We start from the raw sequence: 72089 nt of genomic DNA, 5'->3' as shown, positions 1-72089 counted from the left end.
TGAATGCCTCCCGGGGCTGGGCCTCTGGGCAGAGACATGATGGGCCCCGCTCCTGCCTTGGCAGGGACCCATTAGTGAAGACAGACACAGGCATCGACGGGGCAGAGAGGATGCTCTGGTCCACAGAACACCTTACATTTTCTTCCTGGATGCACATTTCCAAAGAGACAGGGCTGAGCATCTGACTTATGGCCAAGAGACCAGAGCAGAGATGGGGTCCAGCAATTCTAGACCTGTCCCTACACTGCCCCTTGCAGCCTCCCCTTTCTCCATTTGACAGCTGGTTGCAGAGGGCGAAGTGGAGGCTTCCTGGGAGAAGGAGGGGGCATGAGAGAAAAGGGGCCGAGTCCCTGAATGACTGGGTGAAGCAAGAGCATTCCCCGAACTCTAGCCAGAGAGGGGTTGTGATTGGCTTTGGAGCTGAGCCATGGGGATTTGAGCATCATCAGGATGCTCTTCCAGGATGGAGATGAAGGCAAGAGTCAGAGCCCTCCCTCCAGGGGAGGCTGGCTTTTCTCTTTGCCACGGTGGACCCACCTCGCCACCCCTGCTGACAGGACCCTAGAGGGTGGGCCACCCAGCTTGCTGGTATCTGTGAAGGAGCACAGCCTGGCTCAGAAACATTCCACAGGCTCAGTGCAGAGCACGGCAGCCTCTCAAAGCTGGAAGGAGGACAGGTAGAGACTTTCGCAGCACAGGACCCACTTCAAGCCCCTGAGAGGAGAGGTGGGGAGCTTACCTGAGTGACATGTCCTCATCTCATCACCGTCCTTAGCTCAAGACTGTTGTTTGATATTATTAACATAGCATAATCACATATAGGCACTTGCACTGGACAAATGTTAAATACATTATCAAGTTTAAAATGTTATTATAGTGAGAGGGCACCTCCATTCTGTCGCAGTCCATCGGAAAAGGCTTCCATGCTTGAGCATATTTCTATTTCAAGGTTAATTAAAAGATGATCACACTGATTCGCTGAGAGAGATCTCCTCTGCACACCCAGGCCACCACGACTGTCAATTTCTATTATCTACAAGCCTTACTGCCAACACTCCCTTCCTGCGGGTCTTCCCACCTCAAACACATTGGAGCAAAGCTGCTTGATGCTTATGAGGCATTTTGATAAGACATGGGTTCCAATACATTTTATAGCATTCATAATGTAAGGAAACCTATGCAGCTTCAAAAACTTGTTTTAAGTATTAGAGTACTGAAGGATATATGCAAAATGTACAAGAACACATCAAATAATGATCTCTTTGAGGTAATATTAGCACCAGAGAGGCTAAAGATTGTACCAAATTGTCAGCATCTTCTGAGCCACGTGACCCTGGCCGCCCAGGTTCTAGTAGAGCCAAGGTGTTTTTCTCTTCAGGTCTGAACTTTCTTCCAAATCACAGAATGTTGGTTCTACCATTTTTGACTAATAGGTTACTAACCAATTAAACCCAGACTGAAACAAAGAGCTGCTGGAGTTGAATTTTCCTGGTAGGAATTCAGTGCAGGGCAGTCACTGGAGAAAAAGTCGATTGTCTGCTGGCATCGGCTGCCTGCGCGGCCACGGCCTGTCCATGGACTAATTCATCCAGTGAAACATTCAGTGACCATCTACTTAAGCTGCCTACTTGTACCAAGATCAATCAGACCCGACCCAACTCTCCACATCTGGAGCAGCCTCCAGAGGCTTAGATGTCAGCACAAGAACCTCCAGAAGGATGCCCCAGTTTGGGAGAAGCGATCTCTAATCCCCAGATAGGGACGGCGAGAACTTCTTTGAAAGAATGTGAGCGAACCTCTACAATTTCAGCTCCGTGAGAACAGGGTCTTCTGCACTTGGCTCCATCCCTGCTGGGCCCCCACCTGCCTCTGGCACCTTTGCCCCTGCGCCACCACCGCGGCTGCATTTCACTGCCATTTCCTGTCACCTACTCTGGGCCGTGCCTCTTCTAGAGGCTTTCAACGCACTACCTAATTTGTCCTCTGGCTGTAGGGGACAGCTGAGTGGATGGATGGAGGCTGGTGTAACGAAGAAGTGAGACAGCTCCTGGACATCTCTTGCCCCAGAGGAGGGAGAGGAGGAAGGGAAGGGAGGGCCCTGAAGAACGGGAGGCATTTGATGTCAGCGATGCTTAGGGATTGGCATTGGCGTATGAAGGCTCCTGAGGGGGCGGAGTACGCTGGCCTTCAGGGAATGAATATTCTGGAGTCAGGCTGCGATGGGCGTGCAGCAGTGGAGGGGAAGGATGCTTGCACAGAACACGCAGAGGAGCTGCCTGATTCTTCCTGAGGTTTAGTATTTCAATGGGGGCAGAGCAACTGCTCTCTGACTATGCACGGCCTTTGAACATTGCTGCTGCTTTAGCATAACATTAAATTAAATGTGCTTTTTGTCTGTCTTTAAAAATAAACTCCCTGAAGGATTAGGCTGTGATTTTTTTTCCCCCGGGTTTACTCTCATTTATCTGCAATCCCGTTTTTTCATGGTAGCTCAGAAATCCGAGGTACATTCCTCTATCGACATTTTCAGCTCATTAGCCTGGGCTAGTTGAGGTGAAAAGTTATTAGCGTTCCTTCGTTTATTTCTTCTCCCATCCATCCAGTCACATAACCATCAGACTGACTGCACAGTGTTTTCTGAGCCTGTATCAGGGGCTGTGAGTGGCTTAGGGAACAACAAACTCGATTCCTAGCATTAAGAACCCCAGATCGAGGGCTTCTCTGGTGGTGCAGTGGTTGAGAGTCCGCCTGCCGATGCAGGGGACACGGGTTCGTGCCCTGGTCCGGGAAGATCCCACATGCTGCGGAGCGGCTGGGCCTGTGAGCCATGGCCGCTGAGCCTGCGCATCCGGTGCCTGTGCTCCGCAACGGGAGAGGCCACAACAGTGAGAGGCCCGTGTACCGCAAAAAAAAAAAAAAAAAAAAAAAAAAGAACCCCAGATCGAGAATAGAAACCCCACATGTGGACTTTTTCAAGAGCTCACATCACATAAAAGTACCAGTGGAGACCAGACGCACCCTGGGTGCTGGCCGCACACATTGCCTGGGGGTGGCGCTCCAGTCTGGGGCGGATGGTCTGGAAGTGAGACCCAGCCTCTGAGAGCTGCATCTCCTGAGCCGGATGATTTACCAGATTTGCTGTCCCCTGGGGAGATGGACAAGGCATGGTGTTGAGGGGAAGCAGTGGATGGGGACGGGTGGATTACCTTGCAGGGGGAAGCTTGGTCTCCAATTGCTTCCCACCAGAAAGGGTCTCCTGCAGGGCAGGGGCGAAGCTGGATTCATCTTTGTCCCCAGAAATGCTCAATGAGTAGTCAGGGACTGGCCAAATGGGCAGTCTGGCCACACCCTCTGCAACCTGGTGGCCTAGAGCCTCAGGCCCGCTCGGGCTCGGTGCTGGGCGAAGCAGGTGACTCAGGTTCCAGGCTTCTGTGAGGGACCAATGCCCTTGCCCTCTTTGCCCTTGGGTGCCAACCAACAACAGAGCTTCCCCAGAACAATCACCTGGACACCAGCAGGTGCTCAGTGCTGCCCTGATGCTCAGTGTCTGTGGCCCCAGGAATACCACCCCAGATGGGACTTGGGACACTGATTTGGCCAAGAGGCTGTCAGGAGTGCAGGGAATCAGCTGACGTTTAGGGGGTAACTCCGAGGTTGTGAAGGTCTGCTTTTATTTGTTTATTTATTTTTTGACTTTTATTTTATTTATTTTTTTATACAGCAGGTTCTTATTAGTTATCTATCTTATACACATCAGTGTATACATGTCAATCCCAATCTCCCGATTCATCACACCACACCCCGGCACCGGCCCCCCCCGCCCCGCTTTCCCCCCTTGGTGTCCATACGTCCGTTCTCTACATCTGTATTTCTGCCTTGCAAACTGGTTCATCTGTACCATTTTTTTAGAGTCCACATACATGTGTTAATATACGATATTTGTTTCTCTCTTTCTGACTTACTTCACTCTGTATGACAGCCTCTAGGTCCATCCACGTCTCTACAAATGACCCAATTTCGTTTCTTTTTATGGCTGAGTAATATTCCATTGTATATATGTACCACATCTTCTTTATCCATTCGTCTGTTGATGGATATTTAGGTTGCTTCCATGACATGGCTACTGTAAATAGTGGTGCAATGAACACTGGGGTGCATGTGTCTTTTTGAATTATGGTCTTCTCTGGGTATATGCCCAGTAGTGGGATTGCTGGGTCATATGGCAATTCTATTTTTAGTTTTTTAAGGAACCTCCATACTGTTCTCCACAGTGGCTGTATCAATTTACATTCCCACTAACAGTGCAGGAGGGTTCCCTTTTCTCCACACCCTCGTGGAGGTCTGCTTTTATACCTTGGGTCCCATGATCTGCACCCCTGGCTCCCCTCCTGGGACCCACCCTGCTTCCCAGCTTATCAGATGGGTCCCTAGATTCAGACATGGTCCTCCTGGGGTTCATGAAGGGCTCAGGGCTCTTTCCTTTTGAGCCTGCATCAGCCAGGAAGGGCTTGGCTGTGCTGCAGTAGTGAGTAAGACCCACTTTTCAGATTCCTCACTGGCTAGTCCACTGCAGGTCTGTGGCTACACTCAGGGAAGCTCCCTTCCAGGCAGTGACTCAGGGATCCAGGAGCTTTGTCAAGGACCCTCATCCTGCAGGGTCACTGCTTCCCACCCCAAGTGGAATTGTTTTCATCACAGCTCACTGGTCACATGTGGTTACTGGGCTGCAACTCACCACAGGGCATCTGGGAAGTCTTCCCATGAGGCCCAGAAAGGGGAGCAGAGTTGGACATGTCACCCACGTGCTCTACAAACCACGGCCTGGATCTCCCAGGGGAGGGGGTGGGCTGGACAGCTGGCAGAGCTGCGTTCTGTTTCCTCTCCAGCATCTTCAGGAGTGTGCTCCTGGGCAGGTCTCCCCCTGCCATCGTGCACAGCTGAGACTCTCCTGAACTGAGCAGAAGTGGGGGTAGAGTCCAGCTCTTTGAGAGGGTGCTGGATCAGTCCAGGGCCCTGCTCACAAAGTCTGCCTTTTCCTGCAGAGCTGGGCGTGGCTAGGGAGGAGGAGCTGAGCAGAGAAAAGATAGGACTTCTCGGCACCTGTCCCCCACCCACCTGGCCCAGGTCCATGGTGAGCGCGGAGCTAAGAGAGCACCCATCCTGCTTCCTCAAAGCTCAGGTGGCCCACTGTAACAGAGGGCTGGAGACCACACGATGTGTCTTCCCAGAGCCCAGTGAGGGTCCAGGCAGAAGTCCATAGGGGCCGGCCTCCATGGCATTTAGAAGACCTCATGGCCTGGGAGCCTCTGGAACCAGCTCCTGGGTGTGTGACAGGCTCTGTCTGAGACATGAGCTTGGCACGGACCAAGTGTGCTGACCAGCAGCTGTGTAGAGAGAGGACCTCTAGAGGACCAGGGCAGCAGACCTGAGGAGAGACCCAGGGGTCCCTGTAGACACACCTTGGGGGATGGGGCGCTGAGTCAGGATGGGGGATGCCTGTGCCCCCTCAGCCCTGCTGGTGAGGGACTCACGGCAGCAAACAATTGCCCACAAATTTGGCAAGACCCGTGGCACAGAAAGCCTGGGGCCATGCGTCTGCCAAGGAGGCTGGTGAAAGCTTCCCTGAGGGGTGGAGGCTGTGGGTGAATGTGCCTCGTCCACGGGAGGTGCCCGTCCACCTTGTCTCCCTCTGCTTGGAGCCAGAACAGCAGGCAGGAGGGAAGAGCCAGGCGATGCTCGCAGAGGGACCACATCCAACCGCGGGTTCTGTCTGACTGACCTCAGGGGAAACTCTGCCACTGCCCCCCCCACACTCTTCCCGGAGCAGACGTGGGGATGCGGCTTCTACCAATGGTGCTTCAGAGCACACTGCCACATGTCAGCCTTACTTTTAATGTTTCTGTGGCAATGGGCTTTGATTATATTAAGTGTCTGGACAGCAATATCACTGGGAAATTCGGCCAGCAGCCGCTTCATGACAGGGGGCAAATGCTAGTGGGTTCTGGCACTTTCCAAAACAACCCGGCAAGTCACATCTTCCTTCTTGCAGCCCACTGTTGCCTCCATCCCTCTCACGTTCCAGGCGTAGAACCCCGACTGCCCTTCGAGCCTCATGGGCATGGCTCCCACGGGTCATGGCACCATCCTGCATCCCTGCCCTTGGAGACTTTCAAGGTCAGCACTGGTCCCACACCCCCAGCACGTAGCCCAGAGCAGAGAACCATGGGAGGTTCTCCCATGTGGGAGGAAGGGATGCCTTCGCTCACACACAGGATACTCTTCCACCTGCTCCCGTGGCCGCACTCCACCTCCCCTTCAAGGTCCAAAGCAAAAGTCTCTTAGTCTGGTGGCTGCTGCGTTGGTGGGGTGCCTTCCCATATTACCCTTCCTCAACCCAAGGCCGAGAGTTCTTGCGGCCCCACCGTGTAAGGATTCCTGCAGGTGTTTGATGCTTCTCCCTGGACTGCCCTGCATTCTCTGTGCCAACCCTCAGCATGTTGACACACCCTGCCATTAATTTATTGACTGAGTGGGTCCCCCTCATGTTTCTCAGGTCTGTGTGGTCTGTGTGCTCCATGGAGATGGATTTGACAAGCACCTACTGTATAGCACGGGGAACTCTACTCAATATTCTGTGATACCCTAAATAGGAAAAGTATCTGAAAAAGAATAGATATAAGTATTTATATAATTGAATCACCTTGCTGTATACCTGAAACGAACACAACATTGTGTGTTGTGTTCATCAACTATACTGTAATATAAAATAACACTTTTCTTTTTTAAAAAAGCTTTCCATGCCTCGGTCCCCTGACTATAAAACTGAGTCATTGCTAGTCTCTACACGACCGACCGTAAGGACTAAATGGGCAAGTGCCTGCACACATTCAACCCAACACACTGACGTCACCCTCACCATGTGGACACAGCCCAGCCCACTCACTGTGTCTCCAGGGCATCTCCTGGGCAGCTCCTCTGAAGGTCACAGGAGGAAGCACTGTCCCTTGTTCCCACTTCCTATGACAGCTTGGAAATCTGTCTCTCAAAACTTTCTTTATGATACCAAACATCTGTATAAAAAAGCAAAAAAATAGTCAAAAATATGTATGAATTTACAGATGTGGCCCCTCCTTTTTACTTAGCTGTTTGGAGAGTGAGTTTGCACAGCGAGGGTCTGGTGGCTTCCAACTCCTACAACTCATTGATTTTCACGTGGAAATGGGCACAGAGGGATGTGGAGAAAGCTGGGCGTGTCCTCAGGGGTGAGCATGTGTGCGTGCATGTGTGTGCAGAGGTGTGGACGTGTGTGTGTGTGTCTGTGTGTGGGCATTTGGTGGGGGCAGTGGGAATGTGGGTTGATCCTAGAGGACCCACCTACAGGAGTCCATCCCGAGGCTTCCACATGGTAGCTGCCATGGTGAGAAGGTGGCCACGGCTGATGGGTCCCTAGTGAGTTCCTCCAACCAGGGCCATCTGCGGTGTCCTCAGCGGGGAGCAGCCAGATGCTGGACCACACAGGCTCTCAAGACATAGGGGTGAGTCCAGGTGTGTCCCCTGAGACAAAGTTAAACTCGACTCACACGTGACCTAAGTGCCTGAAGGCTTGCCTCACATGGATGTCCCTTGGGTCCTAATTAAATCAGGATCAGTGGAGTTAATCCACAGAACTTCCACCAGGTATGGTGATGGTCACATCGATTCCAGACTTGTCACCTGTGCTTCCTGCTGCTGCACGCCACCAGGAGCCCCCTGGGGGGACAGGCTGGGATAGCCTGAGTATGTGAAGCTAATTAAAGTCTCTAAGCTGTTATAGGTATTAGCTTGTCCCCAAATTCCTGCAGGTCATGCAGGGCTCACAGAAGCCAAATGGTACAAAGATAGAACTCCCCAAATATCCTGCGTGTCCATAGGTAATAATATCTCTGAGGTGCTGATGCCTCCCCAGGGGGACCTCGCACAGTCAGGGGCTCCCAAAGCTGATCATTCACCAGAAACTGGCACCGCCTCCAAAGCAGCTTCCTCGGCCCCTTCTCATAGGTACAGAGTCAATAGATATTTTGGGCGTGGTGATTGGAACTGGTCTTTTATTTGTTGTAAACTCCCCAGTTGATCCTGGCCATCAGCCCAGTGTGAGCCCAGGTCTTGTTTTTCCCTAAATCATCCATCTCCTTTCAAAGAGGTCGGCACCCAGCCTCTCCCCTTCCATGCCAGCAGCAAGGTCTCCTGTCACTGTCACCTCCCTGTCCCGCCAGCTCTAGTGGGTGACATCCTTGTGGATGAGGATCAACCCCATGGGCCTGGTGCACAAGTCCCTCCCATGTCCCTGGGCTGCATCTCACCTTCCTGTCTCCAGGGACTTAGTCTGCCCAGTGTTCCACTTCAACCAACCTACCTTCTGCTCCCAGCGATGATGCTCAGATGTGCCCTCCAGCTGCAATCCTGGCCATCCTTCCACCCGCAGTGGGCAAGGACCTTTTCGTTGAAGCCTGTTCTGGCCTCTCCAGCCCTGAGTTGTCCTTCCTTCCTCTGTGCTCCATGGCTGTCACTGTACCAATAGCACGTGACCACCTTCCCATCACCTCTCCAGGGCTGGTCCTGTCCCAGGCTCGGCTCACTTGAGGCCTCCGCCTCCCCTCTGGTGGCTGCTCGGCACCTCGGGTCACAGCAAGAATCTACAGTGATTCAGGGATGACGTTTTCTCACTGGTCGTCCTAAAGACGACCACATCTCACTACTCTTGAACTTGAGTCCTGGTCGGCCTTGATTTAGAATGATTTGTGTGTCACCTGGAGGGCTGTGTGCCCCCCCCCACCACCACCGAGGGTGAGATCATGCCTGACTCGTCCTGGCATCTGGGCATCCTGCACCTTTCTGTGTTGTTTGTGTTACTGCAATGAATCATCTCAGGGAGGGGGTGGACTCCGGTGGGTGGGATCAAAGGGGTGATGGTCACATACTCATGCAAAGCTTTCCCTTTTAAGTCATAAGCTGATGTTAGGAGCTGAATTGTGACCTCCCCTAAAATTCACGTGCTGAAGTCCTCACCTCAGGACCTCAGAATGTGACTGTATTTGGAATGGGGTCTTTACAGAGGTGATTAAGGAAAATGAGCTCCTATGGGTGGGCCCTGATCCAACATGACTGGGGTCCTTATATGAAGAGGAGACTAGGACCCAGACAGACACACACAGAAGGATGGCCATGTGTGGACACAGGGAGAAGACTACCGTCTACAAGCCAAGAAGAACCAACCTCAGAAGAAGCCAACCCCGCAAACACCTTGATCCTGGACTTGCAGCTTCCAGACTGTGAGACAGTAAATGTCCCTTGTTCAAGCCACCCAACCTGTGGTCCTTTGTATGGGAGCCCCTGGACAATGATACACTGAGTACGTAGAAGTGTGAGCAGGACAGCCTCACTGCCCACCCCGCACCCCCTACCGCCTCCATTTCACCCCTAGAAGGAAGGAGAATTCATTCCTGGTTTGTGAACCCAAGTCACTTGCTGCATTTAGCTCTGCCAGGAAACCCAGCATTGGGGTAATGATGGAAAGTGGTGAAAACTGGGGCTTTGACTCTAGGCCTGTGGTTCTCCCAAGCGTGTCCTCATGACACACATCCAGAAACTTATTAGGAGGAGGAATGACCAGGACAAAGCAGGATCTGGGTGGTAAGGGCACCCTGGCCATAATATCACCCTAATATTAATCTGCTGCATGAGAGCCCTTTATAGTCAGGCTACCTGGGATCCACCGTGCACTCTTGGGCCACATCTACTGGGGACAGGCTGGCAGCTGAGTTCCGAGGAAAACCCTGCCTGGCTCCAGATAATCTAATGAAGGAAACGGGGCTGATTAATCCCAGATACTCTGCTGGTGTTTAACTCACTAAATGTTAGGCCACATTCTCATTATGTGTTTATGTCTTCAACATGATAGGCAAGGAATGAAAGCCAGGCATAAAATCAATTATTTCTGCAGAAATTGTCATACAAGACAAAACATCATCAGGAGACAAAAGCAGTTACAATTAGGGCTTAATGTACCCCATGCTGATTTCAGAGTCAGCATCATGGCTTGCCAGGCTCCCTGAGATTTCCTGGTGTGGGTCCCAGTGCTGGACACAAAGTGGGAATTAAGAAATGTTCTTTTTCTAATTTATTTTTTATTGAAGTATAGTTGATTTACAATCCCATGTTAGTTTCAGGTGTACAGCACAGCAATCCAGTTATACATATATACGTATATATATATTCTTCTTCTGATTCTCTTCCCTTATAGGTTATTACAAAATATTGAGTATAGTTCCCTGTGCTCTACAGTAGGTCCTTCTTAGTTATATGTTTTATGTATAGGAGTGTGTAGCTCTTCATCCCAAACTCCTAATTTATCCCCACCCCGTTTTCCATTTGGTAACCATACATTTGTTTTCTATGTCTGTGAGTCTCTTTCTGTTTTGGAAATAAGTTCATTTGTATCTTTTTTTAGATTCCACATACAAGCAGTATCATATGATATTTATCTTTCTCTGTCTGGCTTACTTCACTTATTCTTCAAATGTCTCTGTCTCTCTCTCCCTCCCTCTCTAAGTAAATGTAAAAGGAGATAATAGTAGGGCTGGACTTGGGGACTCCCTTCCACTTCACCTGGCTCTCAGGGGTTACGGATAGACTGAAAGCATAACTACATAATTGCATATTTTTTGAGGCACTGGGGAATAGTGGAAGAAAAGCAGATCAACAACAAAAAAGCACTGCTTCAGAAGTCAGGAGATGGGTCATAGTCTTAACTCCACCCTTCCCACTCCTTGCATCCTCAGTTTCTCTGTTGGCCAACCGTGGGTTTGCGGGAGATGGTTTTCAATCCTTGCGACATTCCTCTGGGAACTTCGTGAGGCCGTGGGCTGGGCGTATCTGCACACGGCAGTCAAGTGGCCACCCGCGCCGTTTCAGGGGACTGTGTCATCCCAGAAGCTCATAGGCTGGAAAGACTCACCAGGAGAGACAGGAGGACAAAGACGGGCAGGCAGGAAGCACCAGCCCCTAACTTCGCAAGAAGAGAGACGCAAAGAGTAATGGGAAAAAAGCACTGGACACCGGCTTCTGAGAATGAAAAAAATCCTTTCCACTGCCCCCTGCCCTGAAAACACGAGTCACTTCTGAGGAAGCCACGGGAAACCAGGTCCAGGTACGTCTCTGACCTCCAGCTTTAGAGTTATTGGCAACAAGAATTCATCTCTTTTTTCCTCTGTCATTAAAAGCAAATGTAAGTGTTGAAAACAAGGTAATCTTCAGCTTGTCTTCAGGTGCTGGTTGGGGGGGACCACGACGTTGGGTGTAAAAAGCACGGTGGTGATAAAGGAATGATGATCCTTCAATTTAAGGGGAGACTTGCTCTGCCTGGAGAGCAGTGCCAGGCACCCCATAAATGAAGCCTTTTCACCCACCACTTGCCCAACAGGAATTACTAAATCCTTGTACAGCAGAAACAACTGAGGCTCCAGAAGGCAGAGTGGCCTTTCCAAGCCGCACATCTAGGACTGGAGGAGCTGGGTTGGGAGGCTCCCAGCTGAGACTTTCCTATGGGTCCAGGTACCACTGCATATGTATGAGGCTGGCCACTTCTGTGCACGGGGCCGGGATGGAGTGAGGGGAAGGATGGGCCTCTGAGATTTTCTCCAGCAGCCCCATTCTCCATCTTGTCTGCCTGGACCAGGGTTTGTATCATTCCTGTGGAAAGGCAAGCAAGACGGATTTGACACAAGACATCCCCAGGCCTCTGCCAGCCAGGAGGGGGCCAAGGGTTACAGGTCACCCCCAGGAACCTGCCCAGGATGCGGGGATTGGCAGGGCAGGGCCTTCTGCACTTGCTCAAGCCCCATTGCCTTCTCTCTGCCTTGCTCCCTCCCCCTCCACCCAGGGTTCAGCCCACCTACCCACAGCCCTACCCTGTGCCCACAGCCATTTCAAGTTGGTGCTGCTGAAGATTCCAGAGTTTGTGTAAATGCACAAGGGGTCACGGTTGTCCAAGCATCAGCCAGGATGCCCCAGTGCAGGGCCCAGGGTGTGTTTGTCATCTGAATGTATGATGCCTTCATCTTCCAGCCAGCTCAAAGCCAGAGAGGGGAACTTTATATTGGGATAGAGCCCCACGTGCCCCAGCCCCTCTCACCCTCTCAGATGGAGGGTGTGTCTGCAGAGGGAACTGCCCGGGAGCAAAGGAGACCTACAGATGAACAGGAGCTCCAGGCAGGACTCCCCAGGAGGGTCAAGTCTGCCTTTATCTCATTCACAGTCACCCTCAGCCATCAGGACACCTGATGTGCCATGTGGGGTGACCTGTCTGGCAATTTCCATCTACAAGAGGGAAGCTTTTTGGGTGCAGGAAAGTGAAATGCACACATAAACATGAGGGATGCCTGCAGAGGGTATGGGAGCATCTTGTGGGTGGGCAGAGACACCCAGGTGCAGGCGGATGGAGGATGCCTCATTGGGGACCAGCACTGGGGACAGGGTCCCTCCTGCAGGCAGAGATGGGGGCTCAGAGGAGACGAACCAGCACAGTCAAGTCTTCAGGCTGAAAGTCAAGAGCAAATGGGACCACGTTAATTATGTATGGACTCATCTGTGTCTTTAAGCATTTATTGGGTGCTTACCATTTGCCAGGGATTGTGCCATAGCCCCTGGAGGAAGAGAAATAAAGACGTCTACTAGGAGAAAAGAACCCAGTTAATTATCTTGGAATTATCACTACAGAGGAGGACGGGTGTGCACAAAGAGCTTCGCCAATGCTGAGGAGGGAGGCGTTCAGTCCCAGAGGGGATTCAGCTCTGGAAGTGAGATCAAAGGGTTGTGGTTCCACTCCCAGCTCTGTCACTGCATACCTGCTGCCCCTGGCTAACTGTGCCCCCTCCCTGGGCCTCTGCTTCCTAACCTGTAACGTTGGGATGATAAGGATCCTACCTGCTTCTGTAGGGTTATTTTAATTGGTGCTGGGAATTTTTTTAAAATTTTTATTATTTTTAAATAAGTTTATTTATTTATACTTATTTTTGGTTGCATTGGGTCTTCGTTGCTGCTCACAAGCTTTCTCTAGTTGCAACGAGTGGGGGCTACTCTTTGTTGCGGTGCGTGGGCTCCTCAATGCAGTGGCTTCTCTTGTTGTGGAGCACGGGCACTAGTCACATGGGCTTCAGTAGTTGTGGCATGTGGGCTCAGTAGTTGTGGCTTGCAGGCTCTAGACTGCAGGCTCAATAGCTGTGGCACTATTGGCTTAGTTGCTTCGTGGCATGTGGGATCTTCCTGGACCAGGGCTCGAACCTGTGCCTCCTGCACTGGCAGGCGGATTCTTAACCACTGCACCACCAGAGAAGTCCGGGAAATGTTTTTTTTTTTTAATTTGTAATTTAATTTTTATTTTATATTGGAGTATAGTTGATTTACAATGTTGTGTTGGTTTCAGGTGTACAGCAAAGTGATTCAGTTAGATACTAACATGTATCCATTCTTTTTCAGATTCTTTTCCCATATAGGTTGTTACAGAATATTGAGCACAGTTCCCTGTGGTACACAGTAGGTGCTTTTTGGTTACCTATTTTGTATATAGTACTGTGTATATGTTAATCCCAAACTCCTAATTTGTCCCTACCCCATCTTTCCCCTTTGAGAACCATATGTTTGTTTTTGAAGTCTGTGAGTCTGTTTCGGTTTTGGAAATAGGTTCATTTGTATCTTAACAATGGGCTTTGTATATGTACGTGTGTGTGCGCACATGTGTGTACCTAAGTTTATGATAAATTTTGCTACAAATAAATGATCAATTACAGTCCAATTCAGAAAAGAAGTTGCTCACGACATTGACTAACAAAGTTCTGACATGAATGTTGGCTGATATTTTTGTTCAGGTTAACTAACGAGACACAAGGGGAACAATAAAGACACATGCCAACGATGTGACTCAGTTCTTTCCTGAATCAGATTATGGTTTTCAACACTTGGAGAAGAGTTTTTCATTTTTTTATTCTATTCGCAAGGTATGAGCTATATAGACAAGATGTAGTTTTCGGTTCAGTCTACATTATGAACAGTTTCTCCCCAATTTTCTTAAATCTAGACAATCAAGTTTAATAAATTAAGCTCTGGGTGGTAGCACTTGCTGATTCCCACAGGGTGAACGTTCCCATCATGGTCAGTTTCAAGCTGCCAACCTGACATCACTGACCAGGGGGTTGGGAAGGGCTGTGCAGCATCCCCCCATTTGAGGGCATTTCCACCCTGGAGATACAACAGCTGTGAGTAATCTCAACAGCTTAACTAGTCGTGAAATGTAGAAGGAAATCAGGAAGGGATGAGTTTTGAGTATTTAATACTTTCACTCTCAAAAAAATTTATTTACTTGTGAGTTTATATCATTTAATTTTTAATAAAGTCTATGTTTAACATGGTGTGCAGAATTCCCGAAAGTTCAACTGCTGGCTCTGGGAGTTGGGGTGCTTCTGTTTGTCTGCTGAACCTTCCCCAGCATGGTGCCAGGGGGATCGTGGGGTGTAGGGAGCGCTGGCCCATAAGCCATTCAATAAGCGCCTGGCACATGGGAGGCGAGGGTCCTGCACCACCGGTGTTTCAAGTCTGCTGTTATTATTTTTAAAAATCTGCCTGCAGGTGTAGGAGAATGTTTTGTACGACAAAGGACATTTGAACTAGGTCTTGATGGACAAAGAGGAACGTTTTAGGCCAAACATCATGGAAAAGGAATCCAGAAGAGAAGGAATGACCCAGTGACGTCCCACAGCTGGGAGAGCAGTGATGCTTGAGGCAAGTGAGGCATGGTGAGATCGCCCATGCACTGGACCACACCTGGCCATGGGGATGGCAGGACCAAGACAATGCAGAGCTGATGGATGAGTGGGGCGGGGCTTCCCCTGGGAAGCCCTGGCCATTCTGAGTTGTATACAAGGAAGGACCAGTAAGGGGTCTTAGGAGGATGGAGTCACGTGTTTAGACCACTGGCCAGACTGTCCCATGCCCACTGGAGGCAGAGTCAGAAGACCACCGACCAGGTGAGACAGATGCTGTCCTGGTCCAAGCAGGGCTGGCACTCAAGGGTGGGCTGCCGATGCATTGGGGGGTGGACAGCACCTGTGACCAGCAGGGGGTGGGTGTGAGAAGGGAGATCAAGGTGACTTCTGCTGCCCCTGAGGACCATCCCGTAACACTTGACTCATTGTATTGTAGCTACTAGTTCACGCGCCCATCTCCTCCACTGAGGACAAGGGCTCTGTGGTCCTTTGTTAGATGGTTAGTGTGTCCAGATGCCTACGCAGCCCTTGGGTGCTACCCGGCTGAGAAGCAACCCAAGGATGGAACTGGGGATCATGGAGGTAACTGGGACCCTGCAACCACAAGAGGGAGGGTTGGTCAAGAGGGACTGGAGAAGCTGGCTGGGCTCTGAAGCCACAGTGGTGACATCTACATCCCCCCATTCACCTGGGTTCAGGAGCAGCCTGAGAGGATGCTGAGGTCTGCTTGGCCCTTTCTTAGTGGGATCTGCCCCCACTTCCCCTGGGAATGGAGCTGATGGAGGGAAGACAGAGGGCACTAACTGGTTTCATCTACATCCTCAGGAGACCAGATGCAGCAGGCCTGGCCCTCCTGCAGAGATGGAGGGGGAAATGAATCCTGGGGCAGGCTCTGGGGAGCGGTCCACTGGTTGAAGCCATCCAGGCCCTGTTCAGCTGGACCAAGTCTCCCTCCTGAGGGGTGCTCAGGACGGGGAGGGATGGGGGTACTCCTGCACAGAGCACCCCATTGCCCACCCACTCCTCAGAAGCACAGGGGCAGGGGCTCCAGCCTGGTCTAATCGAGAACCCGGCGAGATCACCCCAGTCTCCCAGGCTCTCTAGGGCTGGCAAAGCGATTGGAGGATCCCTGTGCCGAGGGCCCAGGTGGTGTGAGTGACCTCTGACCTGACCTTTCCCAGACCTTGGCTTCCATCAGGTTTGGAGTTTTGGTCTTTGGTAACTAAAGTCAGCTCCCTTCCTAGAGCAACAGGCTCTGCCTCCAGGGACTCATTTCCCTTGTGTCATGTTTCCTGCTCTTTTCTATTTGAATGTTCACAGCAGTTAATTAAACCTGCTTCTTCTGTTGACTCTTCCTTCCCCACCTCCCGCTGGATGAACACTGGTCGAATCTTAAGGCCTCTGTTTTCCTTTTCCTTTGCTTGGGGGCTCACACTCAAGAGACTCCTTCCTCCATCCTTTCCTCCTTGCTCCTTAGATTCCCACCCCCATCAGCACCCGGTGGCGCTGAGATAATCAAAGTGACTAACATTTACCAAGTGTGCATCTGCGCTGGACCCCTGGCCCGTGTTTTCTAAGCCTCGGATAACCTCAGGAGATAAGCACTATCCTTGCCTTATTTCACAGAGTTCATATTGCTCAGTGGTAATCTAAATCTTTATTTTGCTTGAAAACAAATGTAGCTATGAAACGTAGAGGAAAGAAAACATTCAGGAATTTACGATACACCTTATTATCAAGAGCTCCCCTGCCCTGAGGCCCTTCTGTAGGGTCTGGGTCTTGAGCCCTCTCCCCACATACTGCAGATTTACTGTTCTTTTAACAAGACCAGGTCCAGGGAGAGATCTGAAGTGGCGGGAGAGAAAAAGCACAGTGGAGCCAGGTGTGCACATCTGGAAAGGTGGGTGAGACCTTGTTGCTAAGGAGGGAGTAACCTCCAATGCCTGGAGATATTTGTCAGAGGATCCCTGTGCTGGGATGGGGCCTGACCTGACCAGGGCTGAGCTTCTGGAAGTGGCAGATAGTGGGGTAAACTGTGCCCAGACCTCCCCCAGCGGCAACAGAGTAGAAAATGTCCTGCTGCCTTACCCGCCATCACAGCGCCGTCGCCACGAGCACAAGGGGAGTTCAACTCCTCTGATGCGCCTCCTTCAGAAGTAGGGTGTAGACACTGAGTTAGGCTCCAAGTAAAGCAAATCAGACTAAAGCACAAAGTCATAGCTCTGGGAAGAGAAGAGATGCTCTCTGCAGACTAGCTGACAGTGCTTCCTCTGCACAGACAAGGGAGTCAGCTGCTCTGCAATAATTCAACTCAGCTGCCTTGAGTCCTAAATGGTGTCGATGAGGTGGAGGTAATATTTTGGGCTCAGAGAGAAGAGGTCATACAAGGCAAATAAGAGAGGAAGACAATATCAAGTCAAAATACTAGAGTCAGTCAGGAAACGATTAAACGGTTTCTAGAGGGAATTGGTATTAAAGTCAAAATGGATTCTAATGGGCTAAGTGGCCTTTACTTGCTCTCTCCTCAAATTGTGTATTCTTGTTTCCAAGTCTGAGGCACTCCCACTGGGGACAGCACATGGTACTTGTAGAATATTGAGATGATGGTGTTGCTCAGTAGTTCACAGATAACTTAAGAGCTGAGCTGCTTCGACGGGAGCTGGCATGTTGCAGGGTGTAAGCTGGTCCTTGTCTAAGACATGGAGCTCACAGGTTTGCAGATTTCCACTGAGTGCAAGGCAATGGCCATCAACATCTAGGAATAGGGCAGGGGACCAGGAGAAATGTCTCCAAGTCACCCCAGGCCCTCACTGAATGACCACAGGAGCAGGCTGAAAGCTGGGGTGAGGCAGAAAGTGAGAGGGAAACGTGAGGTGCACAAATCTGGGGACACAAGTCGGGAAAAGACGACTTTCCAAAGCTGGCTGGTTGGTTGAAAAGCATAAAAGAAGCCCACACTTTGGAAAGCTAATGTCTGGGCTCTAAAGCACAATGAGATCTCTGGAATCTCATTAGTGTTGAGATCACAGGTGCTGCTAATAGAAAGATGCTGATATCACCCTGAAAATATTCCAATCTGGGGGTGAACAGAATCTGATTATGGCCCCAGCACAGCCCAGACCCAACTCAACGGATGAATAGATGGATTCACCCACGTCAACTCCACACACTATGGTCTGGCAGGAAGACAAGCTTTCTTCTGAAGGGAACTATTATCTAAATATTTATTTTTGATCTCTATCTTTTTTTAAACAAACAATGTCCAGGATAAAACACAAAATCACATGACACATGAAGAAGAAGAAAGAAAGTGAGACTGATGGTCTTGAGAAGAAAGAGCCTATATAAGCATCCAGAGATGGTCTATATGGTGGGATCATCCAACAGGGACCTTAAAATACCTATGACAGCTATGTCGAAGGATGGAGTAGAGAGGTGGAAACAAACTGGGAATCTCATCTTAGAGATGGAAACTAAATAAATACCCAAAAGCAAATGCTAGAAATGAAAAATCGGATATCAAAAATGATGACTCACTGGATGCTTACCAACAGGTTGGGTACAACTGGGCTCCCCAGGTCTGGCCCCAGGCGGAGGGGAAGGTCCTATCCTCCCCACGTGTTGCTAGTTCTCCTTGAACTCCTTGGACAGTTGGGACATGTCCCACACGTGACAAATGGCTGAAGCACAAGGGGAACAATGGAAAACTCTTGTTGTCTCACCAGGTGTTATGGCAGCACTGGTGCACTGTCTGGTCCACGTGACCTACCAAGTATCCCAGTGTGAGAAAATATATTCCTCCCCTGGAGTGGGAGGAAGTGGCAAGAACTGTAATCCTGTTACAGGGAGGGATTGAAGAATTAGTGGAGAATTAGGAATAATAGCCTATACAATGCCCCAAAGAAGGCAGGCTGGTGAGTGAAATTTAAGTGTGGCAAGCCCCTGTATTTTCCAGGATTTAGTAAAACTACTTATTTCAGGAAGGTTGTAATATATAAAATGTGCCTATTATAATCTCTCTATTTAATCACTAAAATAACAAGAAAAGGATGTTCAATAAACTCATGGCAGAGAAAATGGAATAATCAACATACTGGATTAATACAGATAATTCAAGAATTAAAGGAAAAGGGAAAAAATGAGAGAAATAGGAAACAAATGGGAGGATAACAGTTTGAAACCAAATACATAGAAACTACTAGGTCGAATCATAGGAAATTGTCTTTTTGTTGGTTAAACTTATCAAATGTTGGCAATTCCACATGGTTCAATCCAATACATTAAATGAAAATTAACTGCATGTTCCAAATAAGAGACAAAGATTATCAGACTGGATTCAAAAACTCAAACAACATCAACAACAACCATACACATTAAATCCAAGAGGGGGCAAAGAAGAATTGAAAGTAAAATGATATTTTAAAAGTACATCATGCAAATACCAGCTGAAAGAAGGCTGGTAGGACTGGGTTAGTATCAGACATGGTGGACTGAAGGTGGTGAGAAATAATAGTGGAAAAGGCACATTTCCTAATGATCAAAAGGTCAGTTCAACAGGTAGATACAACAGCTCTAAATAATATGGCAATCCACCTAATGCAACCTCAACATATATAAACTTAACAGTTAGAGACCTAAAAGAAGAAAGGGAGTCATCCCTGAATATGGATTCCCAGGCACACTTGCACCAGCCCAAATATATGTTTATTCTATGGAAAGAGAAACACAGTAACAACAAAAGAAGGTGAACATTCTCACAACAAATCAGTTGTAAAAGCCTAAAATTGGAAATAACCAACATGCACACTAACAACACAATGTACAGATGAATTGTGGTCTACTCATACAATAAATATACAGCAACTAAAGAACAAAATACTGCTAAATACAGCATCATGGATGGATTTTACCCACACGAAGTTGTGTGAGCCCCTCCATTAATATAAAGTTCAATGGTGTTGATCCTGGAAGAGACATGACGAAGGCGTCTGGGATGCCAGTAATATCCAATTTTTAAAAGTCTGACTGCACATTTCCCTTTATAAAATAGCAGGAGCTGTAAACTTAAGATCTGTATAATTTACTTCATTTATGTTCTAACTCAATTAAAAGCCTGCAAAGATGTTTTAGACCAAGTATTTTAAAATAATCATATCAAACATTGTGATATGACTGTTTGAGAGAAACAGTTGGCAAAAATTAAGGTCACATCCACATAAGCTTATCCTAGATTTCAGCTTTACAAAACTTCTATGGCTGACCTCATCTCTGTGGGGATTGAGTAAAAATCAACCGGGATGTTTGTAATACCAAGGATGCAAATCCAATTCAACACCCTCGTGCAAAATAAACTGGTTGGCTTATTTCCCACAATCTAGTCACAACAGCTCTTGAGAGCATTTGCAGCCAAGAACGTGGACACAGTTGTGGTTCCATCTCAGTGCACACCCCTTGTGGTTCTTTTTTTCTTTTTAACATCTTTACTGGAGTATAATTGCTTTACAGTGGTGTGTTTCTTTCTGCTGTATCACAAACTGAGTCAGCTATACTTATACATATATTCCCTTATCCCCTCCCTCTTTCCTCTCCCTCTCACCCTCCCTGTCCCACCCCTCTAGTTGGTCACAAAACACGGAGCTAATCTCCCTGTGCTATGCGGCTGCTTCTCACTATCTATCTGTTTTACATGTGGTAGTGTATATATGTCAAGGCCACTCTCTCACTTCTTCCCAGCTAACACTTCCCCCTCCCTGTGTCCTCAAGTCCATTCTTTATGTCTGCATCTTTATTCCTGTCCTGCCCCTAGGTTCTTCAGAACAATTTTTTCCCTTTAGATTCCATATATATGTGTTAGCATACGGTATTTGTTTTTCTCTTTCTGACTTACTTCACTCTGTATGACAGACTCTAGGTCCATCCACCTCACTACAAATAACTCAATTTCGTTTATTTTTATGGTTGAGCAATATTCCATTATATATATGTGCCACATCTTCTTTACCCATTCATCTGTTGGTAGACACTGAGGTTGCTTCCATGTCCTGACTACTGTAAATAGTGCTGCAATGAACATTGTGGTACATGACTCTTTTTGAATTATGGTTTTCTCAGGGTATATGTGCAGTAGTGATATTGCTGGGTTGTACGGTAGTTCTATTTTTAGTTTTTTAAGGAAACTCCATACTGTTCTCCATAGTGGCTATATCAATTTACATTCCCACCAACAGTGCAAGAGGGTTCCCTTTTCTCCACACTCTCTCCAGCATTTATTGTTTGTAGATTTTTTGATAATGGCCATTCTCACTGGTGTGAGGTGATACCTCATTGTAGTTTTGATTTGCATTTCTCTAATGATTAGTGATGTTGAGCATCCTTTCATGTGTTTGTTGGCAATATGTAATATCTTCTTTGGAGAAATGTTTATTTAGATCTTCTGCCCATTTTTGGATTGAGTTGTTTGTTTTTTGGATATTGACCTGCATGGGCTGCTTGCATATTTTGGAGATTAATCCTTTGTCAGTTGCTCCATTTGCAAATATTTTCTACCATTTTGAGGGTTGTCTTTTCGCCTTGTTTATGGTCTCCTTTGCTGTGCAAAAGCTTTTGATTTTCATTAGGTCCCATTTGTTTATTTTTGTTTTTATTTCCCTTTCTCTAGAAGGTGGGTCAAAAAGGATCATGCTGTGATTTATGTCAAATCATAAATGTAGTGTTCTTCCTACATTTTCCTCTAAGAGTTTTATAGTGTCTGGCCTTACATTTAGGTCTTTAATCCATTTTGAGTTTATTTTTGTGTATGGTATTCAGGAGTGTTCTAATTTCTTTCTTTTAATGTAGCTCTCCAGTTGTCCCAGCACTACTTATTGAAGAGGCTGTCTTTTCTCCATTGTCTACTCTTGCCTACTTTATCAAAGATAAATGACCATATGTGTATGGGTTTATCGCTGGGCATTTTATCTTGTTCCATTGATCTATATTTCTGTTTTTGTGCCAGTACCATGCTGTCTTGATTACTGTAGCTTTGTAGTATAGTCTGAAGTCTGGGAGCCTGATTCCTCCAGCTCCATTTTTCTTTCTCAAGATTACTTTGGCTATTCGGGGTCTTTTGTGTTTCCATACAAATTGTGAAGTTTTTTGTTCTAGTTCTTTGAAAAATGCCATTGGTAGTTTGATAGGGATTGCATTAAATCTGTAGATTGCTTTGGGTAGTATACTTGTTTTCACAATGTTTATTCTTCCAATACAAGAACATGATATATCTCTCCATCTGTTTGTATCATCTTTAATTTCTTTCATCAGTGTCTTATAGTTTTCTGCATACAGGTCTTTTGTCTCCTTAGGTAGGTTTATTCCTATGTATTTTATTCTTTTTGTTGCAATGGTAAATGGGAGTGTTTCCTTAATTTCTCTTTCAGATTTCTCATCATTAGTGTATAGGAATGCAAGAGATTTCTGTGCATTAATTTTGTATCCTGCTACTTTACCAAATTCATTGATTAGCTGTAGTAGTTTTCTGGTAGCATCTTTAGGATTCTCTATGTATAGTATCATGTGATTTTCAAACGGTGACAGTTTTACTTCTTCTTTTCCAATTTGGATTCCTTTTATTTATTTTTCTTCTCTGATTTCTATGGCTAAAACTTCCAAAACTATGTTGAATAATAGTGGTGAGAGTGGACAACCTTGTCTTGTTCTTGATCTTAGTAGAAATGGTTTTAGTTTTTTTACCATTGAGAATGATGTTGGCTGTGGGTTTGTCATATATGACCTTTATTATATTGAGGTAAGTTCCCTCTATGCCTACTTCTGGAGAGTTTTTATCATAAATGGGTGTTGAATTTTGTCGAAAGTTTTTTCTGCATCTATTGAGATCATCATATGGATTTTATTCTTCACTTTGTTAATATGGTGTATCACATTGATTGATTTGCATATACTGAAGAATACTTGTATTCCTGGGATAAATCCCATTTGATCATGGTGTATGATCCTTTTAATGTGCTGTTGGATTCTGTTTGCTTGTATTTTATTGAGGATTTTTGCATCTATGTTCATCAGTGATATTGGCCTGTAGTTTTCTTTTTTTGTGACAACTTTGTCTGGTTTTGGTATCAGGGTGATGGTAGCCTCATAGAATGAGTTTAGAAGTGTTCCTCCCTCTGCTATATTTTGGAAGAGATTGAGAAGGATAGGTGTTAGTTCTTCTCCAAATGTTTGATAGAATTCACCTGTGAAGCCATCTGGTCTTGAGCTTTTGTTTGTTGGAAGGTTTCTAATCACAGTTTCAATTTCAGTGCTTGTGATTGGTCTGTTTATATTTTCTATTTCTTCCTGGTTCAGTCTTGGAAGGTTGTGCTTTTCTAAGAATTTGTCCATTTCTTCCAGGTTGTCCATTTTATTGGCAGATAGTTGCTTGTAATATTCTCTCATGATCCTCTGTATTTCTGCAGTGTCAGCTGTCACTTCTCCTTTTTCATTTCTAATTTTATTGATTTGAGTCCTCTCCCTCTTTTTCTTGATGAGTCTGGCTAAAGGTTTATCAATTTTGTTTATCTTCTCAAAGAACCAGCTTTTAGTTTTATTGATCTTTGCTATTGTTTCCTTCATTTCTTTTTCATTTATTTCTGATCTGGTCTTTATGATTTCTTTGGCCTTCTGCTAACTTTGGGGTTTTTTTCTTCTTTCTCTAATTGCTTTAGGTGTAAGGCTAGGTTGTTTATTTGAGATTTTTCTTGTTTCTTGAGGAAGGATTGTACTGTTATAAACTTCCCTCTTAGAACTGCCTTTGCTGCATCCCATAGGTTTTGGGTTGTTGTGTTTTCATTGTCATTTGTTTCTAAGTAGTTTTTTATTTTCTCTTTGATTTCTTCAGTGATCTCTTGGTTATTTAGTAGTGTATTGTTTAGCCTCCATGTGTTTGTATTTTTTACATTTTTTTCCCTGTAATTGATATCTATTCTCATAGCGTTGTGGTTGGAAAAGATACTTGATATGATTTCAATTTTCTTAAATTTACCAAGGCTTGATTTGTGACCCACAATATGATCTATCCTGGAGAATGTTGCATGAGCACTTGAGAAGAAAGTGTATTCTGTTGTTTTTGGATGGAATGTCCTATAAATATCAATAAAGTCCATCTTGTTTAATGTGTCATTTAAAGCTTGTGTTTCCTTATTTTTTTTCATTTTGGATGATCTGTCCATTGGTGAAAGTGGGGTGTTACAGTCCCCGACTATTATTGTGCTACTGTTGATTCCCTTTTTATGGCTGTTAGCATTTGTCTTATGTATTGAGGTGCTCCTATGTTGGGTGCATAAATATTTACAATTGTTATATTTTCTTCTTGGATTGATCCCTTGATTATCATGTAGTGTCTTTCTTTTTCTCTTGTAATAGTCTTTATTTTAAAGTCTATTTTGTCTGATATGAGAATTGCTACTCCAGCTTTCTTTTGATTTCCATTTGCATGGAATATCTTTCTCCATCCCCTCACTTTCATTCTGTATGTGTCCCTAGGTCTGAAGTGGGTCTCTTGGGTCTTGTTTTTGTATTCATTCAGCCAGTTTATGTCTTTTGGTTGGAGCATTTAGTCTATTTACATTTAAGATAATTACCTATATGTATGTTCCTATTACCATCTTCTTAATTGTTTTGGGTTTGCTTTTGTAGGTCTTTTCCTCCTCTTGTGTTTTCTGCCTAGAGAAGTTCATTTAGCATTTGTTGTAAAGCTGGTTTTGTTGTGCTGAATTCTCTTAGCTTTTGCTTGTCTGTAAAGGTTTTAGTTTCTCCATTGAATCTGAATGAGATCCTTGCTGGGTAGAGTGATCTTGGTTGTAGGTTTTTCCCTTTCATCACTTTAAATATGTCCTGCCACTCCCTTCTGGCTTGCAGAGTTTCTGTGGAAAGATCAGCTGTTAACCTTATGGGGATTCCCTTGTATGTAATTGGTTGTTTTTCCCTTGCTGCTTTTAATATTTTTTCTTTGTATTTAATTTTTGATAGTTTGATTAATATGTGTCTTGACATGTTTCTCCTTGGATTTATCCTGTATGGGACTCCCTGCACTTCCTGGACTTGATTGACTCTTTCCTTTCCCATGTTAGGGAAGTTTCTAACTATAATGTCTTCAAATATTTTCTCAGTCCCTTTCTTTTTCTCTTCATCTTCTGGGACCCCTATAATTCATATGTTGGTGTGTTTAATATTGTCCCAGAGGTCTCTGAGACCATCCTCAATTCTTTTCATTCTTTTTTCTTTATTCTGCTCTGTGATAGTTATTTCCACTATTCTATCTTCCAGGTCACTTATGTGTTCTTCTGCCTCAGTTATCCTGCTACTGATTCCTTCTAGAGAATTTTAAATTTCATTTATTGTGTTGTTCATCATTGTTTGTTTTCTCTTTAGTTCTTCTAGGTCCTTGTTAAATGTTTCTTGTATTTTCTCCATTCTATTTCCAAGATTTTGGGTCATCTTTACTATTATTACTTTGAATTCTTTTTCAGGTAGATTGTCTATTTCCTTTTCATTTGTTTGGTCTGGTGGGTTTTTACCTTGCTCCTTCATTTGCTGTGTATTTCTCTGTCTTCTCATTTTGCTTAACTTACTGTGTTTGGGTTCTCCATTTCACAGGCTGCAGGTTCGTAGTTCCCATTGTTTTTGTCGTCTGCCCCCATAGGGTAAGGTTGGTTCAGTGGGTTGTGTAGGCTTCCTGGTGGATGGGACTGGTACCTGTGTTCTGGTGGGTGAGGCTGGATCTTGTCTTTCTGGTGAGCAGGACAGCTTCCATTGGTGTGTTTTGGTTTGTCTGTGAACTTATTATGATTTTAGGCAGCCTCTCTGCTAATGGGTGGGGTTGTGTTCCTGTGTTGTTAGTTGTTTGGCATGGGGTGTCCAGCACTGGAGCTTGCTGGTCATTGAGTGGATCTGGGTCTTAGTGTTGGGATGGAGATCCCTGGGAGAGCTCTAGCCGATTGTTATTAAGAGGGGCCAGGAGGTCTCTGGTGGACTAATATCCTGAACTCAGCTCTCCCACCTCAGAGGCTCAGGCCTGACACCTGGTCAGAGCATCAAGACCCTGTCAGCCACATGGTTGAAACTTTACTTCCCAGGAGCTTGGGGTATCTTCTGAGAAGCCAGGAGATACCACAGAAATCTCCTTGCCCTGCCTCTCCACAAAACTGTGAATCTGAGATCAGAGACTATGATTCAATAATTCTTGCACCTTATCTGGTAGTGCCTGGTGATGCCTTCCCAGTGCTGAAAGTTGTGCCATCTGTGAGGCCACTTACGGGCCTGCAGGAGATGCCCGCCATTGTTCCCACTTTAAAGCATTTTTAAGGCATCTTTCCACTGTAGTTCAATGTACCTACTGTAGTTGTCTTTTAATCTAGCAATCTCACTTGTAGGAATCTTTCCCTAAATATACACAACCATAGGTATCAAGAGTGGTGAGGATTTAGGCTGGTGGAAGGACCAGAGAGTAGGAAGAAGGCCAAAGCAACCAAAAATATCACGCACACACAACAAACCACCTCTTGAGATTCTCGTATCACACTGCAGCAGGTTGTAACAGAAATCCCAGCCCACCCCCCCACCTTAGCAAAAGGATGACATGTCCCTGTGCTCTGGACATTGGCTGGTCCAGACTTGCTTGGACAATGGAATGTGGGCAGAATTCACTCTGCCACCTCCCAACAGAAGCTTTACAAACCATTGTGTGGTTGTCCCATTGTTCTTCTCCATCTGTCTTGGGCTCATGTGTAATCTAGGTGGAGGCTCCTCCTTCTTCTAGAACCCCAGAATGAGGAAGATACAGAGCAGCAAACCATCAGCTGGCATGCCATGTGGGTAAGAAATTCTTGTTTCGAGTCAATTGATACTTTGAGGATGCTTGTCACGCAGCACAATTGGCCTGATCTGGCTGGCACAAGACTCAATCCACGAGGACAAATTTTGATGCTGGAGACACTGGGTTTACATCCTAATACCCTGTGACCCATGGAACCAGCCTTCCTTACCCTCTCAAGTGTCAGCTATACCAAATAAGGACTCAGATGTGGATTTCTGGAACAAATCTCTGGCATGAGAAATGGATCTCTATAATCAGCCTGGAATAGGCAATGTGACAATCTTGAGGCTAGAAGGAGTAGTCTTCTTTACAAAGCCATGGTTTAAAACAAATCTTTTCCCCAAAGAAGATGATTTTGTTTGGATATACAAGCAATAAATGTACACTACAGTTATCACAAGATGCCAAGAGTTGATCAATTTTGTAGCTATTCAAATCATAAAATATGAGCAATGAGTCAAGATCAATCCCTTGACATTGTCAGGGAAAGGAACCCAGAAATGATATTATGATGTGAGGGGTTTTAAATGCTAATGAACACTTCCCAGTCTGAGTCTGGTTTTGAGGCATTTTCTCAGCCCTACAGTGTGCTAAATACCACCTGGACTATAAAAATCTCTTGAGATCCATCCAGCCAATTGGTCTTTACCTGTACTGCTTAGCTCAGGATTCTCAATGACCTGGCTACTGAAGAAATGGGTACTTGCATGTACTACAGTTGAATTTATCATCTTTATCCTTGAATAGGATTCTTTATTGATGAATGGCCCCATGATACACCTAGCTTCCCAAAAATGAAATTTAAGGGTCATCTGTTGACCCTTTTGTTAGTTTCCTATGGCACTGTAACGAATGACCACAAACTTAGAACAACACAAACTTATTATCTTACAGTTCTGCAGGTCAGAAGTTTGCTATGGGTCTCGCTGGGCTAAAAGCAAGGTGCTGGCAGAGCTGTGTCTCTCTCTGGAGGTTTTAAGGGAGAATCTATCTCCTCGCTCCTTCTAGCCCCCATGAGGCTGTGTGCATTCACTGGCTGGTGACTCCTTCCTCCATCTTCAAAGCCAGCAATGAAGGGCCAAGTCCTGGCACATTGCCACACTCTGACCTCCCTGCCATGGTCACATCCTCTCTGACTGCTTCTGCCTCCCACTTCCATTTTTAAGGACCTTTGTGATTACAATAATTGAGGATAATCTCTTTAGCTTAAAGTCAGTTGATTGGCAACCTTGATTCCATCTACAACCTTAATTCCCCTTTGACATATAACTGAACATATTCATAGTTTCCATGGAGTAGGATATGGACATCTCGGGGGGGCAGGGGGAGGGTGGCATTATTCTGCCAAAGCACACCAATCCACCAATTTTGTTTTCTTAACAGCTGGCTCATTCATTGACCCTTGCTTAATTCTCCAGTTTTATTTTCCATCATTCTCTACTTTGAGCCAATGTTCACAGTAACCATATATCCTAGCTTGCCTGGATAGTCCAGGATTTGACCCCTTTCATTATCAAGCAGATCCTGATTTGGATGCTCAGTTACATGCTTGTTCTATGTTCCAACCAGACCACGTGGAGTTTCCCAGTAACAGTGAACTGTCTCACACGTGCAGCCTCTGCACTATTCTGCCCTTGCACGGGGTCTCTGCACTCCATCCCACATCCGTTTGGAAACACAGCTCATCCTTCAAGGGTGAACCCCCATGTCCTATCTTTGGTTAAATCTTTCTGCTCAGTGGAGGCATATTTGCTCATATCTTCTCTTTTGCCAACCTTGCTCCTAGTACAGGACTCTGTTACTAAAGGTGGAGAGTAAAGGAACTGTTGTGTTCTCTCTCCCTTCCTGAGCATGAGCTCCCTGAAGGCAGAAAGGATCTCAGAACTCCAGACACTTGCCTAAGACCCCTGCGCAGAGTTACCTCTTGGTAAACATGGACAGAGTTGAAATAAATGAGCATCCATCCTCTTGGGAAAATGTAGAGCTAGAACGGCTCAGCTCCTTTCTCCGCTGCACATAAAAATAAATTAATGTACTGATAACCATTGAGTACATGTAAAAGTCCGTTTTAGTTTTATTCATTCAAGCCATAAGTTGTTAACTGTAGAAGGAATTAGAGAACTTTTAGAATCACTGTTTTGCAGCCTCTGTAGAATTAATCGATCCAGGCAATGCTTATCAATGGGTGAATCCATCAGGTGAAGGACAGTAAACTTGAGAATAGGAAGATCAAGATGCTACCACTTAAAGCCACTGGCTGATCTTAACATCCCTAAAGACAGTCGTAAAGTGTGTCTCCTGATGTAATGCAACGTGGATCATGCAGCTCTGCTTATAACGTATTGTTCCCCAAAATATTACATCTGAAACGACTCAAGCCTCTAACCTTCCATTTACAAAAAAATGAGGAATAGAAGATCAGCCTGATGACACCACAAGAAGGAAACAGACAAATCCCATTTGGTTTATGTTATACAGGACAATTGATCTAAATTCTAAAACAAACTAATGTACCAAATAAAAGGGGGTGAGAGACGCCGGAGCAATAAAGGTACTTAGGAGATTTAACAACCACATTCAATGTATCAACCTTGTTTGGATTCTGATTCAAACAAACTGACCCTATACAGACTCTCAGGAACAGTCTGGACTGTGGGTTGGATAAATGCAAGAAATTATTAATCGTGTCAGATGTGATATGGGGTTTGGTTGTAAAGGAAAATGCCCATTTTTCAGAGATACTCACTGACACATTTATGAGTGAAATGATACAATCAATATCTGGCATTTACAAAAAAAAACAGGTTTAAAAAAGGGAAAATTCACAAATGAATAAATGAAGCAAATGTGAAAAATAAGACCTCTCTACTTTCAGGTATGTTTGAAATTTTGTATCAGATAAAAAAAAAGAAATCATTGAGTATATGTCTTAAGTGATTAAGTTAAATAGTAAAATAGTTTTCTCCTAACTATGCAGCAAATATTTTCAACAGTCAATGGGGAAGTCAGACCTGAAGAGCTGGGGTTATCGGGAAAGGTTCAAGACCAATGTACATCACTAGAGTCGCATAAGCAGCAGGTGCCCACCTTGTTTTACACTTGGGAAATCACACAAGGGGCAATGGTCCTCAGTGGCTGCAAACTCTGCTTCTGGTCTTTCCAAGTAGCGGGCAAGCCTCCTTTGCCCTTCCATCTTCCACAAAGCCCTGTGTGTCTTCTTCACACAATAGATATTCAATTCCTGTCCCTGGATGAATGAGGGGATGGATGGCTGGGTCTTTGCACAGTTGCGATACCATAGCTTATGAATGAATGGATGAGGCTAATAAAAAAGACCATGTTTTGCAGTGCAATTGCTTCACAGTCCTTCTGGGTCCAGAGGCTCTTTTTCTACAGACATTGTGTCTATAAATCCATATCTACCAGGCCAGGCTCTGGAGTGAATGACTTACCAACTTCCTACCACAGCCCCAAGGATTCTGAAAGACTCAGAGACCGTTTGAAATCAAAGGGAAGGTTATTTCTCCATTGAGAGCTACACACACTGAAGACTAGGGGACGCAGAGGTAAGAAAAGAACAACCCACTACTCCCGAACACTAGATCTGCAAAAGTTCAAACTCATGAATCTCCACGCTGATCATTCAGTCAGTTTTCTACATTAAAAACAAAAACAAAAACAACCCCCCCCCAAAAAAAAACCCAGAGGCACTGGTTTGCATTAGAATCTCATAATATGCTATAAAACCCATGCCAGAGCCAGCATCCAAGTTAAGAATTATTTCTCTCATTTTATGTCTCCCATCCTGCATCTGCCTCTTTCTGCTTATTGGATTCTCCCTTCCCTCCCTACCAGGACTCTTCCCTCCCCACCCTGCTTCTCTTTACATCCCCCCATAGTAAATGTGGGGACCTTGGTCTGGTCAGATGTCTGTGAAATGGAGAAGTCAAAGACTTCTCATGTGCTGAGAGTCCTGGCCCCCAGATCGGGGACACCTGTGAGTGGAGCCTTGTCCCTTTGGGTCTGGTTTAGAAACACAACTGGAGACAGGGGCTCAGCTTCGTAGGGTCTCCAGAAATCTGGATGCTGGGACAGGGTTTGGTAAGAACAGAAACCAAGCCAGCTCTTTCTGAGCCTTGTCTCCTCCCGCCCCAGCCCCTCAATCTGCTCACCCGTGTTTCTCTCACTCTTTCTCTCCACTGGAGAGGTCGCTCCAAGGTTGGAGGAAAGGCTCACGATTGAGCCGAGAGGAAACTGATCAGTGGGAAGGATGCTGGCCATTCTGCTCAGAAACCCTGCCTGGCTCGTTACCACCTGCCTGGCACACCTGGTGCTCTCATTACCTGTATTCACTCTCCAGGCAACATTTATTGTGGGAGATGAGGAGGCAGTAGTGGACGGTACAAACAGGGCCTTTGGACTCCAAGGCTGTGGGTCCGTGTGAGAGGAAACGGATAATGAGCACATTAAATAAGTGAACAAATAATGGACGTCCAGCATTTGTTGTGCTTTGGGAAAGATCAGGCTAGGTAACGTCTCAGAGGACGGTCCCTGAGGGTGGGGAAGGAGGAGATACTGAGTAGAGGTTCGGATCCACAGGAGAAGGGCTCTCTGAGAAGGGGACGGTTGGTTGGGGCCTGAAGGGAGAGCAGCCACAGGAAATCTGGGGGAAAACATCCCAAACAGAAAGAATGTGAAATGACACCCTGGACTGGAAATGAGTTTTGTGGAGTCTGAGGCCAGCCTGGGGCATATTGTAAATCAGGGGAGAAAAGGAGGAGGTGACATCAAGTGAGGACCAGGTCTGCATCTCTGGGCTCCTATGGCTCTGCTTCTGGTGTAATGGAAACCACCAGAGTGTTTTGACAAGAGTTATGACCTGGGTGCTTTATGCATCCAACCATTCACTCAGCTGCTGTAGAGCAGAGAGGATGCAGAAAAACCCGAGAGGAGGCTGTCCTAGTGAAGCAGGAGCTGGCTGGGACTGAGGTCGTAGCTGTGACCATGAGTAGAGGGGAAGGGACACTAATGCATGGTGTGTGGGCTGCAAAGAAGACGCAGCCCAATGACCCTCCCTGGTTTCAGGTCAGAACAATGGGGTGGTAGGCTACAGTTTTCTAAGGTAGAGAAAGCTACAGTCATCGTGGATCTAGGGGCTAAAATCAATGGCACTGCTTAGCCAGGTAAGAGTGTGATGCAGTTAAGCATCAGATGAGAAATGCCGTGCAAGTAGCTGATGGATGTACATGTCTAGCGCTCAAGGCTGTGGCTCCAGCTGCAGGGAGGGACTTGGGAGTCATCAGCAGGCGGGTGTTACCTAAAGACAGGGGAGCAGGCGGGTGACCCAAGGAGAACGTGCAGACAGAGGAAAAGGAGAGATGAAGGAGGGGCCTTGACAGAGTCTCTAAGGAGTCAAGAGTTCAGAGAAGAGAAGGGTCCACAGAAACAAGGAGGACTTTGGTCTGGACAAGAGAGTGCCTCTGCGCAGCCCAACTACAACCCGGAGATAATGCAGGAGGTGACCCCTGGGGTTTCTGAAAATCTGCAAGAGGCCGACAAACTGGTTAGGACCCCAAGGAAGGGAAGGACAGCACAGTGACAGGAGGCCTCCTGTCTCCTCACCCACAGAAGAAAGGGACCCTGGCCTTTCCCAACCCCCAGGTGAGAAACAGAAGCCGGCCCAGGTGACTCATTTCTCCCCTGGATCAAACACGAGTCCTCCAACAACACAAGGTGATCCTAGAACCACTGCCAAGGGGATCAATTGGGAGCTTTGCCAAAAATAGGTAGCCAGGGGAGACACTCTCCTTCCCCACCAGACCTGAGGCTGCCCCCAACCTAGACGTACAGGGATGCTGGGGGCAGCACAAGAGGGACCACACCAAAGCAAATGGCACAGCATGGGAGCCCTCTTGGTCCCCGCAGCCCTGAGACATCCCTCCTCCACCCCGACAGTGGGGAGCCTGGGGGCACCAGCGAGGGTTCCCCCCATGATGACTGCCTGGACAGGGAATGCTGAGACCTCCCTCCATCATCAAGAGACACACAGGGGCTGGTCTGCAGACACCCCTTCAGCCCCTCAGGTGGAACCAACAGTACTCCAACAGCACCAGGTAAGCCAAGCAGCCCAAAATAATACAGCAAAAACTCCAGAAATTAAACTGTCATTGGAACCATCACCTCCCAAAGTAGGCCAGGACCTGTGTGCTAATGTAAACAGGGTGATTGCCTGCTAAAATAAAAGATTTAAATGGGACCCAGGGTCTCCTAACATAATAGACAAAATGTCTATGATACACTTGAAAATTTCCTATCTTACCGAGAACTAGGAAAATCACAATTTGAATGAGAATAGATAATTAACAGACAGCGACACCAAGATGAAGGTGATGCTGGAATTATCTGACAAGATTTCAAAGCAGACATCATAGAAATGCATCAATAATCAGTTATAAATTTTCTTGAAATTAATAATAAAAACAGCTTCAGCAAAGAGATAGAAGTTGTAAAAAAGGATCAGACAGAAATTATATAACTAAAAAATATAGTAACAAAAAATTTTTTAAACTTGCTGGAGAGATGCCATAGCAGGTGTCATGTATGGTATCCTGTCCCAGCAGTCCCAGCACACTGATGCAGTGACACGGAGGAAACAAGACGGGAACCAAGATCATGTACTGAGAACTTAGCAGCTGTGTTCGTAAGGGGCACATGATGGGTTCGTAAGACCTCATCATGACAGGGACTGGTGGCTGCCACTATTGCAGTGGACGGGGAGCTGTAGCCATCCGGGGCTCACAGACCCATCACAGGGCCAGCCCAGTCAGGGGAGTGGGTGCCCCAGGATGTGGTGGATATACTGTTCCCCACCCCCCATAAAGGAGCAAGTAGATTCAACAGGACCTGGGCTCAGGGAGCTGATTCTTGATCCCCGGATCCCTTTGCTTCCTCCAGCAGGCCCCTGACAGGCAGGCATTCGCATCCACTTGCAGATTTTTTTTTTTTTTTTTTAAGAGCTGCATCTTTCTATGTCAAACAGTCTTGGAGGGTGTATAAGGTGGCTGTGATTATCCCCATTTTACAGATGAGGAACTCAAGTGCTCAGAAGGACCGATGGTTTGCCTGCAGTTACACAGCCCTGGAAGGGGTCCGACTGCAGTCTGTCTTCTGTTATTTTTTCTCTTTTAATCTGTTCCTTTGCAGGGAATTCATCATAATTTCTGTCTGAGACAGGCTCCTGGGAAGAGGCCGGAGTAGCAGAGAGGAGCAGACAGTCTCAGCATCCCCGCCCCACCAGTGAAGATCAGGTGGGTGCCTGGCAGCCCAGATCGAGGGCATGTTTCTGGTTTCTGGTTCCTGGGAGATGTCCTGGGCCCTCAGTAGCAGTGAGAAAGCTCCGTGGTACCTTGTGCCCCATCAAGGATGGTCCAGTGTGAATGCAACTCACTTCCAGGTGGGTCAGCACATAAATTGTGCTTCTGGTGACCTCCAGGAGAGAGGGATCTCAGTGAGGGGGAATTGCTGAAGGCACCTGCCGGATGTTCACGGTGGGAAGAGGTGCCCATTATGGAGGGAAGAGGGAGTGCAGGTGCACATTGTGCCCACGGGGCCTCAGGAAAGGTGCCTCCTCCTGCTTTTCCTTTTCAACTCCATAAAGTTTTGTTCTTCTAAGTTGTTAGAGAAAAGGAATTAGGGGTTTACTTGAGAAGGTTTTCTGAAAAATCTTTTTCACAGGTAGCTAAGAGCTGGCCTGTTGGGAAGACAAATGAATGGCTTGAGTCATAAAGATTCTTAAGTGACATTTTTGTGAGAATTATTTCCAGGGGGATTACTGCCGGTGAATTGCAAGAGAAAACTGATGCTTGGTGCCTGGTCTCTTAGAAAACACAGCTCAGAGATCCAGCCCAGGGCCCGTAAGCAATGAAGGTTTTCAGTTTTCCAGGTCACCGAGAGACAAACACATCCATCTGAACTCTCAAAGTCATAATTGGCCCCAGTATCCTGTGCAGGAGGGACAGGACACAAGGCTGACTTTGGGGGATGAAGCTTGGCCAGCACAGCCCTCCTCTTTTGGGGCCAGATAACAAGGATGGACCCCACACCCTTTACATCTCGTGGCTTAGATTCCAAGTCCCCCAGATGCCCCTTAAGTCTAAGATCCAAGGTCAATATTTTCCTTCTGAGACCTGGGCACAACCATTCAGGCCAGAAGGATGCTGTGGGGTAGACAGGGGTTTGGGAGTAGGCTGAGGAATGAGATCATGGCTGCTTGCTCACTACCCTCCATTTCCAGATCTGAAAATGGGAATGTGGATAACTCTGTTCCTTTGTTGTTACTTATTCATTGGCTCTAAGGTGTCCTTGATTGACATTGATTATTTCTGTACCATAAGCAAGAAAAAAAAAGTCTCCCAATAGTACTTAGATGCAATGCTCTCCTATCACTTAGAATTAGTCTGCATATTATAGATTTTTATCCTATATCACTTTTGTGTGTTCATAAAATAGAAGTGAAATCAATTTGGTAATGCACTGGTATTCGTTTCCAATCAATGTTGTAACCAATGATCACTAATTTATTACCTTATAATTCTGTAGGTCAGACATCTGATGTGGATATCCCTGGGCTAAAACCAAGGTGTTGGCAGGACTGGTTTCTTCTGGAGGCTCCATAAAGCATGTGCTTCCTTGCTTTCTCCAGCCTCTGGAGGTGGGTGCATTCCTTGGTTCATGGCTCCTGCCTCCCCTTCAAAGCCAACCAGATACTCTCCCTATTTCAAGGTCAGCTGATAAGCATCCTTAATTCCACCTGCAAACTTAATCCCTCTTTGTCATATAAACTAACAAGTCCACAGGTTCTGGAGATTAGGACATGGACATCCTTGGAGGCCATTGTCTGCCCACCAACCCTAGTATTCTTAACATTGCTTCATATTTGCAGCCTGATTCTCAGGAACTTTTAAAGAATTGCCTGTATTTTTGTTCTTCCACATGACATCCTCCTGTATACCATCACAAGTGTTCGTGTATAATGCCTTAGGGGAGTGATCCACTTGGGTGTCGGGGATTTCCTTCCAAGCCACTGCCCCTGTTCTGCAAGCTTCAGTGCACACGTCCAGGCAATGACCACTATGATAAGTCCACCCTCTGGCCAACAGGCATGACAAAGCACATCCAGGCTTCAGAGATGTTAAAAAGTGAACAAAGAATCTTCCTAGAATTGATGAAATGGGGGCATTGTTTTATGTTACAGACAATGAATATCAGAAAGTGCTGCATAATTCGTATTCCATGATAATGTAAACTCAGTGAGGATGATATCATTTTCTCTATGGTCGATGCTGTGTCTCCAGTACCTAGAAGACTGCTTGGAACAAAGTAGATGCCCAGTAAGTATTTGTTGAATGAGGGAATGGATGAATAAGTTCAATTCAATGAAATATAACTATGATTATTATTCAGATAAGAGTTATTATGAGTCCTTAAGGGTACTAAATGAGGTAGTATTGACATGTTCTCTACATAAAGGAAGCTCTTGAGAAATCAATGATTCCTCCTCTTGCTTCCCAGCCAGACAGCAGGGCAGAGTGAGTGACCAATTTGGTGCCCAGCACCCACGTGGACAGCGTGCAGTCAGGTGTCTGAGTGAATGGGTGGGGTGGTGGTGCAAAGATGATTGAATCGATGGATGGATAGTTGTAATCGTAAAGAAACAGTAGCTGTTGAGGTCTCTGAAGTTCACGATGCTTTTGATGGATGCTCCAACATGGAGGCTTGCATTTCCTGTGTTCTACCTGCCTGGGATTCTTGGTGTCATAGCCCATGTTCTTGGAAATAAAGGCCCACTGGTGCCATCAGGAGATGATACAAGAAACATAATATATTGGTGCAGCCACTGTGGAAAGCACTATGGAGGTTTCTCAAAAAACTAAAAATAGAACTACCATGTCACCCAGCAATTCCATTCCTGGGTATATATCCCAAAAAACCCCCCACAAAAACACGAATTCAGAAAGATACATGCACCCCAATGTTCATTGCAGCATTATTTACAATGGCCAAGATATGGAAGCAGCCTAAGTGTCCATCAACAGATGATGTGGTTTATATATTTACACACACACACATGCACATATACACTATGGAATACTACTCAGACATATAAAAGAATCAAAGTTTGCCATTTGCAGCTACATGTATGGACTTGGAGGGTATTATGCTAAGTGAAGCACGTCAGACAGAAAAAGACAAATACTGTCTGATATCACTTATATGTAGAATCTTAAAAAATAACAACAAGCTAGTGAATACAACAAAAAAAGAAGCAAACTCACAGATATAAAGAACAAACTAGTGGCTACCAGTGGGGAGTGGGAAGGGAGGAGGAGCACTACAGCGGGAGACGATTAAGAGGTACAGACTATTATGTAGAAAATAAATAAGCACAGGGAATACAGCCAAAGTTTTATAATAACTATAAATGAAGTATAACCTTTAAAAATAGTGAATCACTATATTGTACACCTGTAACTTACACAATATTGTACATGAACTATACTTCAATTAAAAAAATAAAAATAATTGAAAAAGCCATAGAAACCCAGAACGTCAGTACTTTCCCAGAAGGAGGCTGAAGGGATGTCGAGCCACAGAACACAGGTGCCCCCAGGCTGCGGATCCTTCCTCCTTCCTGATGAAGCCTGGCCCCCTGGCCAGTTGGTTGCACAGGCGGCATCCGAGACAGTGTGTGTGCTTGCTGTCTGACTCTGGACACGCCTCATTGGAGTGATGGTGTGTCACATCTTCCTGTGTGTGTGTAGCCACAGCGGTGATGAGACGCCTGAATAAAGATGTGGTACATACCTACAATGGAATATTACTCAGCCACAAAAAAGAATGAAATAATGCCATTTGCAACAACGTGGATGGACCTAGAGATGATCATACTAAATGAAGTCAGACAAAGACAAATATCATATGATATCCCTTAGAGGTGGCATCTAATAAAAAATGATACAAATGAACTTATTTACAAGACAGAAATATACCCACAGACACAGAAAACAAATTTATGGTTACCAAAGGGGAAAAGCAGGGTAGGGATAAATTAGGAATTTGGGATTAACATATACACCGAGCTATATATAAAATAGGTAAACCACAAGGACTTACTGTATAGCACGGGCAACTCTACTCAGTATTTTGTAGTAAGTAACCTATAAGGGAAAAGAATCTGAAAAAAATATATATATATAACTAAATCACTTTGCTGTACACCTGAAATTAACACAACATTGTAAACCAACTATACCAAAAAAAAAAAAAAAAAGATGCCTGAGTGAACTTGCACAGTTCCAGATGGCAAATAAATGTTTAAATAGTTACTTCCTTACAACACTGTAAATCAACTATACTTCAATTAAAATAAATAAATAAATGGCTACATCCTATGATGTGTACTTCCTATCAGCTCTCAGTTCTCAGACTAAGAATGACTTCCTGATGCAAAGCACTCTCCCTGTGTTTTTCCCGCTAAAGTGCCCCTCTATCACATAAGAGTGTCGATTAATCAAATGCAAACGGTGATGTACTTTCAGGTCCCGGGCTGGAGAGCTCGAGACCTCATTCTGAGTCATGGGTTTGCATCCTTGCTGTGTTTCTGGGAAATCCTATGTGAAGTTTGCAGTTGGAAGCTTCAGTCATTTTCATGCAGGAAAAAGCACAGAAGACCTGTTGGTCTATGACTGGGGCTGTTCCTTCAGACACAGTGCTTTCTGGAAAGGGGCCCCTTGGGTCCAGGGGAGATGGTTGTGCTTTTAAAACTTACCAGCTCATCCCAGTTCAAAATTGCTCTGTGGGCAGAAAAAGAGCTCAGAGATGTTGAAAGGTGACTGAAGATAAACAAGAAGCACAGACTTAAATGCAGGACAACATATGAAATGCAGCTCCTTTTATTTTTAAAACTTCATTTGGGGGCCTGAAACCTTGAACACCAATGAAGGAGGCCATTTTTATTTCCAAGAGGGTGGTGACCTTCAAAGTTCTTTTTCCAGGGGTAAGAAATTTAATTTAATCTTGTCTTCTCGTATTTGTTCATGTTAGATTACATTAAATGAGTTATTTTTAATCATTGTTCATAAATCACAGCAAGGGTGTGCCCCGAGGCATAGAACATTTGCATAAAAATATTAATTGCTGCTATCTCTCCTTTTGGGTTCATGGGAAACTGGATGGAAGTGCAGGAAATGGCAGGCATGGGGGTGTGGGTATCGGATGGGGTGAGGATGGGGTGAGGGAAACGTTTTCCCTGATAGCCTTGTTCAGCTCACAATGTGTGACTTGGAACTTTAGGATCCTCCTCAGATGTTTCCTCCACCGTGAAGCCCACCCTGATTTCTCTGGGCCAAATGATGGTTCCCTCCTCTGTTATCTGTGAGCTGTGACCAGCCTCTCTTAGGAAACTTGAATGTTCTTCATAGTTCAGTCACCCGCAGCCATGTCCTCGCATGGACCAGAGGCTCCCTGCCTGTCACACACAGCAGAGGAATTCCCTGCTCATTTGACAGATTGAGAAGAGGAAGAGTCCTGGGAAAGTCCCCTCTGTCTCCTGCACAGGCTGCCCTCAGGGCCAGGGTTCACTCAGTAGATGCTTATTGAGCAAGCATTTCAGAGACCTGCTTCATGTTATAAAACATGCTTTCTCTCCAACTTCTCCATGTGTATTGGGATTTTTCTCTAAGTTTAGACCCACACCCCTGACCAGGGCCCCTCTCTTGTGCTCCTGGGCACAGATGGATTCAGCCAGAATTTGAAATCCTAATCACTGAAGAGCAGCCTTCCCACGCACGCTCCATCCCTCCCACCTTCAGGAGCCTCCCACCACCAGGCTCCTGAAGTTGAGGACCATGCCGGCTTCTCCTCCCCCTTCGTCTCTCAGATGCCCCCTGCCCGTTCCTGCTGCCCGCTCTCCCCCGTCCTTGTGCTCGGGGCTGTGGTTCGGTCCCTATGCAATTTGGGAAGAGTCTTCCCATGAGGGCCCTCCCTCCCACGGCCTTGCTCAGCTGGCCTCTTCCCGGCCTCTGCCGGCAGCCTCCGCTTCCCCACCCAGATGTGGTCAGACCAGCCTGCGCTGAGCCTCCTCTGAGCCCCCTCCCCAGGACACACTCCGGCCTTCGCATCCTTCATCTATGTGTCCATTCACTCCTTCGGTAACGATGGCACTTCTTTAAGTGTTAAGCAGTATGCTGGACGCTGGGCTGATGTCACCACACCATGGACCAGTGCTGGGACAAAGGACACCTGGGACCCCAGGAGGTCCTCACCTGTCTGTTGACTCATATTCCCCCCTTGGGTGTTGATGAGACTCACCCATCTCATCCCTGTTCCCTGATGCAAATTACATGCATTGGGTATCACATGCTTGCCCAAAGTCCAGGGAATTTCATCCTGACTCCTATGAAGCCTCTCAAATTCCCAGCTCTCCAGCGCCGTTGGGGTCACCGAGAGCCGAGTGATGGGAAGCGTGGTGAGTCAGAGCAGCACCCCTGGTGGGAGCTGGTACCCCTCTGTTGAATATGTCTGAAAAATTCTGAGTCCAGCAGGTGCCTCCCCAAAGGGCTTCTCTGAGCTTTTCAGACACTCATGTGTGTTGTGATGTCCCTACAAGAGTGCAGAGACAGCACATTTTTTCCCTGGTTTTGCTGTTGTTTTGTATGACTCACCACACTTGCTTTAGCATAATATCCGCACAACTGGTCTAACATAACAGAATGACACAATGAGCAGGAACAGAGCGGGTATCCAGGTCCCATTCTGAACCCTCGAGGGGTATTTCCTCATCTCCTAGATTCTGTGGAACCACCACAGCGAAGGGGAGCAAACGGAGATGCACAGAGGTCCAGGCGCCTGTTGTAACAATGGTGAGGTCCAGGTGCCTGCTGTAACAATGGTGAGGTCCAGAGCTGAGCTCAAAGCCATGGGATCAGCCACGTGGCCCCTGAGCCCCACTGGATGGGACTTCGTTTTCCTGCCAAGTGAAGAATGCCTCACCGGGCCCTGTTGTCCAGAGAGAAATCAACACATTTGATGGAATCCATTGATGTTTTCTCCTAATGAACTCTTCTCATTAGAAACAGGAATCCCCCACCAGTCCTTGGCCGAGGCCAAGACCCCTGTTCCAACATGGAAGGAAGACTACTGTTTAATGACACATGGCTACTATTTCAGCCTTCATTGTTGCCCTGCATCGCTGATCAAGACCAACAAACACGATGGAAACCATGGCCACATGTGTGCTGGTGCAGGGCATCCTGCAGAAAGTGTGTCTGTTCAAGGGTGCAGATCAGCAAAGAAGGGAAGGCACAGGAAGGGAAGAGTGTGGATTGTCCAGGCTGTGCAGGCTTGCCCACTCTTCCAGAAATTAAAAGCCTGATCTGTGGCATGGTCCCATGTCCATGGTGTGAATACTCCCACCGTGGCTGATCACGTGTCCATCGTGGCATTACCAGACATTACTGTTGGCTCTCCCAGGCTGGTACAAGCCAGCTTCTGCACCCACCAGATGTAGCAAATCCAGCTCTGACGACTGGCTTCTCGTTCCTTCTCTTTATTCGTTTGTGTATTTTTGTGAGGGGAGAGGAACTCCGAGGTGCCAGTGATTGTGTAGCCATTGGGTGTCCACTGCCAAGTTAAAGACAACTTCAAGATACAAGGGCTGTTATATATTTATATCAAGCGTAGCAGACCAGCTTGACAGCCTGATCCACGTTACAGAAGCTTTTGTAAGTCAAAGAGATCATTGACAATAAATGCAAGACATTGAACCAGAAAAGCTTTGCTTAGAGCAGATTCACAGCATCCCCATGAGATCCCGGGTGGGAAGCAGGGAGTGGCTGCATTTGTCCAAAACCACAAGGGTCCGAAGCAGCAGATATTTCAATTTTCTTCTATTTCAATCTTGTATTTTTATGTATCTGTTCATTTGTTCATCCATCGCTGTTGCCTTCCTGCAGTCCACAAGTCACCATGACTGGGAGCTGGGAAAGCAGACACCATCCCTTCCATCTCATGGGTCCTGGAGCTTGGACCCTCCACCTGCCCATATTTGGAGCACCTGAGTTGGGGGATGCTTTTGCAGGGAGGTACCGTGACAATTATTTTAAACGTTCTTTGTTCATATTCCTATTAGAAAGTTAAACTATACCTGGTAGGCATTGTGCCTTGCTTTGTGTTTGATTCTGATTAGACCTCTTGGTTTTCCATCAACACCTGTTCAATTCCCTGGAGGCAGGTTACCCAAGCTGGTCTTTGACTTCTGTGCGGTCCACGCTGATGAGAAAGTCTCAGCATTTCTGAGATGGCTGGACTGTTCCATCACATCTGGGCATGGGGCACAGAGGTGGACACAAGCTGTCTTCAAAGGATCATGCTGAGGAGGAGAAGGCAAAATTCATCAGGGCTGGGAACATTGGCTCCAGCCCAGGAGAGGAGAGATTCTGTGCCCACAACATCAGTAGAAAGGAAACAGGGAGAAAGGCAGTTTCTGGGCAGAATCCAGTCCGAGATGGGATGGGATGGGGCTGGGTGCAGCTAAGCTGTCCCAGTGAGGGGATGGGAACATGCCCTCACTGGGACAGAGAGGGAGCTCCAGAGAGAGAGCCACAGCCAGCTGCTTGCTCTGGGCGCAGCATGGAGCTCCCCAAGGACCCCGGGAGATGGGAAAACCCTAGATGCTAAGAAACTCACTCAGAATGAGGCTGAGTGGAGGGTGGACAGTTTGAAATTTGAGACTGATTTCACTCCAAGACCTCTGGCCCATGACCTAAAGAAGAGCAGAGACCGTTCCTCTGTCTCCGTGCGGAAAGGAAGAGCTGAGTCCCTGTCCAGCTGAGCCAGCCTCAGGCCACGGGGTGGGGCAGTTCCTTCATCTCCAGGCCACCAGGTGGGGTCCGCAGACAGGGACCCACCACAGCCGGAAGCATGGCCCCAGGCCTGTGGGCTCTGATGGATGTGTCAGCAGACTGAGGCAGCGACTTAGGACAGTTGGAAGCAAACGAGCTTGGAAATGAAGCTGAGGGTGCGCATCCCAGTAAAGACCTTGAGCAGCTCTCCAACCGCTGTTCCTCCATGCGTCACACGGAGGTGCTGGGTCCTCCCTGCAGGTGTTGAGGAGGAATCCCTATCAGGACACCCCACAGAACTTACGGGCTAGCACAGCTGAAAGGAACACAGAAGTAAGGTCATTTTCTCTGATATCTTGACCCAGATGCTATAACTTTTGAAATACTTCAAGGAAAGAACATGCCAAGAGCAGAAGGGACATGCGTAGGTGTTGCCTTTGGATGATCTGGCAAAACAAAAGGCCTCTGTTCCTCTCTGCTTGGCTCAGGAGCCCGGATCAAAGGCCCCTGATCTGCCCTCAGAGCCATTCATAGCAGACACCACTATCAGGGGCACGGCCAGGTGTCAGAGTCAGCTCCCTGGGGTCTACACACAACAGCTTTATTGGAGATCCTTCCTCTTGTTCCAGGAAATGTCTTGTTTTTCCAGGCAGAGCAACAAAATCATATGATGAAATCATCATCGTGATAATTAACCCTTTTCATCAGGAGAGTTAAGAAAATATTCAAGGGCCACATATTAATAGCATTAACATTTAGTACTAGGGAAAAAAAAAGATGTTTATTGCTGCAGCCAGGCCTGAGGATTGGGCTGGTCCCTCTAACTGATGCTCTGCTGGGTTTGAATCCGCTCGGTGGGAAGCACAGAAACATTAATTATGTTGCCCTTCGGCTGACACCAGCTCCCAGACACTGGGGTTTCATCCCAAATTGCTCCTCTCTTTCCCAGCCTTCTTCCTGGTAGACATTATTACATTTCTGATGAGTCAAATAGATTTTCTGCAGGCATTAAGTTTTTAGTAAGCAGACCTAAATTAACAGCTATTTATGACACTTCACTCCAGGGATCAAATCAAAAGCACCCGTTTCATATATAAATATCTCTTCCCTTTCTGCTGTTAATGAACGGTATTATTTTTGTTGTCATTGCCGTTGTTGAAAGCAGCATTAGACATATGCCCCGCTTCTCCTGGCTCCCTCATCACGCGAGCTCCATCCTCCAATTGAGGGAACATGATTACCTTTAGGAAGCAAAGGTGGAAGCACCTTAATTTTCCATAATGCAGTGAAACAAGGCACACATCTGAAATTCCCCTCTGAGGAGCTCCGTTCTCATCTACAGTAAGGGGCTGCATTTTAATGTTCTAATGAAAACAATTTAGCCTGTCCTAATGTCATCAGTAGGGCATCACGGGCCTCACCAGAACCTGATTTGGGAGCTGGTCTTTTCATTATTCTTGGTGTTGTGCGGCGATCAAGGAGCCTGCATCTCTCTGAGTGACCTTGCTGGTGGCAGCGTTGCGTTTAGTGCTAATGAGGATGGCTTCACGGTCCAGGGATGAAAGGGCTGCCAGGGGCACGGCGGGGAACAGCAGCTGTGAGTCTGCCTCTGCTTCCCACGGTAAAGTGATGGGCTCCCAACTGCTGCAGCAATGAAATACCGTCATACCTGGGCAAAGCTAACTGCCTCTTGGCATGGAGACCTCCTTTCGGACTCCAGTAAATTTTGAAGAATCACAGATGACAGGTCAGAATTGCATCTTTCCCCTTGAAGGGGAGAAGTTACAAGTTCTCAGTCATGTGTTAATGCATTTGTTTGTGTCTTCGTGAATGGACAGACAACGGGGCAAGGATGCTACTGAAACCGTGATGGGTAAGAGACGTCTGCTGGTTAAATACGGCAAATGTTAGAGCCTGGATTAGATCTGCTCCCTCTCAAAGACCCATTCAAGTGACAATTTTTTAAAAATAAATTTATTTATTTATTTTTATTTATTTATTTTTGGCCGCATTGGGTCTTTGTTGCTGTGCGTGGGCTTTCTCTAGTTGTGGTGAGTGGGGGCTACTCTTTGTTGCGGTGCTCGGGCTTCTCATTGTTGTGGCTTCTCTTGTTGCAGAGCAGGGGCTCTAGGCATGCAGGCTTCAGTAGTTGTGGCACACAGGCTCAGTAGTTGTGGTTCGCAGGCTCTAGCGGCAAGATCAGTAGTTGTGGTGCACGGGCTTAGTTGTTCCGCAGCATGTGGGATCTTCCCGGACCAGGGCTCGAACCCGTGTCCCCTGTATTGGCAGGCGAATTCTTAACCACTGCACTACCAGGGAAGCCCTCAAGTGACAATTAAGGGACTTTCCCAAAGGCCACCTGGACGAAGAGACCAGGTGACAGCAACATCATTTTGGAAGTGGGAAAGGAGGGGTTGGGTGAAGGTAACTTAGCAGACCAGCATGTCTTGGTTTGCCTTCCAGTTGAGACAAAGATTCCACTGCGATTGACTTACTTTAGGGCAGCAGGAAATACCTAGAAGGGAGTGGGGAAGTGAGACAAAGAAAGGAAGGTGCAAATAATGGCTTATTATGGAGCCAGCTCCCATGACCGACAAGTAGGACTTGATCTCGATGGTGAGAATCTGGGAGCCAGTGCAGAATATGCACGTCTGTTAGAAAGGTGGAAGAGAATCCTGAGGAAATGGGGACTAGAAACAAAGAAAGGAGACTAGAAGAGAGCCTTAGAAAAAAAGAATGCAAATTATTTAAGTGCAGGATGTCAAATATCCTAATGACAAGTTTCAGAAGGAGAGACTATCGTGGGAGGGAAGGAATTAGTAATTCAAGGAGGTTCCCAGCACCCAAGGACATGAGACTCGACACTGACCTTTCTCCTGACCCAGGTGAAGAGTACTAGCACCTAGGAATCAACATTTTGGCTGACTTGATCAGTTCTTTTACTGCATGTAGAACAGCAGCTGAGACTAGCAACCACCTGTGTTTGGGTTTAAAATCATCCTTAGTCTTTAAGCATTCTTCTGGTTTCTGGCCAAACTGGTGGGTTAAATGGGTCTGGACGGGGCACCACCCCTGCTCTTCCCAAGTCCAAGTTGATGGTGATGATCTCTGCAATCCCCAGGGACATGATATCACTTTTATCCTTTTGGTTGTGGGAGAAAATAGTTCAAGATTTGACCTTGGCCTGACCTGCCATAAAGACCTCACCTGTGGGTCAGGGGGACCCTGTGGGATTAGGCCACTTGCTATGAATATCTATTCCAACTCTACATTCAAAAACTAGATAAGTAACCACAGCAAGGTCCTCCTGGCCCATTGGTCCCAGAATGAGAACAATTTAAGCCAAACTTCATGTGCCGTCTGACCCCCATAAGCCCAAACACAGCCTGGTTGGCCACTGTGGTGTTTTGGATCTCCAGGATTAGCATCAACTCTGAATAGTATTGAGTAAAACCCAGGAAGGTAGGGGTAAGTACTTCCCTTTCTTGACAGCTACCCTGGTAAAGGGACACATTTCCCTTTGGGGAAGGGTTAGGAACTGTCACAGTATTGAAACTGAGCAGGACCCTGCACAGCCTTCCAGAAGACAGACCCCAGTGTCCTCCTCCTCTGGTTTATAGAAAAACTTTAGCCTCCTAGGTCTTCCCCAAGTTCCAAAGAGCAAATTTAATCAGAGGAGTGAGACAATGCAGAAATAAAGGAAAACAGCCAAGCAAGACAAAATAATAATAGCTTAGCCATAAAACAAAGTCAGAGACTTTTAGTTCCTTCTCAGGGGCTACAGATAATATCCTGAGCCCTACCCTTGAGTTGTCTTGCAGATACAGAAACCCTCCCCAGGTAGAAGAAGTTAACTGCATGCTGACCACCAGCAAGTAGACCCCAGACCTGGTGGAACCAGAAGGTTGATGATTGGGATTCCTGAAACATCACCCTGTTACCTCACCACCCACCAATCAGAGAATTGTGCATGAGCTCATCAGGCACCCTGTGACCCTCTCCCTCATGCTGTCTTTAAAAACCCTTCCCTGAAAGCCGTCAGAGAGTTGGGGTCTTTTGAGCCTGAGCTGTCCCTTCTCCTTGGCTGGCTCTCCACTAAATGCTATACTTTCCTTCACCACAACCCAGTGTCAGTAGATTGGCTTTGCTGTGTGTTGGGCAAACGGACCCAAGTTTGATTCAGTAACAGTACACACATGTAACTGCATCTCAGATCTGTCAGCTAACCAAAGTCTAGGGACAGGGCATGAGGTCATGGGCTATTATAGAGACACAACCAGGTGTCTTGCCACCAGAATGAGATGCTGTTCCCAGAACATGGAATAAGAAAAACCTCAGTAGGTAGACTGCCCATCTATTTCATTTATAGGGAACTTGTGATCAAATAGCCACCAGCACAGTTCCCTACAGATCAAACTCTGTCATCCTTATTCTTAACGACTACTTGGAGCCCAGTGGCAGAATCTGCCACCATTATCTCCAGGCTTCAGAGGGTGGCCTCCACACTAGCAAGGATTTCTTAAGGCTTTGGTGAAGGATGTGTCCTCTTCACCACCTGAGGGATATCGTTTAGGTGTAGCTGAGCTAGCCGCACATTAAAGGACCATCCGATTTTACACAAATTTGACCAACTGTCCTGATCTACCTGGGCCTGAGGAGTTTTCCAGGATGCAGGTCTTCTAGTTTTAAAACCAAGAAAGTCCCAGGCAAACTGGCGTGAGAGTGTCCCCTTACTTCAGACTCCTTACTCTTAAATATGGCAGGGAAAATTTCTGTATCTCATTTTTAAAGAGTGTAGAACTTAGGTGAATCCAAACAAAGCAAATACTCAGAACTTCTAGCTGCTCAAGTGAAGACTTTTAAATCCCAGTGGAATGCATCTTTATCAATACTTGTGCCCTGATCCAAACTTAAATTTCATCTGTTTTGGCCTAGGCTGCTCAGAATCCATCGTTAAGCAGGCTTCTCAGGTCCCACTGATACAAACTGCTAAGATTTTACAATTGCTTTGGTGTGTATTCGATCTTCTCCCAGGGCAGACCTGACAACTTTCTCTCTGGGCTAAGCTGAGATGTAACTACATTTCAGGTTTGGAGGAAATGAGAAGTCATGAACGAACTGGCTTCCCTTTATGAGGCAGCTACCGCAGGTGAGGTCATTGAAAGGTCTTCATGCAGCAGGAGATTAATTCATCAGAAGCAGGAGCCAGGCAACTTCCACCAGCACGAGACCTTCACCTGCGTTTAGAGGTTCAAGGTTCCCAGTTCCCTTGCACATTTCCAAACATCTCCTCAAGTCTCCTTTCTTTTCAATCAGTTCTTAATCTCAGCATGGAGACCAGGAAAATGTGTGCGTTAACATAGAATGTCAACTTTGAATCCCTGCAAACCACCCATTTCTGTGATGGGTTTGATCCACAGTCGCACTGGCCACACACGATAATGGATTAATTCATGGCTGCCATAGAAACCTCCTGGTTCTTCAACCAGGCTTCTCTTGTAGGTGCAAGACCCTTATTTTAACTTGCTCTTGTAATCTCTCTGGGGATGTGATCAGGAGCCAGCACACCCCACAGTTACCAACAATCTTGGTCATTGTCACTGTAGCCACAGGGCCCAAGGGCAGCAGTCACTTGCCTACTCAAAGCCTTGCCATCTACGAGCACTCTATCCCCTGCTGCCATCAGGGATGCATCAAGTAAGTGTGGTGTCATTGCACGTGGGGTATTATTATTCAGGACTTTCTCCAGTAAGGAGGCCACCCATGCTTTCATCAACAAGGTGAGAAACCCAGTCCCCAAATCCCATTTTGAGGTTTTAGTTCCTGGTCCCTTCTTGGTAACAACAATTGTATCAGTCAGGGTCTTGGTAGAAAACAAAATTCACATGAATGGTTTAAATGGAGAGACCTGAATGAAATAACAACTCGTAAGAGTATAGGGGGCATGAAGGAAGGAAATGCGGGCCATGAAACAGCCAAGGGTTACCAACAAAAGGAAGACTTTGCCACCTGAAGAACCAAACAGGCAAGGAAAGAAGCCGTGTTATGAGGGCCCTGTGGGATCTGGTGCTCTTGAGGGGTGCAGCTCAGGAGGTGGAGCCCTAAGGCATGGGCTTCCAGAGAAGAGGTGCTGGAGAGTGGAGGAAGCAGGGGAGAGATGTCCCCTTCCATCCTCCTGTCCCCCGTGGTACCCTCCATTGGCCAAACCAACAGAAGCCAGTGCCAGGAGAGTCGATTCACAGTCTGTTGGTGTCACAGCCGGGAAAGTAGATAGGAGGGAGCAAGGTGGAGTGGAAATAACCATTCCCTTTATCTCTGTTTTCTTTCTGGCTGCTGTTCAGAGACTATCTTTGTCACATTGGACTGCACTTCTGCTAACAATATGCCCAGGCATGGAGCTTGCTTTATCCTGCTTGGATATGCAGCACTTCTTATATTGGTGGGTTCATTTCTTTTAACATTAGGGAAATGTATCTCTGCTGGTATGTCTTCTTCCCTGTTCTCTTTCTCTTGCTTTGTGGGAAGAAAAACTGTTAGACTTTCTCAATCTCTCATCCGGAGGCAATCTTGAATGGCGGTGAAATGCAAGATCGCTGAAGAATGGTTTAAATCCTGTTTCCAAAAGTTCCTAGCTGTGTGGCCTTGGGCGTGCTACTTAAAATCGCTGTCCTTCTGAAATCTCACCTGTAAAATGAGTGTGATTTTAGCTGTGAGGAGTAAACAGATGACACTAACATATTTAAAAACTACATAAATCTCGCCTACTGCTCTTGTTAGTGTAGTTATTAATATTAATGTTGCCTCTGAACTTGCCTATTAAACTCCCTGTGTTCTTATCTCTCTGAGCTGCATTTAGGTTAGTTTGCCATATATATCCTCTAGGTTCATATTCTAGATTCATAGTTCTGTTTTCTTTCTTTTTTAAAGCGATTTCTAATTTGTTTTAAACACACATTAACTATTTATTTAAAATGATCCTTTTCATTTATAAAGACATTTTCTAAATGTTTAGTGAATACATTTTTTGCAAACTTAAGTACATTTCACAAATCTAATGTCTGGGGACCTTTTTACAAGCAAATACACATGTAGCTTCAGTCCAGATCAAGACATGGAATATCGCCAGCACCTCAGTGCCTCTTAGTTGTCCTCACAGTCAATAAACCCTGAACAAACACACTCAGCATCCTCCACCTTCAAGATAGGCTGACTACGTCTTGTCCCTAGTCCCAGGCTTAAACTACTAACCAAAGAATTGGTATGAAACAGCCCAATAAATCAGCAACACTGCACCTGCAAAAGCTCACCCATCTCTAACCCCCATACTTTCCTAAAAACACTGAATAGTACAAGTTCTCTGTGTTCCTAGACATGGCTGTGTGAATTTTGAATTCCATGTAATGCAATCTTGCATTCATGAAGTTTTTTGGGGGGACTGGCTTCCATCATCAACATGATATCTGTGAGATCCATACCTGTCAATTGTGGAAGAGGAGATAATTGCTATAGTCAAAGTGCTGCGTGAATATAACACAATCTGTGAGTCCAGTGATGTGTGCATAGGCTTTTCAGTTCTTTCCAATTTTAGATTACTACATAGCCTCTAGAAACAATCCTGAGCATATCTGTTAGAGAGTAAACATAAACATTTAGGTATTTACTTAGGAGCACAGTTGCTAGGTCTGGACTTGATAGTATGGTAAGGCTTGCCAGGTACATACCCCTAAGGAATTGATGGAATTTCAACTTCCATCAGAATATTCCACATTTGGTACTATCTCTTTTTCTGTCTCCGTTTAAGCCACTTTGGTGGGAGTAGGGTGCTCTCTCGTTTTGATTTAGTCTGCATTTTCCTGATGGCTAACAAGGCAGAGCACCTATGTTTTCTTCCTTTTAGCCATTTGGAGATCCTCTTTGGAGAAGGGCCTGCTCGAGTCTTTTGTCCATGGCTCTCCGGGAGTCTCCATCTCTTTTTATTACTTTGTAGAATCTCTGCTACATTCTGGATGTCTGCATTAAAATACGTCCTCCCATGGTATGGCATGGATCTTTGTTTTTAATTTCCTTGAGGAATACGTTTCAAACCATGCAACGCACAGATATGGAGTACACAGTCCCAGAAGCTTTGATGGATACATGTACTCACATGGTCCACACCCCCATCAAGACATGACACATTTCCTTCAGGCCAAATGTTGCCTCCTAGCCTGGCCCAGTTGTTCCCAGCACACCCCCTAACCAGGAAATCACTCTTCTGATTTCTATCGCCATAGATTATTTTTTCCTGTTCTGAAAATTCATGTGGATAGAGTCTTACAGCAGGTGTAAGTTTGTGTCTGGCTTCTTGCACTCAGCGTGTTTTGAGGTCCATCTGTGTAGTAGTCATGCGTTTTCAGAATTTGATGCATTTTGTTGTTGGGTAGCTTTGCATTGCATGGATAAACCACAATCTGCTTATCCGTTCTATTGTTGATCGATATTTGTGTGGCTTCCCGTTTTGGACTACTATGTTTAAGTCTGCTGGAAACAATCCTATAAAAGCCACTTTGTGGACATACATTTTCATTATCTCTCTAAGTGGAACGGGAGAGCAATAGGGTAAATGTATGTTTAACTCTAAGAAATTAGCAAAACATTTTACATAGTAGTAGTTTCCTTTTTCATTTCCAGTAAAAATATATGAAAGATATAGTTGTTCTAAATCTTTGAAAATATTTGTTGTTGTTAGTATTTCTAATTCTGGTCATTTTTATGGGTATGATGGAGTGGTTTTTGGATGGTTTTAAGTTGCATATATAACTTATATATAAAGATAGAATTTATGTAAGTATTATATAAATATATAAAATCCATGGCATGCTTCTAAAATTTTAATGTTTATTTTAACAAGCAGAGCTTTTACCTTGGTAAAATTTTTAACTAATTTTAAAGTTCATTGCTCTTTATGTCTTCTCTAAGAAATCATTCCCTCTCTGAGATCTAGAAACTTTACATAGTTTTTCCTAATTCCTACAAAAAAAACTTAAGAATTTTTGATTGAGATTGCTTGAATCTATTAATTAAATTAGGGAGAACTGACATAAGTTTGAGCTTTCCAATCTATGAAAAACATATATTAATATATATATATATCCATTCATTATATATTCTTAAATTAATCTCAGCAGTGTTTTATAGTTTTTGGTGTAGTAATTTTGCAGATATTTTCTTTTATTTATTTCTGAATATATTTTGTTTTTATGCTATTGTAAATATAATATTTTTCATTTTCCTTTTTCTTGCTGATATTCTAGAGATACACAATTGAGTTTTGCATATTGTCCTTGTATTTTTCATCCTTGCTAAAATCACTTATCAGTGGGAGAATTTTTTTTTGTTTTGATAGATTCGTTGTTTTCTCACATGAAAATCATTTCTGAAAATGAAGTAAGTGTAGGTTTTCTTTAAATCTTTATGCATTTATTTCTTATCCTTGCCTTATTGCACTGGGTAGAATCTTCCACACAGTATTCAATAGAAATAGAGCAGACATCCTTGCCTTGTTCCCTAATCCTAGGAGAAATCATTCAATATTTCACCATTAAGTTATGTTAGCTGTAGGTATTTTTTATAGATATCCTTTAGCAGATTGCACTCAATCACTATTAGTTTGTTGAGCATTTTCATTACGAATAGCTGTTGAATGCTGGTCAAATATTTTTTTCTGTGCTTAATGAGATTATCATAAACTTTTCTCTTTTATTCTGTGAATGTTAATTGATTGACATCTGAACATTAAACCAACTCTGTGTTTCTCTGATGGCTACTTGTTTCTAGTATATTTCATATTCATATATTGCTAGGTTCAATTTACTAATAGTTTATTAAGGATTATTGTTTTATCTACATCTGTCATGAACATTACCTATAATTTTCTGTTTTTTGTAGTGTTTTTGTCCATTTTGTCAAGTTGTACTTTCCAAAGGATATGTCTGTTTTCCTTAAATTGTCATTGGCATAAAGTTTACTATCTTTTTAATGTCTGTAGTATATGGAGTAACATCTATTCTGTCAATCTTTGTATTGATAATTTGTGTTTACTTTATCCTTAATCAATCTGGCTAGGTGTTTTAAAATTTTATTAATCATTTCAAAAAACAAAATTTGAATTGTTTTCTATTTAATTAATCTGCTCCTGTTTTGTTATTTACTTCATTCAAATAATTGCATGTGTGCATGTGTGTGTGTGTGTTTTAAGTGCTTGGGAATTACAATATGATCCTTACCTTATCAGAGGCTCTGAGAGTTAATATTAAATGATTTTATCTAAAATTTAAGAAACCTCCAGCAATAGCATTTTAAGTCTCCTCCTGTACTTTGTACTATTGTCGTCATATGTTTTACACCTTGATACATTATCAATTCCACAGTACAATGTTGTTACAATATGACTTACCTTAACAGTCACTCACCCAATGCTTTTCAGTCTCTGCAAATCTGAGTTTTCATTCCATATCATTATCTTCTGCTTGAAGAACTCCTATTAGCATATCTTTTATTTTTGGTTCATCAGTGACTAATTTTCCCACCTTTCTTCTAGGAGAAATTGTCTTTATTTCTTTCACATTTATTTAGAATTATATTTTGCTGTTTCTGTAATTCTGGTTTAAGAGTTTGTCTTTTTTTTCACACTTTAAAGACACTGTTCAGCTTTCTTCGTGTCTCCAGTGTTTCTGATGAGAAGTCATATTGTGGATCCTTTGTATGTAGCTGACACATATTTTTTTGTTGTTATTCTTTGAATTAGATAATTTTCATAGCTCTGTCTTCAGGTTCACACTTCCGTCTGCAATATGCAAAAGGAATCCCTTTCAGTGAATTTAAAAAAATCATATATTGTACTTTTTGGTTATGGAATTTCTATATGGTTATTTTTATAGTATCTATTTCTCTGTTGATATCACTATTTGTTCACTCACTATAGCCATCCTTCACTTTAAATCATTGTACATATTGAAAATAGCTATTTTCAAGCCCTTGTTTGCTGTCCCAACATCTAACTCACTCAGCACCAGTTTCTCTTGATGCTTTTTCTATTACCTAAGGGGCATTCTTTCCCATTTCTTCACATGGCTGATAATATTTTTAGTATTCTCTGGACATTGTGGTGATACATTTTAGAGAGAGTAGATTACACTCTCTTCCTTAAAAGGGTGTCGAGTTTTTGTTTGTTTGTTTTCCTAGAAGCAGATTATTTTATTTTGTCAGGCTTTCTTTTATTTTATTACAGCAAGTAAATTGCAGTTTGGGTCTTAGTCTGAGTGTGTGGTTCTTTTCTGTAATGTTGTTCTTACTCTTGGCTGAGATATTTCTGGGTTCTCTACCAGATGCCCAGGGTGCTCGGGGAGGTGTCGGCACCTGCACCGGCCACTCTAGAATGCCAGGCTATTCTTGAATGGTGAGTCCCAGAGTCTCCGGACCCTCACCCTGGTGTCTGCAGCCCTGCTGTTGGCAGAGGATCCACTTCCCAGGTCTCTTCGGCCTCTGCCTCATCTAAGGCAGTCCATGCTGTGCTCGGGCACTGGCTCGCTGATACTGCACGGGAGCTGGCCACAGGCAGAGAGCCAGGGTCACTATGTGCTCACCTCCTCTGTTTCCGTTCCCAGGACGCAACTCTGCTCTGCCTTCTGTCCAGTGTCGGGAACCTGATTTGTGGTTCTTTAATGGGAAAGACCAAGTTCTTTACCCGTGACTCTACAATGATACGATGACCAGAAGCGAAGGTCTGTGCATTGACTTCACTCTCTAATTGGTACATTTTGAAGAAAAGAAGTTTTATTTTAAGTGTAGCCCAGTTCATCTTTTAGCTTACATAAAAGCCCTTGTTTGCTTTCCTGACATCTAAATCCCTCAGCACTAGTTTTTCTTGATGGCTTTTCTTTACCTAAGAGTGACATTTCCCTGTTTGTTCTCATGGCTGACTGTATTTGTATTCTGCTCTGGACAATGTTGTGCATTTTACGGATTGTAGCAGATTCTTGCCCTAGGAGGTGACCTTGTATGTATCCCATCGTGGTCACTGACCTTGTGGTCTGGGTGGTACCTCCACCAGGGCATCTTCTTAAACCTGACTCTGATCGTTTCACCTCACCACCTGCTTACCTCTCCTCAGTAGCCTCACAGCCTTCCTACCCTGGGGATTAAATGTAAAACTCTTGACTTTGGCTGAAAGACCCCACATGACTGGCCTTTGCTGGCTGTATTCATCTGCCATGACAAGTACCACAGGCTGTTACCCAACCCAACTTGGGTCCACTCGCCCAACACCCAGCAAAGCCAATCCACTGATACTGGATTGTGGTGAAGGAAAGTGCAGCGTTTATTGCAGGACCAAGCAAGGAGAAGGGGCAGCTCATGCTCAAAAGACCCAAACTCTCTGATGAATTTCAGGGAAGGATTTTTAAAGACAGTGTGAGGGAGAGGGTCACAGGGTGTGTTATCAGCTTGTGCACAATTCTGTGATTGTTGGGTGGTGAGGTGACAGGGTGATGTTTCAGGAATCTCAGTCATCAGCCTCCTGGTTCTAGTCATTCTGGGGTTTATGTGCTGATGGTCAGCATGCAGTTAACGTCTTCCACCTGGTGAGGGTTTCCATATCTGCAAAAACAGCTCAAGGATATGGCTCAGGGTATCTGTAGCCCCTTGAGGAGGAACTAAATGTCCTTGAATTTTTTTATGGCTAACCTATTATTATTTTGTCTTATTTGACTGTTTTCCTTTGTTTCTGCATTTTCTCACTTTTCTGATTAAATTTGCTCTTTGAAACTTGGGGAAGGCCTAGGAGGCTAAAGCTTTCCTACGAATAGTAGAAAAGACATTAAAAAACAGACATTTATTGTCTCACAGTCTGAGGCTGGAAGTCTGAGAAAAAGGATGGTTCCTTCTGAGGGCTCAGGGGGCAGGATCTCTTCCAGGCCTGCCTTTTGGCTTGTAGGTGGCCGTCTTCTTCCTGTGTCTTCACACCTTCTTCCTTCTGTGCAAATGTCTCAGTGTCCAGATTTCCCTCTGCTTATAAGAATACCAGTCCTATTGGATTGGGGTTCCCCCTAAAGACCTCATCTTAACTTGATCATCTGCAAAGACCCTATTTCCCAATGAGGTCATACTCACAGGTACTGGGTTCACAACTTCAGAATATTTAGGGGGACTCGATTCAACTCACCATTCCCGCCCCTCAGCCTCTGCTTCTCCATGCTCTGCCCTGCCCCTTGGTCTTCTTTTTGTGCCTACACACTACAAGCACCTTCTTTCCCAGGGGTTTTCTCCAGTGGCTGTGGTTCATCCCACACACTTAGTGCCCTGACTATCTTATACTCATCCTCCAGGTCTCAGTCTGAAGGACATCCCATTACAGAGAAAGTCCTTGACCCTGGTATTCCCCTCTAAATTGTGTCCCCACTGTTCTTTGCTTTCTAAGCACACTCACTTGGTTTCTCTTGGCTTATAATTTTGTATCTGGAGGCACTTATCTCCTTGGCCTGTTGGTCACCTAATTGTATACCAAGGTCTTTTATTCACGACTGTTTCTCCAGGGCCTGGGATGATGTCTAATGCATGAAATGCACTCGATCTATGGGACCAAATAGGCTTCTGTATGAGTTTGTGGAGGTTCATCCTCTGAAGATTTAAGAAAGTTGTTGGTTTATAGTTCCAGTCACGATGTGATGAGTGCAGACGTAATAAAGAGGCCAATATCGTGTGTAATTTCCCAGTGCCCAGGGAGGGTCATTACTGCTGCCTGTTCATCCGATGTCCATCCAGGGGCCATGCAGACATTGCCGGGCTCTCAGGGGAAGCATTTCCTGGAGACATCAGAATGCAGAACGTTGTCATTTCCTTATGGAACAGTGTCAATTAGGAGCTCATGATAGGATCCACACCACTCCTTGCCTTATTTCCCATGGGAACACACAAACCACATTTGGAAAACCCAGAGAGTGCTGGGAGCTGAGGGCTTTCAGGCTGCCGCTGTCAGTGCGAGGAAGACTGTGGGCCTGGAGGAGGAAAAGTGCTGCCAGGATGGAGGGCGAGGCCCCCCCTCCCAGGACACATGCAGACCGAACTAGACCCAGGCCCGTGCTGGAGGGGGAGGGGGTCGTGAGACCCCAGCCGGAGCACCTGCTGGTGGAGGGTAGGGCATCCGTTTCAGGAGCTGTGGCTCCTGGCAGCACATGAAGAGAAGGATGTGAAAGCCTCATCCCAGCAGCAGGAAACCAGCTTAGAGGCCCATCAGCAGGAGTTTGGTTACAGACATTACACTGGGGCTTCCCTGGTGGCGCAGTGGTTAAGAATCCGCCAGCCAATGCAGGAGACACAGGTTCGAGCCCTGGTCCAGGAAGATCCCACATGCTGCGGAGCAAATAACCCCATGTGCCACAACTACTGAACCTGAGTGCTGTAACTGCTGCAGCCTGTGCACCTAGAACCTGTGCTCTGCAACAAGAGAAGCCACCGCAATGAGAAGTCTGCACACCACAATGAAGAGTAACCCCCTCTCGCCGCAACTAGAGATAGCCCACATGCAGCAACAAAGACCCAACACAGCCAAAAATAAATAAATAAACAAATAAATTAATTTTTAAAAATCACACTATAATATCACAAAGCATTGTGTACGCTTTTATTTCAAGGTTTTTTGATACCATGCCTGCACATACATGTACACCATGTGTACACATGTCTCATATAACCATCATGTGGATGGTTCATCGAAGGTTGCTGTGATTCAGCAGGATTCCTTTCTTTTCTCTCTGACCTTTAAGTTCAGTCTGCAGGGTCCTTTATTCCCCTGCCCTGTATGAAAATGCCAGAAGAACCATGGAATTCCGTCATCTCAGGTAATAAAAGCTATGGAAGTTGATTATTAGTATGTTCGGTCTGCTGTGATAATCAAAACTTTAAATGTGATTGAAAGTGGGGTTGTCTCCCACTCCTCCTTGGGGCTGCTCTGGGAAGCCCTCGCGGCAGGTGCAGGGGGTGTGGCCAGCTTCACCAGCCCCTAGGCCTTGCGGCCTCCCTTCTCTCCCCTTCTCTCTCTTGCTGGGGGTGTGTTGCCTGAACCAGGTTCTTACTTACAAGGACAGGCTTAGAAATCTGCCCGTCCCTCGGGCAGGCCCTGTTGTGTTGTCCACTGCCCCTCTTAGCAGCTGGGGCTCTTGTGTCAAGCTCCTGGGAGAAGTGCCCATGGCCTCCAGTCCAGCTGTCCATCCCTCCATCCTCAGCCTGAAGCCCTGCAGCTGTCAGGCTCTTTCTGCGAAGGTGAGTTTGACTTTCTTGAGGACAGGATCTAAGGTGACCTCTCTCTGGTTCTCTCCGCTCTGCTCATATCCATGCACAGCAAACCATGTGCCCCTTTTGCACGTAAAATTTCTGGGCAGGCAGAGTTGATCCAGAATCTGAGACCTTAAAAGTCTCCTTGGTGACACAGTTGGGCTTTCTGGCTGGAAAGGTTTACCCACGTCCTGTTTGATCTGGGCTTTGGGGCCAACAGGGACGGTTTGAGACGTGTGTGTGGGTGGGGGAGTGGGCATGGCACAGAGCAGAGGAGGTGGTCTGAGGAGGTGGTTTGAGGTTGACCTTGCCTCGGCAGAAAGAGGGATCCACGGGATCCAGCTGAGCTCACCATAGGCCTCTAGTGGCAGCTGGATCTTCCAGGCAATACAACATGTTCATTTGTAGGTCACTATCTGCTGGGCAGATATTTCCTTCAAGGACAATGAGGGAAGGGACAGTTTGGAGTGCATACCATGGGGTGCTGGCCATGGGGCCCTCCCTCCGTGTCACTGGCAGCAAGGGGACCCTCAGCAAGCGTGTGCAGAGGGGGACAGCACAGATTCTCAGGTTTTCACAGTAGAAAGATCCCAGCCCCATAGCCCAGCCTCCTGTGTGTTTTGAATGAAAAAGCACATCTAACCATAGGGTGATTAAAAACAAAACAAAAACTATTTATAGCACAGTTATAGATTTACAGAAAAATGGCAAAGATAGCATAGAAAATCCCCATAGGCTCCATGCCTAGATTTCCTGCTATTAGCATCTTGTATGAGTATGGTACATTTGTCATAATTAAAGAACCAATATAAGTGTGCTATTATTACCTACATTTCATCATTTATTTAGATTTCTCTAAGTTTTTCTTTTTTTTTTTTACTTGTTTGTTTGTTGTTGTGTTTAATCTACTGGCTTTTGTCCCTTGTTCCAAGACCCCATATAAAATCTAGTTGTCTTGTGTCCTTAGGCTCCTCTGGACTATGGGATTTCTTGGACATGCCTTGTTTTTGATGCTTTGGGCAGTTTTGAGGAGTGCTGGGCAAGTATGCTGTAGGACACACCTCAAATGGTTTGTCTGATGTTTTTCTTGGTTAGACTGGGGTCCTGGGCTTGGGGAAGAAGACCCCAGAGGTGAAGCACCCCCATCCCAACACATCAGGGCTCATGCCATCAACATGACTGATCCCTGTGGTGCTGGCTGTGGTCACCTGGCTGAGGTGTGCTTGTCAGGCTTCCCCACTGTAGGATCCCTCTTCTTTCACCCTTTCTGTTCCAACCTCTTAGTCAGGAAGTCACAATGCTGGACCCAAATTAAAGGGGGGCAGTTAGGCTCCACCTCTTGAGGGTGGAGTGCCCACGTAAATAATTTGGAAGTCTTCTGTATGAGAGATTGTCTTCTCTCCCCTATTTATTTATGTATTCGATCATTTACCTATATCACATGGACCCATGGCACTTATTTCATTCTCTGGGTTATGACGCCATGCCACTTTATTTTGTTGGCCAAAATGTCCCAGCTTCGACCTTCAGGAACTCTTTCAGTTGACGGACCCCCAGCTCAGGGGTGACGCGAGCACGTCTTGTATGTATGTATTTCCTGCTCAGCCCTCAAATCAGCCGTTTCTCCGAGGAGCCTTGTTCCTTTTACTGGAGAATGACTTTTAGAAACCAAGCTAGACTTTTTTTTTTTTTTTTTTGCGGTACGCGGGCCTCTCACTGTTGTGGCCTCTCCCGTTGCGGAGCACAGGCTCCGGACGCGCAGGCTCAGCAGCCATGGCTCATGGACCCAGCCTCTCCGCGGCACGTGGGATCTTCCCGGACCAGGGCACGAACCCGCGTCCCCTGCATCAGCAGGCGGACTCTCAACCACTGCGCCACCAGGGAAGCCCCAAGATAGACTTTTAATGAAGGGGATTTATGAAGCTCTGTGGAGAGGGAGGAAGAAGTAAGGGCATGGGGGCTAGAACCCACTATCCTGGGTTTGGAACCCCCCAAAGTCAAGCCCTACTGACAGGAACCCTAGGGGAGTACATCCACCATAGACCTGGGATCCCATGTCCTCCTGGACCAGGGCCTTCCCAACCCCCAGCTTCCTGAGAAACGGGGCCAGTGCAGAGAGGGTCCCGCTTGAGGGAAGGGAGTGTGATGAGGCAGGAGCTAAGATCCGAGGGGTCACTGCCTTGAAGCATCTCAGGGCAAATCCACCCCAAGTTCCCACTCGCGGCCTTTCCTGTTGGACTGCAAACCTGCGACTTCCCTCTGGGCTCTTCCTAAATTCACCCTGGGGTCAGGGACTTTGGCACAAGCCTACCAGAGTACAGCACTCCCAGATCATTTCGTGTGACCCTTAAAATGCCCTCCTGAAACCGCTTTTGTTATTCGCAGTGTCAGATGTGGAAACTGAGTCCCAGGGAAGCTCGCACGTTGCCAAAGGCCATGTGACTCTTTAGCGGCGGATCTGGGATGGGGGGTGTCAGCACCTTCATTACGTCCGGGGAAGCTGTGGCTCAGGGCCACGCAGCAGCACGTGAGGGGCTGATCTCCTTTTCCGGTAACCACCCAATTCCGAGTTTGCTGATTAAACAAAACTGTCATTATTGAAGTCCACAAAGCTCTTCCTTTTATGCCCAGAGTCGTGCTGTCATTCGGCTGCACAGGCTCCATCCACGTATAAGGAGGGATGCATGGAAGAGGCGGGAGGGGGTGACGGGGGTCTCGGCCCCACTGAAAACCTTCTCTGGACAGAGGACGGGGTTACTGGGGAAGCAGCCTCTGGTGGGGGCGCCCCACCTGCAGCTGATCGATGTCTCCTGGGCTTCCCTCCAACAGAACACTTAGACCCTTTTAAGGCAGCCTGGGGCGATGTCCGGGGACCATCCGTGCAAATTCTTGACACCTGCCAAGGCCCCCTCGCTGCTGCTAATTGAGGGGTCCTGAAGGTTAATGGCAGGGCCTGGCGCTTGGGCTGGAAGCCAGGTGTCAACTATGGGGGCGGGCAAGACCTTCTAGAAGCTTCCTTGAATCAACTCGGGTATCTATCTGCCTACCTACAAGTGGGAGGATGAGATTTTTCCACCCATGAACCGGCTTCGCCCCACGGCAATGGCTGAAATAACATCTGGCATCTTACATGAAATTTCCTCTGGAACATCTGGGCTCCCACTTCCATCCTGCTCCTCTCCTGTGAAGGGGGCAGGGAGGTGCTCCTCCAGCTGCAGGGCAGGCCAGGTCTGGCTGGGAGAGGGTCAGCAGCTTGCCCAAGCCTGACTCCCAAGCCCGAGTCCTGTGTTTATCCACATCCATCTCCCTCAGTAGTGCCAACACATTTGATTCTAAGTGATTGCCTTTCTGCCATCGGGCTGTTCTTGAAGTTCTCATGTTGTTTTTGAATTCTGGGAGTTTCAGGGCCTGGCTCTGCATCTCTATGTGCACATGCAGCCGATGCCGCAGAATCAGCAGCAGCGACAGCAGCATCATAAAGCAGAAATCAGGAGGCAGACAGCCGTGGACCAGAATCCGTAAGGCATCCCCTCTCCCCAGCCCCGTGTACTCAGTGTCCACTCTGTCCCTCTATTCAGTGTGCTTTTTCCTGTCTCTGGACCTTTGCTCTTATTGAAGGTCCCTCTGTCTGCAGTGGTTCGTCCGCTGCCCTTGCCACCCAGCGCCCTAAGAACCATCTCCCCCCCCGGGTCCTCTCCTTCACTCTCAGCAACCATCACCAGCTCTCTCCTGACCTCCCTCCCCGTCAGGACAGCGCTGCCCTGGGTGCTCAAACATCCCCCTGCCCCCTTGCTTCACAGCATCTCTCAAATTCAGAGGTCCCTTGTTCATGACCTACTGGCCCCTTCGAATGTTGGTTCTGCTGGGAACTGTCAGGGATCTGTTTTTTCCCCTCGCTCACTGCTGAGCCCCATGTCCTAGGAGAGAGCCCAGCAAGTCCTAGGCACTCAGAGACCACGGACTAAGGGAGCATGAAGGAACGTAGGGACGAACGTGAGCCTGGTGGCCTGTCCTTGCTTCCCGCTCTGTTCCGGGGCCACAGCGAGGTTGAGTGGAGTCTCCTTGTAGTAAAATGCACGCACACACAGCCATCTGAGGCCACGGACAGTGATTTTGAAACAGAGGAGACTGTCAGGGAGGGGCTGGGGGTGCCCTCCTGCTCTAGTCCAGGGAGAGAGTGATCTCGCCTTCTTGTTCTGGTGCTGAAGAAAGACCCACCACATGGGATCCCGTCGGGATGGAATCTCTTCCCTAAATCTATATGTTGAAATACTTGCACCAACTATGTGTGGTGTGTGTGTGTATGAGAGAGAGACAGAGACAGAGACAGAGAGACAGAAAGAGAGAAAGGGAAGGGAGGGAGATACTGATTTAAAAGTGAAAAAGTAATAATATCTATTAGATGATGAAAAGAAAATAATGCAGACACAGGGTCAGTGATGGGGGTGCATTTTGGATTCCCTGGGAAGGTGATAGTTTATCACAGTCCAAGCAAACAGGGGAGAAGATCTGAGGTATTCTCCTGGTCAGGGCCTGGCATGTGCAAAGGCCCTGGGGCAGGTGGGTGCAGAACAAAGAGGCCCAGCAACTGCAGATGACTGATCTGGGGAAGGTGGAAGGGGGATGGAGTGAGAGAGATGGTGGTGAGGGAGGCTCTGGGAGCTCCTGGCTGCAGTGACGAGGGGGGCTTGATTCTGAGTGAGGCAGTGGCCACTGAGGGGCCACGCCAAGGGTGGGCATGACCCAAGCTGAAAGGACAATGCTGGCCGCTCTGTGGGGGAGGGGCTGCAGGTCGCGCTGGTTGGGAGCGAAGGTTCAAAAAGATGCTGTCTGATGAGCGACCCAGACACTTTACCACTTTCTGATGCAGTCTGTTTATAATGTCCTAATAAACTCTCATTTTAAAACTGTATTGCACAGATTCTAGAAAAATGTATCTCACAATCCATTTTATTCTCCCTTCATCTATTGCCAGCGCCTCTTTCTTTGACTTTTTATTCTTCTTTTTCTGAATTAGTCTGCAGCGTTTTGTTTTTTTTTTTGCTTTATAACAAATTTAATCAGTTATACATATACATATGTTCCCATATTCCCTCCCTCTTGCGTCTCCCTCCCACCCTCCCTATCCCACCCCTCCAGGCGGTCACAAAGCACCGAGCTGATCTCCCTGTGCTATGCGGCTGCTTCCCACTAGCTATCTACCTTACGTTTGGTAGTGTATATATGTCCATGCCGCTCTTTCACTTTGTCACAGCTTACCCTTCCCCCTCCCCATATCCTGTTTTTTTTAAAAAAAGAAAATCATCCTGTAGATGTGTTTCATTTCAGTGTTGTCATTTTGCTGTTATCTATTTAGTGTTGCTCTGACCTGGGTTTATCTTTGTTTACACTGACATTTCTGTTTCCCTTTTATTAACGTGTTGAGTTGAATTCACAGTATATTTATTTTTTACTGGTTCCTGAAACGGAATCATTTCTTAGAGATACATCCACATCCACATGTTTGTAGTGTCTGCTCATTGAGATCCCTCCTGACTTGCTAAGTTCAAGGAGGTTTCCTTCTGTGAGTTACACGGACGTGGTTTCTGTTGCATCTGATGTGCTGCTTCCCCAACACCTCTGTGTGCTGACGCTGGAATCACACTATTTGTCCTCCGCGTCGTTCGTGTTTTCAGGGCTCTTTCTCAATGTTGCCCTTTTACTCTTTGTTCTGGGAAGCGTTCCCCAATCTTCCTTCATTATTGTTATCTTTACTTTCTGTTCTTGTTAAATCCTGATCGATATGCAGTCTATGAATTGGCATTTTTCTCAGTTCATCTCAGAATATCATCTGACTGTGGTCACTTTATCTTATTTGGTAGAAGTGAGCTTTTCTCCCTGTCCTGGGAGGTCAAGGGCAGTGGCTACTTACAGTTTAGGGCTGGCACCTCGATAAACTCATATATGCCATTGGTCGACAGAGATTGGCCACCGCTGGGTGCAGGGACACAGCAGAAAAAGAGAAGCAAGGCCCCTGCTGTCCCAGGGCTCCCGTCCTAAGAGAGAAGCAAAGCATGGTCACCGTGAGATTGGGTTAAGATCGGTGTAGAAGGGATTCAGCACCAGGGGCAAAGTGCAGTTGGGGGAGTGGGTCCCTCGTGATGCGGGCACTGCCTTCCATGCACAGTCAGGGCAGATTTTGCAGAGGAGATGTCAGCTGAGTCTGAGTTGTGTAAGGGATCGATCCCTGTACCAGCTAAGGAGGAGGGTTCCAGCAAAGGGATCAGCATGTTCCCAGGCCTCACAGAAGGGGCATCTCGGGTGTGAAAATCTGAGAAGTAGAAATAAGCAGGGAGCAAAATGAAAACAGTATTCATTTAACCTATTGATGCAAAATTGCCTACCTGAGCACCAACAGTGGAAGGTGGAGAGAGGGAGAGAGGCAGGGAAAATAGGAAAATTCTTACCAGGCTTTACCCAGGAAAGAGCCAGAACATACAAGTCTATTCTTGAGACTGATCCAGAAGAAGAGGTTCAACAATATGGCTTATCGAGAAGTAAGTATTTGTAGAATAAAAATAGGCTTCACTTATCTGTTGCATAGTGTTCATCAAAGCTGAATAATGTGTGTTCACTTCCCCTCCCCCATTCATTTATCCCTGCACGAGCGCCAGATCTATCCAGACCTGCAGGTGGCTCAGAACACTCTGTGGATTCTCCCAGGGACTCTCTGTTTGTAATCTTCACAGGACTTAAACTTTCAGTTCAACACTCAGGACCTCAGGCAGAGAGGAGGGACCTAGGTCTGTGTGGCCGAGAACTATAGGGTCTGCTCTCGACTGCTGTTTTCCCACTTGGTTTGGCTTCTCAGCACTTGTGAAACTGCATGTAATCACCTCCTGCTGTCTTTACAGATTTTCTGCCATTAGGGAGGCCCTTCTGACTTCTGAACGCACGTGCCAGTGTTGGGTTCAACGTGCCACTTATGGAGAAGCTCGGTCACGAAAAAACATCAAACGCACTTTTCTCTTGGCTTTTCCCTTCAGTTGAATTACATTTAGCAAATATTTACTGAGGTCCTGCTACATGCCCAGAAGTGAACCAGGAGAGCTGAACCAAGCTGGGATCTCTTTAAGAAGGTTGAGTAAGAGTCTCCGGGCTGAAGTCAGATGATGTGGAGCTGCTGCAGGCGCGTCAGGCAGGATCAGGGGCCCGGCATGTTGATGAATTCTCAAGTCAAAATGATGGGGAGCAGAAAAACCCAGAGCAGAGAGGGCAGCTCTGTCTGCAGACAGAGCAGGAGAGGCCCAGAGGGTGACAACCCGGGACACTAGGAAGCCACTTCTCTTTGAGACCAACAGCCCATTGCCTTGGTCCGTGCAGGTCCTACGTAAGAATTACATACGGCCAGGCTGCCATGCCTAGGGATGGATGGGGAGTCATGTAGGGATGCATGGTCTATGAGAAGAGCTCTGGCTGGTTTAGGTAGTCATCACAGGGAGCAAACTTCACCCACAACCAGGAAGGCTTAGGGCTTCACCTCCACCAGGCACGGTGTGAAGCACATCACTTCCATCATCCCTATATCACAATTTTTCCTGATATGTCCCTGCATCAGAGTTTATGACCCCATTCAAAAGAGGCCCCTCTGGCTTGAGAAGACTGGCTTGCCTTAGTTGGCAGGGCTATGAGGGCATAAAGCCCCAGCCGAGCCTAGGTCTGCACCAGTCAGGGAATCCAGGTATTTCCTCTCCACGTCCAGATTTCTGTTGTGAGGCTTTCTGTATCAGATTCAGACTCACCTGTCATTAACCAGCCAGCATCTGACCAGGCAAGGCCCCAGGCCAGGCCATGGATACACGTCCACTTTGCAACTTCTAGCAGCAGGAGCCGTATGGCTCACTGTTCCCATTTGGGGATGGTTGTGCTCACGGAACTTCCAAAATGGTTTGGAGGGACATTAAATTCTACTGAGCAGAGCCGACTTCCCTGAGCTGACATCTGAGGAGCTCCCATGAATGAGCCGACAAGAGCAGATGCTGGAATCAGCTCCTGAGACCCCAGACCAAGGCCTGCTGCTGCTGCATGAGGGCCACTCAGGCGACTGAAGACCCTGATGATTGTTCCAAACTTCCCGGGAAATGCTGCTGTAAGAATGTTTCCTTGTCATCTCTTACTCTGGGTTGCAGGGAGTAATTTGTATGTCATTCTTATCTGCTCAAGCAAGGCAATTACTGCTGATCCCTGCCAAGCCCACGGGCTCCCTACTGGCCTGGCCCAGAAGAGATCAAGCCAGATGAGCTGTAACTGTTGATATTTCAGGAAGAAAGAAAAGAGAACAGAATAAAACGGCCCTTGTTTCTGATTCGAGATAATGGTTTTCAAAGGTCTTTAGAAACCATTTCTCCACCTTGCCTTCTCCCAGGTGAGAACAAATGGTGACACAAGCACAAGTCAACACCATTGGTTCCCATGGAGGAAGTGGATAGAAATGTCATGAAACTAGGCTTCTGAAGTAATATATCACCCTGCAGAAGATCAGTCCCTCTGTCCTATAACAACCCTCAGGCATGGGAAGAAAATACCTCTTCTCTAGGCTAAAATCTCCCTCTGTCCTGTTGTATCACTTGCCTGGTTTTCAGACTGTATGATCCACCCCAGTTATCATCCACTGACTTTTATGTGACATTGTGCCTTGAACAAACATGGCACCCTCACTTGGGTCCAGCTAGCCCAGCACGGAAAGAAGATGCCCCTCCTTGTTCCCTGATGCCCCACTCCCCCTACTGTCTCTGCCCATCTCAGGGTCTGTAAGCCATCCTTCCACTCAACTCCTAGACACAGTCTCAAAAGTGGAACAGAGAACTTATGATCAGACTGAAATCTCATGTTCTGTGCAGATGTCAGAATCTGAAATCTCCAAGTTTCAGGACTGGTTGTGTGTGAGATTATTCATCTCACTTGGAGACTGGAAATAGTATCCTACAGATCTCTTATCAAAACCAGATCAAATGGAAAATTAAAAAATATCTATTATGGGCTTCCCTGGTGGCGCAGTGGTTGAGAGTCCGCCTGCCGATGCAGGGGACACGGGTTTGTGCCCCGGTCTGGGAGGATCCCACATGCCGCGGAGCGGCTGGGCCCGTGAGCCATGGCCACTGAGCCTGCACGTCCAGAGCCTGTGCTCCGCAACGGGAGAGGCCACAGCAGTGAGAGGCCTGCATACCGCAAAAAAAAAAAAAATATATATATATATCTATTACAACAGGTGTCCAGTAAATAGCAGATTTACTTATCCCCATGTAAAATGCTGCTATAGCAGGTGTCCCTCATTTTAGCCTCATGTAATTGATTTTGTATCCTAATCCTTATCCGTTCATCCATCCATCTATCCATCCACCCATCCATCTATCCATTCATCCATCTATCCATCCATCCATATATCTGTTCATCCATCCATTCATTGACTACTTATCAGATGCTCAGTGAGTTCCAGACACTGTGCTCAAAGCACACTAGCTGCTCTCCAAAAACAAATGCTCTTTACTGCCCACTGCTCATATCTTTCCACTGCTCAAGAAGCCCAGAGCCCCTCTCTGAGTCCATCACCCAAAATCACTCACAGGAGGGCAAACAGCAGCATTATTAGGTCTTCAGAGGAAGCCAATATAAAAGGTTGTCTGCACTGACAACTCCACATCATCTTGCCTCTACTGCCCAGCATATTCTTAATGGAAACTGAGCACTTGTTCCCCAAATATTTACTGACTTCATTTCATGTGCCAAGCCAGATAAAAGCTCCCTGTCAGAGGTACTCCTTCTGAACTTGTGGCTTTCCAGTAGCTCCTGGTGGGACTGTTGTCAGTGGTGGTAAATGCCTATCCTCCTGGCCTCCCAGGGCTTAGAAGTAGAGAGCTTTTGCTGGGTTCTAGAACAGCATGTCAGCAAGATGATAGGCTTTGGAAATAGAATCCCATATCAGGTAGCTTTTCAAAGTCACACAGCTAATAACTGCTCTAAGCCTTTTTCCTTCCTCAGAAAATAATGATTATGTTACCAACTTTAGGGCCAATGTGAGAATGGAAAGTGATAATGTTTGAAAAATAAATAATGGGATTTCTACTCAAGATAGAAGACTGAACAGATGTAGAGAATCCTCTGACTCTACTTCAAACACAGAAATTTTGGATTAAACACATATTGAATGTAGAAAATATAGGTCAGACTGCAGATAAGAAGGAGAAATCACTACATGCTTGAAATACAGGTATACCTTCTAGCCAAAAATTAAAATGATTCATGGCCAACCACTTGGTACTGACATACTCATCAGGGTCTGAAGTTGAAGTCCCCATGGGGGGATTAGCTTCCTGTATAATGAACTACAACCTCTGTTAAAAAGGGACTGTAAAATTTACACTTGATGGCCCAAGTCTTTCAACTTAGAAGTGAGCCAACTTCCCCAGGCCATGAATAGAAGCAAAGCATCTTTGATAAGACAAAACTTGAGCCTGTACTTTTAGTGGGTACAGGACATAGATTTTCTGCTAAAGGCGATACAGAAACCCCTAGTATGCTCATGTATACACACGCAGGACACACACACACAGAACACACATACACACTTATCCCAGGACAGTGGAACTAATAAGGCCCCAAGACAAGCAAGACAAGCACATGTGAAACCCTGGACAATATGTAACTACCACTGAGGATGAAAAATAAAGACCAGTTCAGAAATCCACACAAGAAAATAAATAAACAGGGTGACTGCAAATAGAATTTGGAATAAGAATATTTAATATGCTCAAATGGGTAACACAAAGAGCAGACTACATCAAAAATGAAAAGAACCCTAGAAAATAGTATAGAGTCTTGGTTCTGGTTGTGATGGACCAAAAAATGAGGACCAGCATTCTTGTTGAAAACAACTAAGAAAGCAGAACAGAATATTAAAAAAATAAGTTTGAAGGTATCAGAGAGATATCAAGGGAGAGAAGTATAATGCAGCCAAGGTGTGGGAGAAGGAGAAACTCATGGAGGTGATCCTGGCACATGAGGCATTTTCCCTAGTCCAGCAGAACTTTCCTGATGATGAAGAGGTTCTACATTTTCTCTGTCCAATATGATAGCCATGAGCCACAGGTGGCCATTGAATACTTGAAGCATGGCTACTGTGGCCAAGAAACTGAATTTTAGAGTTTGTTTAATTTTAGTTAACTTAAATCTAAATACCTAGATATGACTAGTGGCTACTGTATTGGGTAGCACCACTCCAGAGGCATTTGCCAAATCTGGAAAAAACAAGTGAGAGGCTGGGAGGCAGATGGGAGTCTTAAGTTGACAGTTGGAACAAGGGGACAGAATCCAGATATCAGCACCCAGAGCCTGCTCAGAACAGGGGGTGGAAAGGATGACGTTATGGACAACTAAGCCTCTTTCTGTGACCAAGGCCAGGATCAGCAAATGATGGCCCATGAGACAAATACAACTCACTGCCTGTTCTTGTAGATAAAGTTTTACTGGAACAGAGCTAAGCCCATTGGTTACATAGAGCCTGTGGCTGCCTTCATACCACAGCAACAAAGATGAGTAGGTGTGAGACATCCCACATGGGCTGCACAGCCTTAAATATTGACTCTCTGGCCTTTTGTAGATGAAGTTTTTCAACCTCTGACTCACTCCCCAGCTTCCAGGAGTGTTGGCTGCTGACAGGGCACAGATGAAGTGCTCTTAGCTGAAGGGACCTGCTTTGTCCAGGGTTACAGGTCCTCACTGGGGCAGTACAGATCCATTGTCTGGTTGATGAAAGATAAAGACTTGGATCCTTCGCCTAAATAGAGGACAACTACTAAGGGCACTGTAGTTGCAGATCCCCCTGTGGGATCAGCTGAGGCTTCTGCTGTAACTGCATCCCAGTTCAGCTTCTCCCTTTACCTGACCCAGCTTCCCTACTGTCTCAGAATCTTTCCCAAGAACTCTCCCAATAAAACTGCACACACCCCTGCATCTCAGAGCCCGTTTCCTGAGGAGTCCTGCCTAAGAAAGGAGTTTGGAAATACTCCCCTTAACTTTGGGTTAGTGCCCCAAAGGAATATACCTTAGAAGTAGGAGTCCACTGGAAAGAGAGGGCCCTAAAATGTAGGACACCAGGATCAAACTCTCTGCAACCATGCATTGATAAGGCTCTGAGATTACTAGTGTTTCCAGCCTAGCTGCTGGCCAGAAGCAAATAGAATTCCTCTTTGGAGGAAGACAATACTGTCCAGAACATTAAATAATCTCTACAATTTCTCACATTCAGTGCCCAGCATTTACTAAAAGACAACATGACCCAAAACCAAAAAAAAAACAAAAGGTAAAAAGGACATATTCATAGGGGATTTAGATAATGAATTATCATGTAAACTTTAAAATAAATATATTTGTTATACCCAAAGAAATAAAAGACAAGATTAATAATTTATGTGGTGAATTGGTGACTAATAAAATAAAACAAATGGAAAATATAGAATTTTTTTTAAAAAGCAAAGGGAATTAATAATTTAAAGGAAGGATTTTTTTGTGTGTGTGTGGTATGTGGGCCTCTCACTGTTGTGACCTCTCCTGCTGCAGAGCACAGGCTCCGGACACACAGGCTCCGCAGCCATGGCTCACGGGCCCAGCCACTCTGCGGCATGTGGGATCTTCCTGGACCGGGGCATGAACCCGTGTCCCCTGCATCGACAGGCGGATTCCCAACCACTGTGCCACCAGGGAAGCCCAGGGAAGGATTTTAATTCAAAATTAGACACAGCTAAAAAGAAAAGTAGAAAACTGGAAGACAGATCAGAAGAAAATATTCAGGCATGTACTTAGCCATAAAAGTATTTAAACAATACTTAAATGCAATAAAAGACAGAGGGGATATGGTGTAAAAGTTTGACATATATGTAACTGAAGTTCCAAGAAGAGAGGAAAATAATATTGTAAGGGATCAACATTGAAAACAATAAGAATAAAGATTTTCCAAACATGAGTATAAATATTTTCATACCAAATGTAAAATCTAGGCAGAATAAATAAAAATAAAGTCACAGTTAATCACAATATCAAAAAATTCTGGAAACCAAAGACAAAAAGAAAGGCTTAGAAGTCACAAAAATAAAATTAAAAAACAAGCAAAAAAATAATTAGAATTCCTTTAAAGAAACAAAGAAAACTAACAGCTGATTTCTTAAGAGAAAATGGAAGCCATAAGGTAATGGAAAAATTATCAAAGTGCAGAAATGATAAATTAATAACAAAAAGATAACTAGGAAATCTTTATACATGTGGAAATTAAACAATACACTTTAAAATAACTCTGGCCAAAATAATTAATATGAACATTGGAAAATGTTTTGAACTAAATGCTAATACCAATAATACATAGTAGAATTTATAAGTCTAAACTAATGCTTAAGTAGAAATCTATTTTATTAAATAGAAATATGAAGAAAGAAAAGTGTGCATGTGTCAATATAGGGTGACACAATATATTTTATGTAATAATTTGCTTGACTTACAACATTTAAATATTTACAACTATGCTTTGAGAGCCTTCATTTGTACTTTTAACCTGGGCCCTAGATATGTTACGGGTGCCTTAATTTGTGACAAAAATGTCCCTCTTGCAGAGTTTGGACAGAGTATTTTTTTAAAGAGTAGTTCTGGGTCATTGGATACCTATATGAAAAAAATATATATTTTGATTTCCTACCTAACATCGTATACAAAAAGCAATTCCAGATATGTCTTAGATCTACATGTGGGTGATAAATCACTAAAACTTATGTTATTTATCAGAGATAATTTTTGAATGAACATCAGAATAATTTCTTAATCTAGACACAAAAGCAGTAACTGTAATGAGAAATATTGCTATTCTAGATGACTTGGAAATATTAGAACTTCTTTTCCAGAGACTGAAAAGGCAACTCATCAAGTAGAAGAAAAATATTTACTGTCCAATATCCAGACCTTGGAATAGGCAGAGATTTATTAAACAAGATGTGAAGATCTTTAACACAAAACAATGGTAAATCAGTAAATTAGTTTCAATTAAAATTAAAAACTTACTTCACTCTGTATGACAAACTCTAGGTCCATCCACCTCACTACAAATAACTCTGTCATACAGAGTGAAGTAAGTCAGAAAGAGAAAGACAAATACCGTATGCTAACACATAAATATGGAATCTAAGAAAAAAAATGTCATGAAGAACCTAGGGGTAAGAC

This window comes from Mesoplodon bidens (genome assembly GCF_964165515.1).
Source record: "Mesoplodon bidens genome assembly, chromosome: 11".
Lineage (NCBI taxonomy): Eukaryota > Metazoa > Chordata > Mammalia > Artiodactyla > Ziphiidae > Mesoplodon > Mesoplodon bidens.
This window is presented reverse-complemented; position numbering follows the sequence as displayed.